General features: G+C 41.7%; 1 protein-coding gene across 1 annotated transcript; it reads left to right on the top strand.

Annotated features, from left to right (window-relative positions):
- Positions 1 to 9,046: 9,046 nt before the first annotated feature.
- Positions 9,047 to 62,911, top strand: slc18a2 (solute carrier family 18 member 2; the record flags this gene model as incomplete). Its single annotated transcript, XM_079248949.1, has 15 exons — positions 9,047 to 9,179; positions 22,394 to 22,727; positions 33,146 to 33,204; positions 33,291 to 33,374; positions 34,979 to 35,071; positions 35,151 to 35,240; positions 35,339 to 35,382; positions 42,752 to 42,812; positions 44,321 to 44,416; positions 46,358 to 46,436; positions 53,201 to 53,252; positions 53,868 to 53,931; positions 54,005 to 54,124; positions 59,695 to 59,828; positions 62,804 to 62,911. 15 exons carry the CDS (start codon positions 9,047 to 9,049, stop codon positions 62,909 to 62,911), a joined length of 1,551 nt encoding a protein of 516 aa, XP_079105075.1.
- Between the last annotated feature and the right edge of the window lie 524 nt (positions 62,912 to 63,435).

The following is a 63,435-nucleotide window of genomic DNA, read 5'->3' as shown; positions in this document are numbered from 1 at the left end:
TAAAAAAAAACATCAATACTTCCTAACCTGTTAGATGGCAATCACTTTGGTCTTGAAATTAAAATGATGAAAATTAGTCTAATTTTTTGTTTGTTTGTTTTTTTTTTGTCCTTCATGTTTTAATTTTTCTGTTTAAATGGTATGTTTTCTTTTAATTTATTTTTACTCATTATTAATCTCTCATGAAGTTTTCAGGTCTTGGAATTAACTTCGGTTTCAGACCAAAAATGTAATTTTATGTTTCTAAAAACATGAGCTGCATAAATTTAAGGCTTCTGTGTGGTTTTAGGGCACATTTTAGTTTTTGATAATCTCAAACCAAAGGTTTTTCCCTTACTTGCAGATTTTTCTGACTTGATACCAAATGATTTGCTCAAATTTAAGTCATATTTAGCTTTTTTTTTTTTTTTTAGTTTGTTCCAGTGTATGTTCACGACTACTTGCAAATATAGTTATTCTCAAATTTATTTGTGCCCTCTCGCTAAAGAAAAGGCTGAATTTACAAAGTCACTCAAATAACTGGACTCTGAAAAAAGGAACAATAGCTAAAATTTTGTTAAATTATAATTTAGCAATATAAGATTCTGTTTTTTCATTTATTTCAGCTGAAGTATAAAAAAAAAAAAAAAAAATCGGTGCTGGATAAATGAGAGCATATTTCTGAACAGTGGGACAAAATACCTGCCAACAGGTGTAGAAGTCTGACTGAGAGAAACAGAAAACACCTGATTGTAGTGGAAACATCAGAGGATTGTTCAACTAAATATTAGTTAATGAGTGATGTAACCTATATCACATTTGTTTGCTCTTTAAGAAAATATTTTCATTTCTTTCTTTTTCCAGGAGATTGGTTTTTTTCCTTCTTTAAAGGGAGGGTATGAATAGATTTGAGGAAAACTTTTTAAATGGTCTTTTTCTTCAGAAAAGAGTAATGTTCCTCCCCTGGAGTGGAAACAGCATATTTTACAGCATATTTCCTCTTTGTTTTGGCTCAAAATGAGTTGGGATATCTTATTAAGAAACAGCTAGACAGGTTTTTGTAGAATTAGATCAATATTTATGTTTTTTTTTTAACAACACACACTTTGAATTGCTTATAGTTTTTTAATTTCTTGTGTATTTTGCAGATTTATTAGTGTATTTTGTTTTTTATGGCTTTTTGGGTTGCAGAGTTTCTTGCTATTTATGGAACGTCTGTGCTTTAACTATTGTCTTATGTGTACAACACAATGGCAACTACGTGTTTAAAATGTGTTATGTAAATAAAGTGGATTGGATTGGACTGAAGGAATATTCTTTTTTATTTTTTATTTTGATTTTATTTGTTTCATTTTAATTTACGGAGACAGATATGCCATATTTAGCCAAAATTTTCATCTGTTATCTCTCACAAGTCCTCCAAAGCAGTTCAGCCTGGCGCTCCTTTCCACTGAGGAATCAGATGAATTTAACAACTTTTTCAAAAAAATTAAAACAGGTAAATTATTAATGCCACACAATCAAACAAGACAGTTTGTGCTTATGTAAACACGGTGAGGCCATGGAGAATGAATTCCAGATGGCTTCAAGGCGATTCTGGTCCACCATCCGGCGGCTCTGTACAGTGGAGATGAAGAGCTGGTGACCTCAACTCGGGACGTTGTGGGTCAGTGGAAGGAATACTTCGAAGACCTCCTCAATCCTACCAACACAACTCCTGGTAAGGAAGAAGAGCTGGGAGACTCAGGGGTGGGCTCTCCTATCTCTGGACCTGAAGTCGCTGAGGTGGTTAAAAAAAACTCCTTGGCGGCAAGGCCCAGGGGGTGGATGAGATCCGCCCAGATTTCCTTAAAGCTCTGGATGCTGTGGGGCTGTCCTGGCTGACAGGCCTCTGCAGCATCACATGGACATTGGGGACAGTGCCTCTGGACTATCATACTGGGGTGGTGGTCCCCCTTTTTAAGAAGGGGGACCAGAGGGTGTGTTCCAAATGCAGGGGAATCACACTCCTCAGCCTCCCTGGTAAGGTCTGTTCAGGGGTCCTGGAGAGGAGGGTCCGCCGGATAGTCGAATCTCGGATTGAGAAAGAGCAGTGTGGGTTTTCACGGAACAGTGGACCAGCTCTGTACCCTCTTTGGGGTCCTGGAGGGGGCATGGGAGCTTGTCCAACCAGTCTACATGTGCTTTGTGGACCTGGAGAAGGCGTTCGACCGTGTCCCCCGGGGGCTCCTGTGTGTTGTACTCTGGGAGTATGGGGTACCGGACCCCCTTGTACGAGCTGTCCGGTCCCTGTACGACAGGTGTCAGAGCTTGATCCGCATTGCCGGTAGTAAGTCGGATCCGTTTCCGGTGAGGGTTGGACTCTGCCAAGACTGCCCTTTATCACTGTTCTGTTCATAACTTATATGGACAGAATTTCTAGGTGCAGCCGAGGTGTTGAGGTGATCCGGTTTGGTGGCCTCAGGATTGGATCTCTGCTTTTTGATGATGACGTGGTTCCTTTTGGCTTTATCGCTTGAGCAATTTGCATCCAAGTGTGAAGCGACTTGGATGAGAATCAGCACCTCCAAATCTGAGACCATGGTCCTCAGCCGGAATAGGGTGGATTGCCCTCTCCGGGTCGGGAGTCAGGTCCTATCTATCTCTCTCTATCTATCTCTCTATCTATCTATCTATCTATCTATCTATCTATCTATCTATCTATCTATCTATCTATCTATCAGCTAATCTGATTCTTCAACAACTAACATGTTGTTTGTTGTCTACTGGGAATAAAATGTGTCATGATGGGGTTTGGAAATATTTTAATTTCATGTTCAGAGAACAAACCTTTCTGGAATCATGGCGGGAAAAATAAACCAATAAAAATCAAATGGATTTGGATCCTTCTTCCTTCATTCAGCTGAAATCTTTCAGTTCTCAGGCTTCTGTGGTTCCCTCTGGTGTTCTCCAGGGATCTGTCCTGGGCCTCTTCACATAAAGATTCACATTTACTCTGGTACATGGATGACACTCCGCTTTACCTCTCCAGTGAACCCAGTCCCATCCTCCCACCTTCCTGTCTTCCTGCCTCAGTAAGCAAAAATCCTGGCTTTCCTCAAATTTCTATCACTGTTTTTAGTTTCTATGTTTATTTTCTGTTTATCATTTTTCTGTGATTTTGTTTTTAAAATTCTGTTAACAACAGAATGTGTTTTTCTCTCAGACACTGTTGCTGTGCACAAGTTCAATTGCACGTGCGTAGTTCAACCAGAGTCAATAAGAAGAGTGAGGATGTGAGTTAGATGGTTACAATTTAAGGTTTGGAGGCTTGCAGCTGCACTTCTCCTTCCTGCATCTTGCATCCAGCTGAGCATGACAACATGCAGCTAAATCTTTCGGTTTTATGGGGTATGCTTGTCTTTCAGCACCTGCACAGGAAACCACAAACATAACACATGAACAAAGTAGTAAATTCTCTTTTATTTCTTTAACTTAATTGTGTTCAAAGATTACAATGAATTTAAAAAGTGATGCAGAGAGATGCTCAGAAAGGTTTGGACTGAAACAAAAGAAATGATGAAAAGCATCCAGATGAGTCGTGGCTCTGCAATTTTTGCCAAACATCATCTGAAGATTTCTAAATGATCGTAAAGAAGTTTGGTCTTTCAGCATCTACAGAGCAGAGCATGCTGAGCAGATTCAGGGAGTCTGGATGAGTTTCAGAGCAGAAAGGACAAGGACAGAAACCACTGCTGGAAAGTTGGGGCCCTCCAGTCCCACAATGACACAATCACTCCAACGTGACACAATGATCAATAAGGCACATTGACTAGGAGAACATTTGTCCATGCTAGAGTGGACACATGAGCAAATCCCCATAGACTCCCATTTTAAAAAGACCAACTTCACAGCAGAAATAAACATGTTTACAGCCTGGTTCAAAAATCAATTTTCAGTTTAATAGGTCAGGTTTACCTTCATGACAACTGTAGGTGTGTGTATGTGTGTGTGAGTGTGGGTGTAGAAGTTATTTAATCTGCATAGTTGGGGGCGTGTCCTTTTGATTGGCAGGTACCCGATATGCCGCTGCATGAGTGTAACACAGCCACGGTTTTTAGCCAACTAACTGTGTGACTAACCTTTATCTGGCCATATTCACTATAATTTCCACATACTTACAGCCTCATTAAACTCTGTTTATAAGTATGTTATGTTGTGCTTGGTGAGCTGCTGTGCTGGTATCTCACCGCTAGATGGAGCTGTTGTCAAACCCTGAGGAAGGTGTCAGACATGTTTGCCTCATTGCAATGGATATGTTTTACTTTTACTGAGTAAACATGAGTATATCAAGGTTTTTTTTCTCTTTTTTTGTCAGATACAGGTTCATATCCATGTCCTTATCAGGACAGGACGCTTCGCCTTTAGCTGCATGAGGACATTTTACTTCCCAGCATCTAGTGAGTCTAAAGTGAGCACTACTTGCTAATTGTTAAGACATTGTTAAGGGTCACTAAACTGTGGAATAACTGGATCATAATCTGGTTTTACATCTGAAGATTTTTTTTTATTTATTTGTACACCACCAAATCATAACAAAGTCATCTCAAAGTATTTTCAGACATAATTCACTGTCATTCAGTTCATACAAACCCATCATGTGATCTGTATCAGTTCATTTTATAACTGTTTTTATAAACCAGTTCACAAACCAGATAAGTAAACCAGCAGACCGAATCAAACCTTGTAATTGATTCAATCCTCCATCATGACCTACACAAAGACTCAGCGGTGGAAAAAATCTCTCTTTGAACCAGAACCAAAGTGGAAAACCACCATCAGAAGGTTCTGCTTCCTGAGGCCAAACTGGGAACTGGTTCCATAAAAAAAACATACCTGTTGTTGGACTGTAGAGGTCAGACTGTCTCAGGTGAAGCATGTAAACTCCACAGAGACGCTTCACAGCAGGTTTAAATCCAGAACATTCCTGCAGAACCTTTCTGCTCCACCAGATATCACAGATTCATGCTTTCAGAGCTTCTGCTTCCATTTAGGTGCAGTACCACAGCTTGTCCAGCAGAGGTCACCATTTCATCGAGATTAAACATCAAATTCCCACTTCACCCAGACATCTCATGCGTGTTGTAAATGTGTGGGACATTCAAGAACAGTGTATGCATTTTAAAATAGTGTAAAAGTTTAACGTTTATAATTACAGTAGTTAGTAATTAAATTGCTGCAGTTGTAAAACTGTGTTTAGAATAAATATAAGAGATGAATGTGACAGAAGGTGGTCTCACAGCAACATCAAGATGAAGACGAAGGACAGAAAACAGACAGATGCCTGATATGAAACCAAAATATATCAAATAAAGATACTTTATTGATCGCCTAAAAGAGTGAAAGTGTTGTGATAAAGAAAGAGTGAAAGTGTTGTGATAAAGAAAGAGTGAAAGTGTTGCTGCTGGCTGCTGGAAGGAATGACCTCCTGCACTGCCTGAAGGAGCCTCTGACTGAACACTCTGTTCTTTCTTCACCGTGTTGTGTAGAGGACGTGGAGGATTTTCCATAATTTCCAGCAGCTTGTGCAGCGTTTTTGGGTGCAGAACCAGTTCCAGCATCCAGATCAGTCCCCAGAACAGAACCAGATGACTTTATTCAGTTTTTTTTAGCTGGTTTTAGCGTCGGTGAGCTGAAATAAGTTTAAAACAAGAAAACAACGAATAAAACTCTTAGTGACCAAGTTCCATTGCATCTTAGAGAGCTCAGAGTTCCAGATTTTACCATCAGACCACTTCTCTATCAGACTGCAGGTTTACTGCTGGTTCCTGGAGGTTCTAAAAGTAGAACCTGTTGTCAGACCCTCTCTGTGGAACCAGCTTCTAGTTTGTCTTCAGCAAGCAGACGCCCTCTCCATCGTTCCGATCTGTCTTCAAACCGTCCTTTCTCATTAATCTTACAGTCAGGGATGGTCTAGCTCTCCTTCAGCCATGCCGCTGTATGCTTAGACTGCTGAGGAACGTCTCATAATGCACCGAGCGCTTCCTTCCAATGTAGCTCCTCCTTTGTCTAACATGTATATTTATAATAGTATTTCTCTTCTTTCTCAGCACGTTATGCTGCTTGTTGCCCATTTCTCCTCTCCTTCCTAAACCAGGTTCTGATGAAGGTTTTCCTTCCTGGTTCTCGTTCTAATGGGGGGTTTTCTCTCCTGGTTTTTGTTCTGGGACAGGTTTTCCTTTCCATTGTCCTATTCTGCAGCTCAGGATGGAGGATTAAATCAAAAAGATTTGATGTAGTCCGCTGATTTCTGTAGCTACATTGTTATTTAACAAACTGGTTTATATGAACACAGTTTTTATAGACTGAAATAATATGGATCATATGATGGATTTGTTTTCATTCAATTCAGGGTGAATTGCCTTGAGTTAATTGTATGAGTGTAAGTGCCTTATGAATCGATGCTTTACAAATAGAGTAACAATAGCTTTCATATTGACAAGATATCATATTGCACGTGACTCATTTCTTAGTGTAGTTGTAAAGATTCATCTTCTGCTAAGGTAACATTATTGGTACATCGCACTACAACTAGAAACTAACATAATTTTAGACCTTATCGTGTCCTCAGTCAGCTCAGAGTTGCAAGGCTGGAAATATAAATAGCGTTTTCTGTTTATTTCTGGTGTTTCCAGTGAAGGCCCATGTTACTCCGTCAGTCAGAAGGACACAAAACAGTCTGGAACAACTTCATGGAGGCTAAAGAGGAAATTAATAAGGTTTAATTAAAATAAGGTATTTGTAATTTTACACATTTATTGAGGAACAAACAGAGATAAAAGAAAAAAAATCTCATTAGCCTGATAGTTAATGCTTTGTTTACATACATATCTAATTACTAATGTAGTTCTCATCTATTTTTAAATTAACTAGGAGATAAACTGTTGCAGTAATTCATCAATCTACAAAGACTTTCCAGACTGTAAATCAAATGATTTAATAATCATCTGTCAGATGTTTAATTGTTTATATTTTCTTTGTTCTGACAATCAAAATATCTGATTATAATGTGATATATAAAGGCGTGAAAGTCAGACTAAATTGACCTGGTTATTATAACTAGATGGTTAAAAAAGATTTTTGGTCTGAGAGTCTTTCAGAAGGTTTCCGTTAGATCCTGATTTAGGAACTTTATTCCCATGTAATATTTATTTAGACCTTTACTTCCAAATACACACCTAATATGTATTATTAAGTAATTGGACCTAATCAACCGTAACATCTTATATTGATCTCTGGATCCTGAATCTGATCCAAATGGTTTTGTAGAAAATTGATGAATAAGCAAACATTGAATCAGTATAACCTGATTGACAGGTTATTGGAGAAGGACAAAAACATCTTCACCGGTGTCACTGTGTCTGTGTGAAGTACATTTCAAAGTAACATGATTACTCATCCTTTGAAAATATTGACATGTGGCCAACTTTCCTATAAGAAATGTTTTCCCAATGCAAATACAACTGTTAATGTTATGTAAGGCCATTAGCCTGAAGTTAGCATAACGCTACGTAGCAGTGCTAATCTTGTTCCATGCTAGCACTACATTAGTTTTTAGATAATCTGTGCAAACTATGTCATATTATTTTCAGTGAGTGTATTCATGGACAAAAAATCAACTCAGTTACTGAAGTGTTTCAACACTGAAGTTGGAAATAAACTAAAATAAATAAAAATGGTCAAAGGGTACCTCAGTATCCAGGGTTCTTAGCGCTGACCAAGCTAGCACAATATGATCTAGTTTGATTTAAACAGATGGGTAGCAAGGATGCTAGGTAGTTTTAAAATACCTCCGTCATGAAAATGTGGAGCAATGTGTCCAGATTTTTTTTTTTTTTTTATAGTAAATTGAAAGAATGAAGAGAAAGGGAGATATTTCTGGCTTTTCTGATTCAGTCTGTCCACCACCACAGACAGTAAAACCAGAGCTGATCCGTCTAATGACCACTTCAAGCTCCACATACAGCACCCCAACTAATTTCCATTGATCGTTTTTAACTTGGTGCAGATGTTTCTTCTTAGTTCTGCAAATTATTAATGTAAAAATGGTTTTATTATTTATGTTTTATCAATGGGACAACGGTCACCACCTTTACTAGCCTCATGTGTGATCTCCTGATAAAGTCTTACTGGAAACTGTCCCAATGAGGTGGAGGTGTGGACCAAAATGCAGAAATTAGACAGAAACTAACTGGGTTCTGGGAATCTTGCTTATTACTTAGACAGGCAGAGGACTAAACTCAAACTCACACACAAAGTTAATGGTCCAGCCAAGTAAAACCACAAGTAAGGAGTATAAATACACAGAACCAAAACGAGACACAGGTCATGGTGATAAACTAAACTAACCCAGGTGAATTAATAAACATAGAACAAGGCAAAACAGGAAAAAGCACAATATAAAAGAAAACAAAAAAGCCAAATACAAAAAGGAAACCAGAACTAAGGACCCAGGAAACATAACCTCATGACAGAAACAGTCCTAGTGAGAAATAAAAATAATAATGTAAGTAACAGTTAGGAGAAAATCATAAATCCATTGGGCACAGACTTATATATTTTCTTTTTATTGACACAGTTAGGCTATTATAAATTGGACTAATCTGAATCATATTTTAATCGGATTGTAATCGGACTATTTTTGCTGCTTCCGTCTCGTGACTGCTGTGTTTGTTTTCCACAGGTCTGATGTTTAAACTGTGTTATTGTGCTGTGATGTAGGAGCTCGAGGACAGGTCTGACGGGGATGTAAACATAAAAGGTGTGTGACGTCAGCAGCGGCTCCGGTGGGTAGAAAGACTTCATCTGGTCCTCCCAGTCCTGCTGCTGCTGCTGCTACTGGTGCTGCTGGTGCCGGTGGTCCCTGCACATCTGAGGTAGGAGCTCCTCTGAGACCTCCCTGCTTTCTCTCTTTATTCCCTCCTGTGAAATGTTTTAGTTGAAATTCCCAGGATGTGTGAAAGTTAACGAGCTGTCTGTGTTCAGGAGGACCCGTTTTTCTGTCGGTGGTCTCTGCGGGACTAACACCATGGGGGGACTGGATGCGCTCCGCCAGTTTAATCTGATCAAATGGCTCCGAGAAGAGGGACAGTCGAGGAAACTGATTCTCTTCATTGTTTTCGTGGCCCTGCTCCTGGACAACATGCTGCTGACTGTGGTCGGTAGGTGCGCTCCTGTTTTCCCCGCAAACTTTTCTTCCGCTGTGTTTTGCGCAACAAGTTGAGATCCGTGTCCAGACCTGTGCGGTGGTCAGAGACAAGCAAGCCTGCATCAGAAGATCAGAGCTGCTCTGTGGAAGCAGATAGATGCCCATCTTATTCAGTTCCACAGTCGCAGTCGTCTGAAGAACAGATTCTATAGATTTTCTTCATGTGAATTGATGTGATATCAGTGTTACTCACCATATGATGCTGATTAGAAATAGATCTCACAACCCATAAATGTTTTTATTAAGAAAATAATGTGAAATGTTTATTTACTTTCCCCCCCTAAATGATCGTAAGAATAAATGGTTTGTTTTTCATGACAGTCAGAACGTAAAAAAAATCCCTTTTTGGTCTTATAGGATATGTGCAGAAGTGGTTTATTTCCACACATTTTTAATCTTCCTAGTCTCTGAAATTGCCTTTACCAAATGGTGGAGCAGGAGGTTAAAGGGTTAAAATGCAAACCTTGTCATTAAAAGGAAATTTGCTTCAGTTTATTTCTCAGAAATATGTCCAAATTCAGCTGATGGCTGGAGCAGAAATAAGCCTGGAGAAGCCAGCATCCCTGTGAGGTTTCTGTAAATGTGCCAGTTTATTCTGGAGACTGAATAATCACTTTCTCTGAGTCACGTGAATTATCTGAGATGTTTGAGACGTTTCTGGGTTCATTTGCTCCAGTTCATTTCATCATTTTATCTTTTTAAAGTTCTTTTATCTTTTTCTTACTTAAAAGTTGTATTAAATGAGCAGGTTTGGATTGTTTCAATGCAGATTAAATCAGCTTTAAGAATTGTGTTTTCAGTAACAGAAAACAGTTTTTCCTGAAATGTCATTTACATTTATTTAGTTTTATTCTATTTTCTTCATTTATTCAGATGTTAGTGTGCATATTTAATCCCACAACGTATTTCTGTAAATATAAAAAGATTTATCAAGATGCTAGTTTCTATCCGCAGTCCCAACATCCATCGTATCATCATTCAACGCTGCTGCTGTGTCTGACACTGAGGTCTGCTTCTCCTCCTCCTCTGACAGCCAGAACCGTGTTTATCCATTTTACTAAAACAGCAGAACAAAGAAGAACGTTTGACCTTAAAGAGTTTAGAAAATGATCACGTCATTAACAAAGATGAAAATAAGACACGACAGAAGTGGCGATGAAAATAAATATTCATCATAAAATACATTTAAAATGTTTTTTTCAATGCTCAAAACATGAAACATTTCAAATATGAAATGTGTTCATAATTTTCTATATTTATTTTTTATAGTGTAACGTCTGCTATAAAAGCTGCTCATAATAATAATACTTATAATAGTAATAATACTAATAATACTAATCATTATTATTATTATTATTATTATTATTATTATAACACCCTTTTTTTATGGTTTATTGCTTTATAAACAGAAACTTAAAGAAATTTACACCTCTGATAAATGTCATCTTTAATGTTTATATTCAGATTCCAGGCTTTTGCATCAGTGTTTTATGAAAATGATTTTTAATCAAACAATCTGAGTGATGAGACATCCTCAAATCTTCCTCGTGTTTGCGAGGCTTTCAGGGTTGACACTATTGTTCTTATTGTTTGTACTTATTTTTGCTAGTTTTGTGGTTCTACAGGCACCTCTCTCTTAGTTTTAGGTGACAGTCAGTATTCCTCCTCTCCCATTAACCCTTACACGCTGTTTTTACCTTCCCAGTCTGGTCCAGTTCAGTTCAGACGTCCTCATAAGACTAAATATTAAACTTCAGATCTTTTTAGAGCATTTAAGTAGCTCATTGTACAACTATGATTGATCTGTCCTAATAGATATTTTAAAAGGTTAGAAGTATGTTTTTATTTTAGGTTTTACATCTGTGTAAAAAACATGTCACACAGTATCATGTTTCCTGTTTTATGATAGACATAAAACAATAAAAGCCTTGAAGATTTGATGTATTTTATTTAATTTAACAGCGGCAGGAAGATTTTCAAACTGTTTTAAGTTAAGATGTGAAATTAAATTAAAATAAAAAGTACTTTATTTATCCAAGAGAGGAATTTCAAATTCAAAAATAAATAAATATAAAAATGATAAACTTTAAAAAACGAGTGCAATCCTTCCAGAGGAGCGTCTTCCTGCTCCTGAACTCCTGCAGGAGGAAGCAGGTGGAACATCAGATCCAGGACTTTCTGTGCATTAAACCTCTTTTCATGGACTAAAATACCAAATGAAGTACCTTTTATCATGTTCTAAACCTCAAACCACCGCCACAATCAAACAATCCCAACCAATCAACCCAGTCCCACCTGATCCAGAAGATGAATGTTTTTATATCAGATGTGCAGATCTTATCAGGCCTCTGACCTCTAAATGAATTCTGTTCCTTGTAGACATCATCCATGACAACCCAGACATGGGTTTTACCAGACATGAACTGGTCACACGACTCCACCATCTTTACCAGACATGAACTGGTCACACGACTCCACCATCTTTACCAGACATGAACTGGTCACACGACTCCACCATCTTTACCAGACATGAACTGGTCACACGACTCCACCATCTTTACCAGACATGAACTGGTCACATGACTCCACCATCTTTACCAGACATGAACTGGTCACACGACTCCACCATCTTTACCAGACATGAACTGGTCACACGACTCCACCATCTTTACCAGACATGAACTGGTCACACGACTCCACCATCTTTACCAGACATGAACTGGTCACACGACTCCACCATCTGTACCAGACATGAACTGGTCACACGGCTCCATCATCTTTACCAGACATGAACTGGTCACATGACTCCACCATCTGTACCAGACATGAACTGGTCACATGACTCCACCATCTTTACCAGACATGAACTGGTCACACGACTCCACCATCTTTACCAGACATGAACTGGTCACATGACTCCACCATCTTTACCAGACATGAACTGGTCACATGACTCCACCATCTTTACCAGACATGAACTGGTCACATGACTCCACCATCTTTACCAGACATGAACTGGTCACATGACTCCACCATCTTTACCAGACATGAACTGGTCACATGACTCCACCATCTGTACCAGACATGAACTGGTCACACGACTCCACCATCTTTACCAGACATGAACTGGTCACACGACTCCATCATCTTTACCAGACATGAACTGGTCACACGACTCCACCATCTGTACCAGACATGAACTGGTCACACGACTCCACCATCTTTACCAGATATGAACTGGTCACACGACTCCACCATCTTTACCAGACATGAACTGGTCACATGACTCCACCATCTTTACCAGACATGAACTGGTCACATGACTCCACCATCTTTACCACAATGAACTGGTCACACGACTCCACCATCTTTACCAGACATGAACTGGTCACACGACTCCACCATCTGTACCAGACATGAACTGGTCACACGACTCCACCATCTTTACCAGATATGAACTGGTCACACGACTCCACCATCTTTACCAGACATGAACTGGTCACATGACTCCACCATCTTTACCAGACATGAACTGGTCACATGACTCCACCATCTTTACCACACATGAACTGGTCACACGACTCCACCATCTTTACCAGACATGAACTGGTCACACGACTCCACCATCTTTACCAGACATGAACTGGTCACACGACTCCACCATCTTTACTAGACATGAACTGGTCACATGACTCCACCATCTGTACCAGACATGAACTGGTCACACGACTCCATCATCTTTACCAGACATGAACTGGTCACACGACTCCACCATCTTTACCAGACATGAACTGGTCACACGACTCCACCATCTTTACCAGACATGAACTGGTCACATGACTCCACCATCTTTACCAGACATGAAAAGGTCACACGACTCCACCATCTTTACCAGACATGAACTGGTCACACGACTCCACCATCTTTACCAGACATGAACTGGTCACACGACTCCACCATCTGTACCAGACATGAACTGGTCACACGACTCCACCATCTTTACCAGACATGAACTGGTCACACGACTCCACCATCTTTACCAGACATGAACTGGTCACATGACTCCACCATCTTTACCAGACATGAACTGGTCACATGACTCCACCATCTTTACCAGACATGAACTGGTCACATGACTCCTCCATCTTTACCAGACATGAACTGGTCACATGACTCCACCATCTTTACCAGACATGAACTGGTCACATGACTCCACCATCTTTACCAGACATGAACTGGTCACATGACTCCTCCATCTTTACCAGACATGAACTGGTCACATGACTCCACCATCTTTACCAGACATGAACTGGTCACATGACTCCACCATCTTTACCAGACATGAACTGGTCACACGACTCCACCATCTTTACTAGACATGAACTGGTCACATGACTCCACCATCTGTACCAGACATGAACTGGTCACACGACTCCATCATCTTTACCAGACATGAACTGGTCACACGACTCCATCATCTTTACCAGACCTGAACTGGTCACATGACTCCACCATCTTTACCAGACCTGAACTGGTCACATGACTCCACCATCTTTACCAGACATGAACTGGTCACATGACTCCTCCATCTTTACCAGACATGAACTGGTCACATGACTCCACCATCTTTACCAGACATGAACTGGTCACATGACTCCACCATCTTTACCAGACATGAACTGGTCACACGACTCCATCATCTTTACCAGACATGAACTGGTCACACGACTCCATCATCTTTACCAGACCTGAACTGGTCACATGACTCCACCATCTTTACCAGACATGAACTGGTCACACGACTCCACCATCTTTACCAGACATGAACTGGTCACACGACTCCACCATCTTTACCAGACATGAACTGGTCACATGACTCCACCATCTGTACCAGACATGAACTGGTCACACGACTCCATCATCTTTACCAGACATGAACTGGTCACACGACTCCATCATCTTTACCAGACCTGAACTGGTCACATGACTCCACCATCTTTACCAGACATGAACTGGTCACATGACTCCTCCATCTTTACCAGACATGAACTGGTCACATGACTCCACCATCTTTACCAGACATGAACTGGTCACATGACTCCACCATCTTTACCAGACATGAACTGGTCACATGACTCCACCATCTGTACCAGACATGAACTGGTCACATGACTCCACCATCTGTACCAGACATGAACTGGTCACACGACTCCATCATCTTTACCAGACCTGAACTGGTCACATGACTCCACCATCTTTACCAGACATGAACTGGTCACACGACTCCATCATCTTTACCAGACATGAACTGGTCACACGACTCCATCATCTTTACCAGACATGAACTGGTCACACGACTCCACCATCTTTACCAGACATGAACTGGTCACATGACTCCACCATCTTTACCACACATGAACTGGTCACACGACTCCACCATCTTTACCACAATGAACTGGTCACATGACTCCACCATCTTTACCAGACATGAACTGGTCACATGACTCCACCATCTTTACCAGACATGAACTGGTCACATGACTCCACCATCTTTACCAGATATGAACTGGTCACACGACTCCACCATCTTTACCAGACATGAACTGGTCACATGACTCCACCATCTTTACCAGACATGAACTGGTCACATGACTCCACCATCTTTACCACACATGAACTGGTCACACGACTCCACCATCTTTACCAGACATGAACTGGTCACACGACTCCACCATCTTTACCAGACATGAACTGGTCACACGACTCCACCATCTTTACTAGACATGAACTGGTCACATGACTCCACCATCTGTACCAGACATGAACTGGTCACACGACTCCATCATCTTTACCAGACATGAACTGGTCACACGACTCCACCATCTTTACCAGACATGAACTGGTCACACGACTCCACCATCTTTACCAGACATGAACTGGTCACATGACTCCACCATCTTTACCAGACATGAAAAGGTCACACGACTCCACCATCTTTACCAGACATGAACTGGTCACACGACTCCACCATCTTTACCAGACATGAACTGGTCACACGACTCCACCATCTGTACCAGACATGAACTGGTCACACGACTCCACCATCTTTACCAGACATGAACTGGTCACACGACTCCACCATCTTTACCAGACATGAACTGGTCACATGACTCCACCATCTTTACCAGACATGAACTGGTCACATGACTCCACCATCTTTACCAGACATGAACTGGTCACATGACTCCTCCATCTTTACCAGACATGAACTGGTCACATGACTCCACCATCTTTACCAGACATGAACTGGTCACATGACTCCACCATCTTTACCAGACATGAACTGGTCACATGACTCCTCCATCTTTACCAGACATGAACTGGTCACATGACTCCACCATCTTTACCAGACATGAACTGGTCACATGACTCCACCATCTTTACCAGACATGAACTGGTCACACGACTCCACCATCTTTACTAGACATGAACTGGTCACATGACTCCACCATCTGTACCAGACATGAACTGGTCACACGACTCCATCATCTTTACCAGACATGAACTGGTCACACGACTCCATCATCTTTACCAGACCTGAACTGGTCACATGACTCCACCATCTTTACCAGACCTGAACTGGTCACATGACTCCACCATCTTTACCAGACATGAACTGGTCACATGACTCCTCCATCTTTACCAGACATGAACTGGTCACATGACTCCACCATCTTTACCAGACATGAACTGGTCACATGACTCCACCATCTTTACCAGACATGAACTGGTCACACGACTCCATCATCTTTACCAGACATGAACTGGTCACACGACTCCATCATCTTTACCAGACCTGAACTGGTCACATGACTCCACCATCTTTACCAGACATGAACTGGTCACACGACTCCACCATCTTTACCAGACATGAACTGGTCACACGACTCCACCATCTTTACCAGACATGAACTGGTCACATGACTCCACCATCTGTACCAGACATGAACTGGTCACATGACTCCACCATCTGTACCAGACATGAACTGGTCACACGACTCCATCATCTTTACCAGACCTGAACTGGTCACATGACTCCACCATCTTTACCAGACATGAACTGGTCACACGACTCCATCATCTTTACCAGACATGAACTGGTCACACGACTCCATCATCTTTACCAGACATGAACTGGTCACATGACTCCACCATCTTTACCACACATGAACTGGTCACACGACTCCACCATCTTTACCACAATGAACTGGTCACATGACTCCACCATCTTTACCAGACATGAACTGGTCACATGACTCCACCATCTTTACCAGATATGAACTGGTCACACGACTCCACCATCTTTACCAGACATGAACTGGTCACATGACTCCACCATCTTTACCAGACATGAACTGGTCACATGACTCCACCATCTTTACCACACATGAACTGGTCACACGACTCCACCATCTTTACCAGACATGAACTGGTCACACGACTCCACCATCTTTACCAGACATGAACTGGTCACACGACTCCACCATCTTTACTAGACATGAACTGGTCACATGACTCCACCATCTGTACCAGACATGAACTGGTCACACGACTCCATCATCTTTACCAGACATGAACTGGTCACACGACTCCACCATCTTTACCAGACATGAACTGGTCACACGACTCCACCATCTTTACCAGACATGAACTGGTCACATGACTCCACCATCTTTACCAGACATGAAAAGGTCACACGACTCCACCATCTTTACCAGACATGAACTGGTCACACGACTCCACCATCTTTACCAGACATGAACTGGTCACACGACTCCACCATCTGTACCAGACATGAACTGGTCACACGACTCCACCATCTTTACCAGACATGAACTGGTCACACGACTCCACCATCTTTACCAGACATGAACTGGTCACATGACTCCACCATCTTTACCAGACATGAACTGGTCACATGACTCCACCATCTTTACCAGACATGAACTGGTCACATGACTCCTCCATCTTTACCAGACATGAACTGGTCACATGACTCCACCATCTTTACCAGACATGAACTGGTCACATGACTCCACCATCTTTACCAGACATGAACTGGTCACATGACTCCTCCATCTTTACCAGACATGAACTGGTCACATGACTCCACCATCTTTACCAGACATGAACTGGTCACATGACTCCACCATCTTTACCAGACATGAACTGGTCACACGACTCCACCATCTTTACTAGACATGAACTGGTCACATGACTCCACCATCTGTACCAGACATGAACTGGTCACACGACTCCATCATCTTTACCAGACATGAACTGGTCACACGACTCCATCATCTTTACCAGACCTGAACTGGTCACATGACTCCACCATCTTTACCAGACCTGAACTGGTCACATGACTCCACCATCTTTACCAGACATGAACTGGTCACATGACTCCTCCATCTTTACCAGACATGAACTGGTCACATGACTCCACCATCTTTACCAGACATGAACTGGTCACATGACTCCACCATCTTTACCAGACATGAACTGGTCACACGACTCCATCATCTTTACCAGACATGAACTGGTCACACGACTCCATCATCTTTACCAGACCTGAACTGGTCACATGACTCCACCATCTTTACCAGACATGAACTGGTCACACGACTCCACCATCTTTACCAGACATGAACTGGTCACACGACTCCACCATCTTTACCAGACATGAACTGGTCACATGACTCCACCATCTGTACCAGACATGAACTGGTCACACGACTCCATCATCTTTACCAGACATGAACTGGTCACACGACTCCATCATCTTTACCAGACCTGAACTGGTCACATGACTCCACCATCTTTACCAGACATGAACTGGTCACATGACTCCTCCATCTTTACCAGACATGAACTGGTCACATGACTCCACCATCTTTACCAGACATGAACTGGTCACATGACTCCACCATCTTTACCAGACATGAACTGGTCACATGACTCCACCATCTGTACCAGACATGAACTGGTCACATGACTCCACCATCTGTACCAGACATGAACTGGTCACACGACTCCATCATCTTTACCAGACCTGAACTGGTCACATGACTCCACCATCTTTACCACACATGAACTGGTCACACGACTCCATCATCTTTACCAGACATGAACTGGTCACACGACTCCATCATCTTTACCAGACATGAACTGGTCACACGACTCCACCATCTTTACCACACATGAACTGGTCACACGACTCCACCATCTTTACCACAATGAACTGGTCACATGACTCCACCATCTTTACCAGACATGAACTGGTCACATGACTCCACCATCTTTACCAGACATGAACTGGTCACACGACTCCACCATCTTTACCACACATGAACTGGTCACACGACTCCACCATCTTTACCAGACATGAACTGGTCACATGACCCCACCTTTTTTCCCAGACATGATTTGGTCACACGACTCCATACGCTGTCATGAGTTGGGTTTTTTAGATGTTTTGATATAGAAGCATATCGCAAAAGTGAAATGGAATTTTTTTTTGCATTTTTCGCATCCCCTGACATGAAGTAGGAGGTCATGTGACCAGTTCATTTCCAGTTAAGATGGCTCAGTATGGAACAAGCAATGTCAAAATGAGAGTTTTACAATTAATTAGAAAAGGAAATGAATCAGATGGTCTTCAGTAGTCAAGGCTAAACCTTCGTAGCAAGTAGAAAACCCCCAGGTAACGCTGCATGGCTCGTTGTACATCCACAATTCTCGTAAAATCTCATTTGACTGGATGAGACTTTACGTCTAAAAACGTTTCGATTGGAACTGTACATGTTGATCTGTCTTTCCTGTCGTCTCCACCCCAACCAGTCAAGGCAGATGCCTGCCGTCCCTGAGCCGGGTTCTGCCGGAGGTTTTCTTCCTGTTAAAGGGAGATTTTTCCTTCCCACTGTCGCCTCATGCAGCTCAGGATGGGGGATTGGATCGATGTAATGATTCGATGCAATCATTTGGTTTCTATTTGCTAGGCTATTTATGAACTGGATTGAAATGATGTGTATGTAAAGTGTCCTGAGACAACGTTGTTGTTAAGTGGTGCTATACAAATAAAGCTGAATTGAATTGAAATGCAGTTCAATGGAAACAAATACAGATGTTATGTGAAATGTTAAATATATTGCTTTAATTTTATGAAAACTAATGGAAACACAACTACAATAGAAGTTTTTCCACATTTATGTGTCCCTGGATGAGACGTAGGGGTCATGTGACCAGTTCATTTCCAGTAAAGATGGTGCAGTATGGAGCAAACAAATGAGGGAGAAGGGCTTCAAAAAGCTGTTGCGAACCCTCCCTCTCAACCGCGGGCAAGATTTTATGCTGAACCAGTGGTGTAATGGCCCCTCAAGAAGTGGGTATAGACTCATTTTTTTGTTCTTTTCTGAAAAAAAAAAAAAAAAAAAGAAGCCCAAAAAACACTGTTTCAGACTCTTAGACAGTCATTCTCAAATGTCTTCATCCCCTTTCATTAAAGAAAAGGCTGAATTTACAACAATCACTCAAATAATAAAACAAACAATCACTAAAAATTCACTAAATTATAATTTAGTGATATAAGACACAGTTTTTTTAATTTAATTGAGTAAAAAAAAAATAAAACAAACAAACTGGTCCTGGACAAATTAGAGACTTTTCTGTTGAACAGTGGGACAAAATACCTGTCAACAGGTGCAGAAGTCTGACTGAGAGGAACAGAAAACACCAAACTGGAGCGGAAACATTAAAGAATTGTTCAACTAAATATTAGTTTATGACTGATGTAACATATATTATTTTATCATTTGTTTGCTTTAAAAAAAGATTTCTATTGAACCAGAATAAAAAAAATAATGTAACAATTTTCGTAAAATGTTTTATTTATTACTTTTGTCAATTTCAGCTTGTTTCACAGGCAACTGTTTTTTTCCTTCCCTAGAGGGAGGGTATGAATAAATTAGAGGACGACTGGATCTGTATGGTCAGGCTCCAGTTAACAGAGCAGCTGACCAGCTGCACCAGTGACGTACATTCGTTGGGACGTTTGTAACTGTAAAAGCAGCATCACGTGGTATTTAGAAGTGAGTATACTCAATGCTGACTGAAAAAGAAATAGGTATACTCAGCATACCAGCGTATTAAATGCTATTCAGTGCAGTTTGTCAACATTTTGAGAAATATCACTTTTATTTAGCTGAAAACTGTTTCCCTCACAGACCTTCAAAGATCAGCAGGTGGTCAGAACCTGGTCCAGAAGAGAGTCAGGGTCTCCCTTTCGGTCATTACTGCCCCACACAACATAAAGCCAATGGGATTAGTAGTTTCACAGGTTCTACCATTTCCTTTCATCTAGCCGACAGATGACACATCTAAAAGATCTAAAATCCATCCAAACAGGCGTGGGTCAAATCTGACCCCAAACGCTTTTAGTGGCAAAGATCTGTGGAGCCTGAATGAAAATGTACATTTTTTATTTTCAGCACTTTGGCTCCAAAAAGTAAAAAAAAAAAAGGTGATAAAACTTCAGGTTAAAAGAATGACCCCTACGGTAGGATCGTTTTACTGGTCTTCAAAGTAAAATCAGATCTGATTAGATCCTAACAGTACTTATGAGGTGGTGGTTTTAATCCAGTGCTTCACCCTGTTTACGTCCCAACCCCGAACCTCCGCTTACCCAACTCAGCTTGAACATCACATCTAAAAAAGGTCTGAGAAAGTACTTTTCCTGTCTTAAAAAGTGATCAATCCTACACATACATTTCACACGTCGTTTTTAATGGCCAGGCGAAAGACAACATTTCACCTCTTCCATGTCTTATCTGCACGTTTTATGTCTGTTTTAAGAAAAAAAAAGAACTAAAATGAAAGAAAAATCCATTTGTTAAGGTCTTGCTTTTTCTGTTTTTTTCTGTTCTGTTTGTTTGTTTATATCTCCATTAGCTGCTGATGTAGTAGTAGCTATTCTTCCTGGGGTCTACATCATCAGGATATAGATATATAACACTTTTAAACAAACAAATAGGATGTACATTAAACATTCAACGTCACAATATATGGAAAAAATAACAAGCTAAATGCATAAATACTAGACAATAACAACAAAAATACATGTATGCTGGTAAAAAAAAAAAAAAAAAAAAACCTATTATAAATTGTTAAATGTGTGTGTATGTGTGTGTGTCGGGGGTGTTAGATCATTGGGTCTTTTAATGTATATAAATCAAGTAAATACAGCCTCAGATGAACAACATGAAACTGATACTGTGTATTTATTTACATTGGACGGGGCGGCAATGGTTCAGGTGGGAGAAGCGTTTTGACTTGTGACCTAACGGCTTCCAGGGTTTCCAGAAATGGATGTCAAGGCTAGAACCGTCCATGTTAACACAGAAGAGCTGCATCTCAGACTCTCCAGTCCTCAGTTAGCATGTTTAGCGTTAAAGTTGATGCCTATCCAGTTAGAAAAAGACTGAACCAGTATGGCTTGTTTGGAAGGATTGCAAGAGACGAAACAACATGGTAGCACATCTCAGGTTGGTAAAGCTGTGTCTGGACAAACCACCAGACCAATGTAGATGTTTGGTCAGAAAGACCTCATAGCAGATGTCAGCATGTTGGTGGAGGGATGATCTGAATTCCTTCTAGTTACAATGAACTCTTCTAAATATTAAAGTATTCTAAAGTCAGGTGTGAGTCTGTCTGTCTGACAGATAAAGCTTGTCTGACATGTCTCACGCAGAGCAGTAATGACCCCAAATACAGCAGGTCTACAACAGCATCATGGTGTTGGCACAGTCCAGTCAGAGTCCAGACCTCATCCTGATGTGCAGGAAGCAGACAGGCTGGAGGGGGATGATGTCTCACTGTGGTCCAATGCTACACATGAACTCTGCTTTGGTTTTTTCACACAGTTCTACATATCAGCTTGTTGTATTGAACTAATTTCAGGACCTGGTTCAGACCAGATGATGAACAGGCTAAATGCTAGAACTGAAAGAAAAAGTGTTTTTTTAATTGTATAAATTTAGTTTTAATTTCTTTCACTTGGATCTCCCTCAAACAAGTTGTAATATTTGGATTTTCTCTCTTTGTGCCCAACAGTTCCCATTATTCCCAGCTATCTATACAACCTGGATGAGGCAACAGATGCAGGATTAAGGAACAGCAGCCTGCCACAGCAGAATCCTGCAGGATCCTTCCACACTGTCGTATCTTTATACGACAACTCCGTACGATTGTCAGGCTCCAACTCTACAGCCAGATCCGCCAACATGGTTCCTCCGACTGCATCTGGAAAGCTGCTGCAGAACTCCTCTGACTGTCCCCGGTCCACCAGTAAGCTGCTGAATGAAAATGTGAAAGTAGGAATGTTGTTTGCTTCCAAAGCCACTGTGCAGCTTCTCACCAACCCCTTCATTGGACCTCTCACCAACAGGTAGGTGCTGGTTTTTATCTGTGCGGACACGTTTAAAGTTCTTTTTGTTTGCAATTTTCTTAAAGCAACAACTTTTATTTGAGGAAAAGGTAGCTTCAGGTGGACAGACTGCAGGCTCACCAAGGCTATGTGCTCATACAAGGTCAGCTGAAACTAAGGAATGACCCTGGTTTTTCCACCAACAGATTTACTTTTTCTTCTCTGATAGTTCGAACACATTCTGAGATGAAGAGCTTTAAAGAGCATGTCCAGATTTCTGACAGTAGAGTAACTGTGTGGAACCAAAGCTCGAAGAATGAAACTGTCAGATGAATCTCATCTCCCAGACCAGACCACTTGATCTGGCTTGGCTTTTAACCACTTAAAACAAATTGACATTAGTCCAATTAATAAAAACTGTGTTCATTCAAGCCAATTCATAATTGATTACCTAGCTAAGGAAACCAACAGACTGGGTCAAATTTAGCTTTTGATTAAATAGTCAACCCCAAATATTACTTTTCCAAAGTAGTGTTACAAAGATTTTCACACTGCAGCAGAAAAAGTTTAATGAAACAACTTAAAGATAACAGAAATGTGGCTGTTATAACCGGCTATTAGGGGTAAGAAAGTATGGTGGACAAAACTGAGAATCAGCAAAGACAGTTGATTGTATTTACAAAAAAAATAAATAAAAGCATGGAAACCAAGCACCAACCTCCGGCAGTTAAAACTGAAGTGTATAAAACTACAGTTCCCCCTTCATCCACTTGGGGCTCCAAAACAGAGCGAATCCCCATCGACTCCCATGTCAAAAAGGCCAACTTCACAGCAGAAATAAACATGTTTACAGCCTGGTTCAAAAATCCATTTTAGGTTTAATAGGTCAGGTTTACCTTCATTGACAACTGTGGGGGGAGTGAATTTTTTTCTAACTCGCCCCTTTAAAAGTAATTTAATATCGAAGTTCGGCATATTTAGGGGCGTGTCCTTTTGATTGGCAGGTATCCGATCTCCTGCTTCAAGAAAAAACGTAGAACAACCGCGGTTTTTAGTTGGTTAACAACATGACTTAGCTTTAGCCCATTTACTTCCTCTAGCTGGTTAGCTCCTGTTATCTCTGGGTTAGCTCGGTAAGCTCTTAGCTCGGAGTTTGCTCGATGTCAATCATCCACCATGACGCTCACAGCCCCCCTCTCAGCTCCACCTCTTTGCCCATATTTGTATTTTCCAGGCGAGACGACACTCATGCCCCTGCCAAAAGGGTGATGGTAGGAACCACCCAGCTTCAATTCAGCTCTTCAGAAACCTATGTGTGACGTCATGGAGACTCCCTCCATCTTTTTATATACAGTCTATGGTTCAAAGTCACTTAAATCTCTGTGCTTCTTCATCATGATGCTCAGTTTGAACGCCAACAAGTCGTCTTCACCATGTTTGACTAAACGGTGGGAGGTGATTGGCTGGTTAGATATTCGTGTTACCAGGAAGTTGACCAGATGGAAACCAGCTGTTTACAGACAGCCCCCCTCTCAGCTTTACCTCTTTGCCCATATTTGTATTTTTCGGACAAAACAACACCCATGCCCCTGCCAAGAAGCCGATGGTAGGAACCGCCCACCGAGCTTCAATTCAGCTCCTCAAAAACCTATGAGTGACATCACGGAGGCTCCATCTATCTTTTTATATCCTGTCTATGGCGGAAACACATCTTTTGTTGGGGTTAGTGGAACTGCTGAAAGAAAACCGCAAAACTGTTGCCAAACAAAGGACCAAAGATATAAACATAATGCTTAAAACATACATGTAAACAAACAGTGCCGCAGTTCCAGTAAACTAACCAAATCAGAATTTCTAAGCCCAAATCCATCTAACTAGCCTAGCCCAACACAGGCTAGCAACATGAAACTGTGAAAACACAAAAAGAATGAAGATGCAGATCTTACATCAGACCAGCAGTGAGTACTGTGCAGAGAAACTCCTTTAAAACCTTGTATCAAACGTTCTCCAAAGCCAAAGGTACATAATTTTCCACAACCTATCCTGAGACACAAAATCATAACCAAACGCCAAGTTGAAGGGGACAACCGTCACCAACGGACAGCTGCAAACCCCCTCAAGACTGATCATAGTGGCGGTTCCTTATTTCCTGATGGAGGTTAGCTTGCTCCTAGATTGGCCAATGGTGAACAAATCAGGAGGGGGGTGGTGAAGGTGTGTCCGGGGTAACCACTCCTGAACCAGGGAACAGAACTGGCATTTCCATCCTGAATGAGCCCCGGGTGCAGTCACATCATAGGTGATCGTAAAAGTGATTGTATGGCAGCAGCTGAATTACTGAAATCTAAAATGTCAATTGAAATCAGGAAAGGCTCTTTAAATTTGTTTTAAAAAGAGATTTAATGGAAAATATTGATTCTACTGACCTGATTTTAGATGTTTCTGGAACATGTTAAAGTCCTCTTAGAGGGTCTCAGACTTTGTACTGCTTCATATAGTTCTAAGAGGTCAGATAAATCACTTGGTGAAAGGTCACAAAGGGCTTTAAAACTCACCAGTAAGATGGTTATGTCAAGTTCTAAAACCAACTTGGAGCCAAATGGGTTTAAACTGCAGTAATGTCCACTATTTTCTTGGTTGTGGTTTAAAGACACCCTGCGATAGACTACCAGCCTGTCCAGGGTGTACCTCGCCTTCTGCCCAAAGACTGGTGGGATAGGCTCCAGCTTCCCCGCAACCCTTCATTGGACTATGCGGTTAGGATAATAAATGAATGAATGGTTTAAAGTCCAGGAGGAGAGTTTTGAAGCTTCTGATAATGCTGGTAGACTTTTGGTTGAGAAATGGATAAAAATTGTTGGACTGGTCAAAGAGGTAAAAGTGAGCAAATGGTTTCTGTGTCTTTAAGAATGGTGGGGTTCTTTAGAACAAACGGACCAGCTGATGGAGATGGAAAACACTTAAACCCATCTGAGTCAGTATGAACTGAGTTGTAGAAAGTTCTGAGACATCCAGCTTTAACATGTTGAAGTCAGTCATGTCAGAACCTCTGATCTGGTAAATATACCTAAGTGTCATCAGCATAGAGGTGAACGGAAATATCATGTAATGTGTCCATGTGGAAGCATGTAAAAACAAAAGTAAAGGAGGCCTAAACAGGAGCCTTGTGGAACACCATATTTTAACACGGAGAAACAAGACTTGAAAATGTTGCAGAACAATTTATAACAAAATGTTATTAAAAAACATATTGATTAAGATAAGTAATATAATACATATATGAGTACATATCAACATGGGAATAAATCAGTTAGATAACTGGTTGTGATTTGTAGTTAATTTCCAGTAATCGGTATGAATGTGTTAATATTTTGCTCATATGTAACAGATGTTGGGAGCAACAATCTAAAGATATCAGCTGGTCAAACACAACACCTACATTCATTTATTCGTTTGTATGTTTGGTCAGGTCATGTATATTCACACTTGTTGATAAGTTTATATTTTTATCAGTGAATTCACAAACCTTTGGCCACGTTTTCATGCAAAACACAAACACATTTTCTTTGGTGTAATTGAAAAATTAATGTACATTGACCAAACAGCAGACTGAAAATGATCTCGGTGTAAAGGGAGAACATAAACATGACCAGAAGTGACACAGTGAGCATGCTCGTCCTCCAGTGGGAGGTGAAACGTTGTTGGCAACAGAGGCATTGCGTTCCAGTTGCTAGTTGTCTGGCATACTGGCACATGTAGCCTCTGATGACATAAATGCTCAACCAGAATCCGGTTTTGCTTCAACAGAACAAATAAACGTAGAAAAAGTGTGACACAGAGTCCTGCTGTTGTTGGCGTGCTTTCATGCGTAAAGCAGGATCTGCGTGCACAAATGCAAGATGATGTGAAAGACGTCATCATTGCCAAAAAACTCCTGTTCCAGTTTACCCTGACAGGACTCGCCCCATATTGCAAGAAATGGTCGTTCTGAAGGCTGCTGGTTTTATCCTGCAAAACTCAGTTACCATGGAAACGAGAAGCCAAAATGAAACAAAGCTTTTGCATTTTACTGTCCCGGCATTGTTGTATAAACCGGGAGGAAACCCAACTGGGACTGGGAGGGACTGGATTCAGGGAATTTTCCGATGTCAAAGAAAACTTCACACAGAACAATTATGAGTCAATATAGGAATATAGCAAGAAAACTTAACCCTGAAACCTTTTGATAAGCTGAAACAGTACGAGTCACATGCTCTGAACGGAGATTTGCAGTTATCAGTTTAACTGGTTTTCTAACGGTTTTAAGGTTCAGCGTTAAAAATACAGGAATAGATTAATTTAAAATCTGTATATCTATAAAGAAACTACTGAATTTTAATTACCCAGGTATTAAAAATCCAATCAAACCAGAATGATTTTCTTTTTATTTTTAATTTACTTTTCTTTTTCTGTGATGACTCCAGCAGTAACAAGGACAGTAAAATCTGAGTTCTCTGACACAAAATCAAGATATACGACTGCTGCAGTCATGCAACTCTCATCAAACAAAGCCAGAGGCATGATGTTCTCACTGGGCTTTCTCTCATGTCAAGTTATATTTGGAAATGTTATCTTGCTTTGTTTCTGGAGGTTCTTTTATTGCAAGTGACAGGCGTTTCTTCAGCAGATGTAGCCACTTAGACCGGACGTCTGGTACATCCATGTTCTGTTCACCTCCAAGGAAATGATCTTAGCTTTGATTGGAAGAGGATCTTTCTGAGTAGTTGGATCTGAATATGAGGAACTTTGAGGAAGTATTTAATTCAATTCCGCTTGATTTGCAAATTGTCTTTTACAAGTTCAGTCTGTCCATTTCAACACAGTTCATTCAGTCCTTTTCTACACTGCCTTTCCCAATAAATTAGCAGGCAGGTGCACCTGGACCGGTCATTAGTCCATCACAGGGCCTCAGCTCAGTCAAATATAATCCAATTAAAAGAAATTTATTATATAATCCAACATAGTCCAATTTATAACAACTCTGTAAACCAGTTTATAGAAACAATGCCCCTATCTTCTCCATCCTGAGCTGCACGAGGAGACAGTGGAGAGAAAAACATCCATCAGAACCAGAATCTGGAAGGAAAACTTCCATCAGAACCAGAACCAGGAAGGAAAACTTCCATCAGAACCAGAACCAGGAAGGAAAACTTCCATCAGAACCAGAACCAGGAAGGAAAACTTCCATCAGAACCAGAACCAGGAAGGAAAACTTCCATCAGAACCAGAACCAGGAAGGAAAACTTCCATCAGAACCAGAACCAGGAAGGAAAACTTCCATCGGAACCAGAACCAGGAAGGAAAACTTCCATCAGAACCAGAACCAAGAAGGAAAACTTCCATCGGAACCAGAACCAGGAAGGAAAACTTCCATCAGAACCAGAACCAGGAAGGAAAACTTCCATCAGAACCAGAACCAAGAAGGAAAACTTCCATCAGAACCAGAACCAGGAAGGAAAACTTCCATCGGAACCAGAACCAGGAAGGAAAACTTCCATCGGAACCAGAACCAAGAAGGAAAACTTCCATCGGAACCAGAACCAGGAAGGAAAACTTCCATCAGAACCAGAACCAGGAAGGAAAACTTCCATCAGAACCAGAACCAGGAAGGAAAACTTCCATCGGAACCAGAACCAGGAAGGAAAACTTCCATCGGAACCAGAACCAGGAAGGAAAACTTCCATCGGAACCAGAACCAAGAAGGAAAACTTCCATCGGAACCAGAACCAGGAAGGAAAACTTCCATCGGAACCAGAACCAGGAAGGAAAACTTCCATCAGAACCAGAACCAAGAAGGAAAACTTCCATCGGAACCAGAACCAGGAAGGAAAACTTCCATCAGAACCAGAACCAGGAAGGAAAACTTCCATCAGAACCAGAACCAGGAAGGAAAACTTCCATCGGAACCAGAACCAGGAAGGAAAACTTCCATCAGAACCAGAACCAGGAAGGAAAACTTCCATCGGAACCAGAACCAAGAAGGAAAACTTCCATCGGAACCAGAACCAGGAAGGAAAACTTCCATCAGAACCAGAACCAGGAAGGACGGCCATCTTCCTGGACTGGCTGAGGAAAAGGAGGACAGGGAAGAGGAGTCAACAAGCAGCGTAACTGTAAAGGCCCATTTAAGCCACCTTACATACATAAGGTTGGTCACTTCATCAACTAGTGAGCAGTGTTGAGTTCGGAGGTACCGTCAGTGTTTTAACCCTGGTTGCTAGCGGCAACGCATCACTATAAAGTTGTTTACAATGTTCAAAAACACCAGAAGCAGACAAGAATAAAACCACAATTTCTTTTGCTGTTCAACTTCCCAACTTCAGGGTTTTGGTGTGGAGTTTTTGTGGTTTTGTGTTCTTTAGTTTTGGTTTCTTGTTCTGTTTAATAGATTTTCCTCCCTTTTGTATCCTCTTCTGCTTGCTACTTCCTGTTTGCTGGTTTCATGTTGCTCCTGTGCTCCACCTTGGTGGTGCCTTCTATGTGTAAACAGCAAACGCTGACTGTCCTAAGGCACTGTTCCAGGTGGAATAACACAACCCCCTCGCACCCTTGTGAATTGATTAACATTTTGTCTAATCATAGCAAACATCCTCGGTTGGATAAAGACAAACATTTGCATACTTAACTGCATTTCCTAATCCATAAAAACATTCATTCCTTCATTTTCTGAAACTGCTTAATCCGAATAAGGGTCGCGGGGAACTGGAGCCTATCCCAGCAGCCTTCGGCCGAGAGGCAGGGTACACCCTGGACAGGTTGCCAGTCCATCGCAGAGCCAACTCAGGCACAACCAACCACACATGCTCACACTTACTCCCCTATGGGTAATGTAGAGTAACCAATTAACCCAACATGCATGTCTTTGGACCAATCAGCAGACTGTGTTAAGACCTCTGTGTCACCGTCTGGATCACGCTATGAATAGTAAAGTTTAAAGTCTGAAGCACAACCAAGTCCATTATTTTCAATAAACCACATCAACGAAATAGTTTGTTAATATCTTTTCTATTAACTACTTTATCAATTATTATTATGACTCTCTTCTGCAACAAAACAAGCAGGTGATACTACTCATAAGTGTAGCCCAACTCTGCCAGACAATAGATAAAATGTGGTAAAACCAGAGCAAAAAACAGCTTTCTCGGTGTGTTAGTGTGAAGATAATAATAATACTTCTTCACTAAGAGCTGTATGTGTGAGGAGAATTTTAGATTCTGTTCAGGATTTAACAGGAAGCCGACGACGAGAAGATAAAACTGGAGACAAATGCGGTTCTCATCAGAGGTGATGATCATATCCTGATTCACCCTCATGTAAACATTTATTGTGATGCTGCAACAAATGTCAGAGAACAAGCAAAATAATTAGTCAAAAATGAACTGTTAACACGAAGCAGAAAGACAGCGAGCGGCACAGCAGCGTGAGAGGTTGCTTCTGTAGAAGCTTCCGGCTAGCCCAGGGTCAAAATGGTGCTTCAGATTTCCTTTTATGCTGAGAGAAGTCAAAACAGGATAACATTTATCTTCTTATCAGGGCCAATATCCAACCCAAATTGAACAGAAAGAGCTGTAACAGACTCGCTGTTGGAGTTACAGCGGAGGAAATCTAATGCAGCACATGGTAAACATGTCAGCTTGATGTTGTTTTGAGGGTTTAATGTCATGGGAGATACAACAGATTTAATCCAAGTGAATTAAGTGGAGCAGAATTCCTGATTATGTGTGTTCTGCATGTGCATCCGACTGGTGGTGCATGGATAACACCACACACGGTGAGTCACATTTCAGTCATGTGCACCAGAGCAATTGGTTTTGACATTAAATAAAAATCACCAAAATCCCAAGTTATCCAGGCAGAAAGACGGGAGCAGCCGTCAGTCATAACACGCACTCAGAGACTTTGTCTTACTCTGTATTTTAGCATGATCTCCCATGACGGCGTGAACTCATGATCGTCCGCTTTAAGGAGCAAAAATAGACATTTTTACTAAAAAATAAAGAAATCAACAAAAAACATCCACTAGAAAATAATGCTTATATTAATGAAGTCAACTCATCGGCTTTAAGCTCTTACAGCTTGTTGTAATGCTGTGTGGATGTAATCTGATTACTTGGTCGATCAGCAGTGGAACTCGTGGAGCATTTAGCTGCTAAAGACCAGTTCAGTCAGAATCGCTTTCATCATGAGAGGATTGTTACTGTCTGCGGTTGTGATAGTTTATATTTAGTGGTTTTCTGTGACCTCCCTGTTGGAACGTGGACCGCCTGAGGACAGAGACAGTCGCAGCAAAGGTCCCGCAGTGCAGAGCAGATGTGACACAGATGAAGTCAGGCAGCTTGAAAAGGAGGAGCTGGGCTGGAAGCGGCTGATGGAGAATAAAACCAGTTCAACGGAGATCTGCTAACTGGAGAGACAGAAAGGAAAAAGCTGGTTTCTATCTGGTCAACTTCCTGGTAACACTAATATCTAACCAGCCAATCACCTGCCAGCATTTAGTCAAACATGGTAAAGACGACTTGCTGGCGTTCAAACTGAGCATCATGATGAAGAAGCACAAAGATTTAAGTGACTTTGAACCATAGACTGGAAATAAAAAGATGGGCGGAGCCTCCGTGACGTCACCCGTAGGTTTCTGAAGAGCTGAATTGAAGCTCGGTGGGCGGTTCCTACCATCACCATCTTGGCAGGGGCATGCGTGTCGTCTCGCCTGGAAAATACAAATATGGGCAAAGAGGTGGAGCTGAGAGGGGGGCTGTGAGCGTCATGGTGGATGATTGACATCAAGCAAACTCTGAGCTTTCTGTAGCTAAGAGCTAACCGAGCTAACCCGGAGATAACAGGAGCTAACCAGCTAATGGAGGTAAGCGGGCTAAAGCTAAGTCATGTTGTTAACCGGCTAAAAACCGCGGTTGTTTTACGTTCTTCTGACTTGAAGTGGGAGATCGGGTACCTGTCAATCAAAAGGACCCGCCCCTAAATATGCCGAACTTCGAGATTAAATTATTTTTAAACGGGCAAGTTAGAAAAAAATTCACTCCCCCCGCAGTTGTCATGAAGGTAAACCTGACCTATTAAACCTAAAATGGATTTTTGAACCAGGCTGTAAACATGTTTATTTCTGCTTTAAACGTGTTTATTTCTGCTGTAAAGTTGGTCTTTTTAACATGGGAGTCTATGGGGATTTGCTCTGTTTTGCAGCCCCTAGTGGATGAAGGGGGGACTGCAGTTTTATGCACTTCTGCACAGGCCTCACCTTTAACCGCCGGAGGCTCCCTCCATCTTTCATACATGGTCTATGCTTTGAACGCAGTATGGTTGTTGGTCGGAGTGTTTACTGGGATTTTCACACACAACTATCTCCAGTGTTTCCAGAGAAGATCTGAAGAGGAGTAAATATCCAGTCAGCTGCAGCTGTCTGGACCAGAATGTCTAGTTGATGTCAGAGTTCAGAGGTCACAGGAGAAAGGACAGACTGGTTGGAGATGATAGGAAGTCCAGTAAGCGCTGGTTCCAACCATGATATGCAGAATCTGAACACGCCACACGTCCAACCTTGAAGCAGATGGTTCACACCAGAGGTGGTAATTCCTGGTCTAGAAAGTAAAAGTCCTGTCCGGCAGCTGCTCCGACCAGTCACCAAACCAGCTGAATTTAATGAGCAGAGTTTATTTACCAGGTAAACGAGCCTGTTAATGAAAACACCTGTTCTAAATGTACAGGTAGATCCAGAAACATGGCAGGACTTTTACTTTCTGGACCAGGAATTACCATCTCTGGTTCACACACACTCACCAGAACTGGACAAGGTGGAAAAACGTTGCTGGTCTGATGAGTCTCCAGTTCAGCTCCACATTCACATGGTAGTATCAGAATCTGCTGGAAACATCAAGACAACATGAATCCATCCTGCTGCTCTAACAGGCCGTGTCATCTGCATATTTAATCCATTTAAAATGATCCAGTTAATGTGCAAAAGGAGAAAAAAGCAACATTTTTTCATCCCTGAGGGAGAATTTAACATGATTGTGATTTAAAAAGATCCTTTCTGAATGTTTCAGTGATAAAATGTCTGAGATATTGTAGGGAAGAGGGAGGGTGTGACTGCGTTTATTTCTACCCAGTATTTAGTGTCTCAGATGGGCCGTCATATGTGCTGGAATTGATCACAGTCCTATCATTGTCTGTTAGTCACCTTCACTCCTCACAGAGGACAAAGCAAGGCAAGTGAAGCATGCCGAGCTTCTCCTGGCCGACTCTAATCAGCTACAAACTGTTAAGCAATTTCTACGATTCCCCTTAAAAGCCAAACTTCCTGCTTCATGTTGGATATTTGTGCAGAAATGTAAAAACATGAATGTTATTGTTATGAGGAGTGTGATGTGTGTTTTCTCTGCCTTCAGAATAGGATACCAGCTTCCCATATTCGCTGGCTTCTGCATCATGTTTATCTCCACCATCAGTAAGTCGCATCAGGTCTGCATTGATTCTGAGGAGTTCAGGATGATGGCCTGATGCTTGTTTCTCTGTCTTTGTGCTGCTGTGAAGTGTTCGCCTTCTCATCCAGCTACACGCTGCTGTTTCTGGCCAGATCGCTCCAAGGCGTGGGCTCCTCCTGCTCATCAGTGGCCGGTACGCTTTCCGTTTCTCTGGCGCGTACCGTGCACGTTCAGTCGCTCTGTTCAGCTTCTCGGTGTGTTTAGTATTTCCTCCAACGGAGGACTTTGTCTCACTGCAGTGGATTCATTTAAATCCAGAGGTGTCAATCATTTTAGTTAAGAGGTTACAGACAGCGCAGTTTGATCTGCAGCATAACATGTTTTATTCAGGAAAAAGAAGTAAAAGTACATTATTATGATGTTTACATTTAATAAACTTTAATTAATGAATTTTGACATGTCACACGGTAATAAATGGTAAATATCTCTCAAAGGTTTTGTTATTTCTTGTAAAAATAACAAAAAGGCCTTTTTTTTTCTTTTTTTTTAAAAAAAAGAAAACTTTCTTACCTTTTTTATCTTGGGACCCCTAATAAACCATAAGAACCCAGCATGGCTTTTATGATGCAGCTTCTGAGACATTTGGCATCACTTCATGGTACAAACTTTGCTGGAAATCCTGTAGAACACAATCGGATTTTTGTCTTCTGCTCCTTAATGGACACCAAACAGCGATATACATGACACTACATTATAAACATTTTCACTTTTACATGGTAATAAATGGTAAATATCCCTAAAAAAAATTGCATTGTTTTATTTTACATTTTATTAAAAGGATAAAAACAAAGACCTCATAATAAAAACAATTAACTTATCTCATCATTTAGTCATGGTTGGGTCTTTATGGGTTAAATTTAATTTCTAAATGTATTTTGATATATAGTATTGATATGTAACATAATTAATTTATGTATTTTATGGACTTATACATTACATTTATTTACTAAACATTTACGTCGTTTCACATTTCCATGTGTTACAGCTTACAGATGATGATTACAGATGATTACAATGTTGCTGCCGTCAGATTCACACGCATGTTCCCATGAGATGATTGTAAACTGCAAGTTACGTTAAACTGGGAGTAAAAAATGGCTTTATGAGATTAGGAAATGACTGAATTCTGCTTTTATTTACATTTTACAAAGTTTTTTCAGAGGTGGAGTTGTTGTCCTTCCTCATGTTAACGTTGCACCTGCATCCCACTTCTTCAACAGAAATAGAAAACACATTTTCTTCATGTACGTCTATTGTGCTTGTATTTTTACTTTTTTATTCCTAATTTAAACGTTAACTCGTTGCTTATTCTTATACATGCACAGTCTTTAGTTTACATTTTACTGCATGCTGTAATTTAATGGAGCATGAGACTAAAGAACATCTTAGATCTTTAAATGAGAAGAACGACTCGTACTTCTCTGCTGCTAATGCTAAAAGGACAGCAGGCTGAATGGAGCACATCTGGATTTTCAGCACCAGGGTGTGCACTCTTAATTAACTCATGTGATTAACGTCAGCAGGACAGGCACCACAAAGATCAGATCTTGCCGCAGGCTTTGTCTGACCATAACATGACTTCAGAGATAAGGACGCCGGCAACCACCGGAGTCTTCCTCAGACCAGCGTGAGCTTTGCTGCTCCATGTTTCAGACGACCCGGAAAACAAGTCGAATTTCGGCCTTTGTCTCATGTAGCTTTTCCTGCGTGTCTGATGTGTACTGTGTGTGTTTTTAGGCATGGGGATGCTTGCTAGTGTGTACACAGACGATGAAGAGAGAGGTCACGCCATCGGCATTGCTTTGGGGGGTCTGGCGTTAGGAGTGTTGGGTATGTAAGCTTCATCACTTTATTTATAGTAATGTTACACGTTTAAACCACAGTATTTATAGATAAGTGCCGTCCACAGTTGGACCCCCATTCGGCAGTGTGATGTACGACTTTGTTGGGAAAACGGCTCCTTTCATCATCCTGGCTTTCCTCGCTCTGTTTGATGGAGGTACTGTAGATTTTTCTCTCACCTAAACCAAACATTTACTGTAAAACAAGCTGCGACATCAGAAAGCTCACATTCAGTCCCTCTCTGTGTTGTGGCAGCTCTGCAGCTGTTTGTTCTTCAGCCCACCAAAGTGGAACCAGAGGTGAGTGTTTTTGCCGTAATCATCGCCTCACTGCTGAGAAATGACCTTTAAAGCCACACAGCGACGACTGTTCTCAGAATATTTATGAATGAAACTGAACAGAGATAGACTCAACGTGGTCTTCGTGCAAATAAAGGTCTGGATCCGGGGAAAAGATAAGTGGAACAAACAAGATGAGGAATTCCTCAGACTGAAACTGTGTTTGAGAACAATAAGGATGGATAAAACCAGTTCGTGTGACGTAGCGAAGAAAACCAACGGATTGGATCAAATCTTCTCTTTGTTTCAATCCTCCGTGAGCTGCATGAGGAGACAGTGGAGAGGAAAACCTTCATCAGAACCAGTAAAGACACAGTCTATGTACATGGAGAGTAAAGAGAGCAGAGAGGAGCCAAGGGCATCATGGGACGTCTCCCAGTGCATCATGGGATATCTCCCAGTGCATCATGGGACGTCTCCCAGGGCATCATGGGATGTCTCCCGGTGCATCATGGGACGTCTCCCGGTGCATCATGGGACGTCTCCCGGTGCATCATGGGACGTCTCCCGGTGCATCATGGGATGTATCCCAGTGCATCATGGGACGTCTCCCAGTGCATCATGGGACGTATCCCAGTGCATCATGGGACGTCTCCCGGTGCATCATGGGATGTATCCCAGTGCATCATGGGACGTCTCCCAGTGCATCATGGGACGTATCCCAGTGCATCATGGGATGTCTCCCAGCAGCCTCGGCCTACAGCAGCAGGACTAAAGGGATGGATCAGGATCACCAAGCCAGACCTGAAGAAGATTTATCAGGAAGGAAAGTTTGGAGATGATGTGAAGGAAGAGAGGAGGTCTGGTTCCTGTAGCCGGACTGGGATCTGGTTCCTGTAGCCGGACCGGGATCTGGTTCCTGTAGCCGGACCGGGATCTGGTTCCTGAAGGACCGGGATCTGGTTCCTGAAGCCATGGGGTGGAGGTGGAGTTATGTTATTATGAATAATGGAGAGTGAGATGGTAGGACCCTTCATGGTGGTCTCTGACAAACCGGTCCAGTTTTAATGGACCATTTCCCACCATAGTTCTGCAGGAGCATCCACAGAATGAAGCGCTATGAAGGAGCTCTAACTTATGGTATCATGTCCTGTTTTACACTAAAATACTATTTATTCTACCTGAAAAAGTACACTGTAAAAAAAGAAAAAGTTGGATGAACTTAAAATTTCAAGGCGACAAACTTCGATAAGATTTTAAGTTAAACAGCTAAACTAAATATTTTAAGTTTTGCTTTTGAGTTTGCTCAACTTTACAACTCAATTGTAAGTTCCACTAAATTATAATTTTATATTGTAATAACTTTTCATCTTTACTTCTGGTAACTTAAAAATCTACATGGTTCTAACGTTTAATCCTTACTTGCTCTAACTCTTTCATAAGTTGTAATAATGTATCATTTTACACTGTAATAACTTAAATTCTTTCACAAAATCCACTTGAATTTGATTAAGTTAGTATAGCAGAATAATATAAGAGTAATTTAAAATTGCACATTGCTAATGTAACATAACTTCATAATTTAATTTCAGTCACTTCTAATCAAATGCATAAATAATTACAGATGCAACATACATCCTCAAAACCTTAGTTTTATTTAATCTAGCAGCATTGAATCAAATAAAAAGACAAATAAAAAAAACAGCTTGTGCTTTTATCAATATAAGAAAAATGAAAGACAACTTGTGCTCATAAAAAAAGAACAGCTGGACAGTCCTGTGCAAGCTTGAAAGATATGATTTCAAAGCACTGATGGTTCTGAAAGTGCAGCAGTCTCAGTGTTTGCAAAGCCCTGTTAAACTTCTGTGATGAGGCCGATAGTGTTTCAGCTGAACAGCTTCCATGGCGTTGGTAAACTTGTAGAACTTGAACTGCATTCATTTCAATCTGAAAAACAAAGATGACAATTTGCTGGGAATTAGTAAGGCAGGCACATTCAATGTTTTTATTTTTAATAAATTTAGCTGCAGTAAACATTAATTAAAAATAACATTTATTATTTAAGGTTATCAACCTATATCTATACGTAAACCCAACGCCTACATCAGTTTAGGTTAAGAAAGTCAGCAGTCAGTATAAAACGGGGCAGTCAATTCAATGTATTTCAATGTTTTTAAACAGAAGGACAATATATCCAGGCCTGGGAGCCCACAGTGGGTCATAGTACAAATATTTAAACCTTTTTTTAATCAAAAGCAATGTAGTAAATTCGGGGCAGGCCTATATTTTGATCAACCCAATATTTTAAATATGTAGATTGACCTTTCCTACCATGACACTTTAATAATTTTATCAACTCTGACATGAATTACATCTTATCAATATGTAAATAGTAGTAGCATGAAGTGTTTTATTGAACTCGCCATGATGTAAATGTTACTACAAAAAAGTGTTACACAAACTGCTCCATGTTGTCCTGATACTTAGTACATGAAATATCAGCTAAGGTGTTAGCATTAAAACCCTAATGGCTTCTCCTTTAGCTGCAGCAAGTAGGCGAGCATGAATTAACTGAATACTAACCAGTAGAGGATAACGTGCCTTGTCCTGTTTGAACGGTACTAACCAGCAGAAGATAACGCGTCTTGTCCTGTTTGAACGGTACTAACCAGCAGAAGATAACGCGTCTTGTCCTGTTTGAACGGTACTAACCAGTAGAAGATAACGCGTCTTGTCCTGTTTGAACGGTACTAACCAGCAGAAGATAACGCGTCTTGTCCTGTTTGAACGGTACTAACCAGCAGAAGAGTCTTGTCCTGTTTGAACGGTACTAACCAGCAGAAGATAACGCGTCTTGTCCTGTTTGAACGGTACTAACCAGTAGAAGATAACGCGTCTTGTCCTGTTTGAACGGTACTAACCAGCAGAAGATAACGCGTCTTGTCCTGTTTGAACGGTACTAACCAGCAGAAGAGTCTTGTCCTGTTTGAACGGTACTAACCAGCAGAAGATAACGCGTCTTGTCCTGTTTGAACGGTACTAACCAGCAGAAGATAACGCGTCTTGTCCTGTTTGAACGGTACTAACCAGTAGAAGATAACGCGTCTTGTCCTGTTTGAACGGTACTAACCAGCAGAAGATAACGCGTCTTGTCCTGTTTGAACGGTACTAACCAGCAGAAGATAACGCGTCTTGTCCCCTTTTGAACGGTACTAACCAGTAGAAGATAACGCGTCTTGTCCTGTTTGAACGGTACTAACCAGCAGAAGATAACGCGTCTTGTCCTGTTTGAACGGTACTAACCAGCAGAAGATAACGCGTCTTGTCCCCTTTTGAACGGTACTAACCAGCAGAAGATAACGCGTCTTGTCCTGTTTGAACAGTACTAACCAGCAGAAGATAACGCGTCTTGTCCTGTTTGAACGGTACTAACCAGCAGAAGATAACGCGTCTTGTCCTGTTTGAACGGTACTAACCAGCAGAAGATAACGCGTCTTGTCCTGTTTGAACGGTGCTAACCAGTAGAAAATAACGCGTCTTGTCCTGTTTGAACGGTACTAACCAGCAGAAGATAACGCGTCTTGTCCTGTTTGAACGGTACTAACCAGCAGAAGATAACGCGTCTTGTCCTGTTTGAACGGTACTAACCAGCAGAAGATAACGCGTCTTGTCCTGTTTGAACGGTACTAACCAGTAGAAGATAACGCGTCTTGTCCTGTTTGAACGGTACTAACCAGCAGAAGATAACTCGTCTTGTCCTGTTTGAACGGTACTAACCAGCAGAAGATAACGCGTCTTGTCCTGTTTGAACGGTACTAACCAGCAGAAGATAACACGCGTCTTGTCCTGTTTGAACGGTACTAACCAGTAGAAGATAACACGCGTCTTGTCCTGTTTGAACGGTACTAACCAGTAGAAGATAACGCGTCTTGTCCTGTTTGAACGGTACTAACCAGCAGAAGATAACGCGTCTTGTCCTGTTTGAACGGTACTAACCAGTAGAAGATAACGCGTCTTGTCCTGTTTGAACGGTACTAACCAGCAGAAGATAACGCGTCTTGTCCCGTTTGAACGGTACTAACCAGCAGAAGATAACGCGTCTTGTCCTGTTTGAACGGTACTAACCAGCAGAAGATAACGCGTCTTGTCCTGTTTGAACGGTACTAACCAGTAGAAGATAACGCGTCTTGTCCTGTTTGAACGGTACTAACCAGCAGAAGATAACGCGTCTTGTCCTGTTTGAACGGTACTAACCAGCAGAAGATAACGCGTCTTTTCCTGTTTGAACGGTACTAACCAGCAGAAGATAGATAGCGCGTCTTGTCCTGTTTGAACGGTACTAACCAGCAGAAGATAACGCGTCTTGTCCTGTTTGAACGGTACTAACCAGTAGAAGATAACGCGTCTTGTCCTGTTTGAACGGTACTAACCAGCAGAAGATAACGCGTCTTGTCCTGTTAGAACGGTACTAACCAGCAGAAGATAACGCGTCTTGTCCTGTTTGAACGGTACTAACCAGCAGAAGATAACGCGTCTTTTCCTGTTTGAACGGTACTAACCAGCAGAAGATAGATAGCGCGTCTTGTCCTGTTTGAACGGTACTAACCAGCAGAAGATAACACATCTTGTCCTATTTTAGCGGTACTAACCAGTAGACGATAACACGCCTTGTCCTGTTTGAACTGTACTAACCAGCAGAAGATAACACGCCTTGTCCTGTTTGAACGGTACTAACCAGTAGAAGATAACACACCTTGTCCTGTTTGAACGGTACTAACCAGCAGAAGGTAACACGCCTTGTCCTGTTTGAACGGTACTAACCAGTAGAAGATAACGCGTCTTGTCCTGTTAGAACGGTACTAACCAGCAGAAGATAACGCGTCTTGTCCTGTTTGAACGGCACTAACCAGCAGAAGATAACGCGTCTTGTCCTGTTTGAACGGTACTAACCAGCAGAAGATAATGCGTCTTGTCCTGTTTGAACGGTACTAACCAGTAGAAGATAACGCGTCTTGTCCTGTTTGAACGGTACTAACCAGCAGAAGATAACGCGTCTTGTCCTGTTTGAACGGCACTAACCAGCAGAAGATAACGCGTCTTGTCCTGTTTGAACGGTACTAACCAGCAGAAGATAACGCGTCTTGTCCTGTTTGAACGGTACTAACCAGTAGAAGATAACGCGTCTTGTTCTGTTTGAACGGTACTAACCAGTAGAAGATAACGCGTCTTGTCCTGTTTGAACGGTACTAACCAGCAGAAGATAACGCGTCTTGTCCTGTTAGAATGGTACTAACCAGCAGAAGATAACGCGTCTTGTCCCCTTTTGAACGGTACTAACCAGCAGAAGATAACGCGTCTTGTCCTGTTTGAACGGTACTAACCAGCAGAAGATAGATAACGCGTCTTGTCCTGTTTGAACGGTACTAACCAGCAGAAGATAACACATCTTGTCCTGTTTGAACGGTACTAACCAGTAGAAGATAACGCGTCTTGTCCTATTTGAACGGTACTAACAAGCAGAAGATAACACGTCTTGTCCTGTTTGAACGGTACTAACCAGCAGAAGATAACACGTCTTGTCCTGTTTGAACGGTACTAACCAGCAGAAGATAACGCGTCTTGTCCTGTTTGAACGGTACTAACAAGCAGAAGATAACACGTCTTGTCCTGTTTGAACGGTACTAACCAGCAGAAGATAACACGTCTTGTCCTGTTTGAACGGTACTAACCAGCAGAAGATAACACGTCTTGTCCTGTTTGAACGGTACTAACCAGCAGAAGATAACACGCCTTGTCCTGTTTGAACGGTACTAACCAGCAGAAGATAACGCGTCTTGTCCTGTTTGAACTGTACTAACCAGTAGAAGATAACGCGTCTTGTCCTGTTTGAACGGTACTAACCAGTAGAAGATAACGCGTCTTGTCCTGTTTGAACGGTACTAACCAGCAGAAGATAACGCGTCTTGTCCTTTTTGAACGGTACTAACCAGCAGAAGATAGATAACGCGTCTTGTCCTGTTTGAACGGTACTAACCAGCAGAAGATCACCCAACTTGTCCTGTTTGAGCGGTACTAACCAGTAGAAGATAACACGCCTTGTCCTGTTTGAACGGTACTAACCAGCAGAAGATAACACGCCTTGTCCTGTTTGAACGGTACTAACCAGTAGAAGATAACACGCCTTGTCCTGTTTGAACGGTACTAACCAGCAGAAGATAACGAGCCTTGTCCTGTTTGAACGGTACTAACCAGCAGAAGATAACGCGTCTTGTCCTGTTTGAACGGTACTAACCAGCAGAAGATAACGCGTCTTGTCCTGTTTGAACGGTACTAACCAGCAGAAGATAATGCGTCTTGTCCTGTTTGAACGGTACTAACCAGCAGAAGATAACGCGTCTTGACCTGTTTGAACGGTACTAACCAGCAGAAGATAACGCGTCTTGACCTGTTTGAACGGTACTAACCAGCAGAAGATAACACGTCTTGTCCTGTTTGAACGGTACTAACCAGCAGAAGATCACCCAACTTGTCCTGTTTGAGCGGTACTAACCAGTAGAAGATAACACGCCTTGTCCTGTTTGAACGGTACTAACCAGCAGAAGATAGATAACGCGTCTTGTCCTGTTTGAACGGTACTAACCAGTAGAAGATAACGCGTCTTGTCCTGTTTGAACGGTACTAACCAGCAGAAGATAACGCGTCTTGTCCTGTTTGAACGGTACTAACCAGCAGAAGATAGATAACGCGTCTTGTCCTGTTTGAACAGGATCAGACCAGATAAGCTAGCTGCTTACTCACGCAGCAGTTCTGCTAATGAAAAGCTGTTTTTGTTTAAATGTTGAAAGTGTGTAGGTTGCCTCCTCCATAAATCTACAACATACTTCACAACACTAGTCAACACTTCCCATACCATTTTAACTTAATTTAAATAAAAACTTACCTGTGTGGAGTCCAGCTCGAGGCAGCACAGACAAGTGAGACTTCAAGTGAAAATTGCAAACTCAAAAAGTTTATTTTACAGCAAAGAAATTAAAGTTAGCAGAACTGTTGTCCCTTGTATTGAACTCCAACTTAAAGTTATCATTTTTAACAACTCCCCTAATGGTTTTGGGGCAAACAACTTGCTTGTTTTGTTGTGATTACTAACATTATTGCTTTAAATGCCATTCATACATATTTTCAAGTTTTACCTACTTAAATGACTGTTTCAGGCCAAACAATACAAGTTGGATTTTTTGCAGTGTATTTTTGGGAGGTAATATGAACTTTTTTATTCCTTTCCTAGAAGCAGATCTTCCACAGCTCTCCTGACAAGTTGATTTTTATTTATTAGTATAAAATGAACATAATGTGTTTTTCGTAGAGTAAATGTGTCCTCTCTTCCACACAGAGCCAGAAGGGGACCCCTCTGCTGACCCTCATGAAGGATCCCTACATCCTCATCGCAGCCGGTAAGGCAGGAAATGAGCCGACTCCGGTGGGGCATCTGTCACATATCGCCTTTGCAACATCTAATTCTGGTCAGCAGGCAGCTGATTGGCTTTCAGAGCAACACTGAATCCTGCCAGCTTCAGACATTCTCTGCTGGCTGCGCTGTGTGTGTGTGTGTGTGTGTGTGTGTGTGTGTGTGTGAGACCAGCATCTGGATGTGACCAACACTGTAGAAATGGTGACAGACTGGAGATGATGGGGCAGGAGGCGGAGACTGTTGAGGCTTGTAAGTACCTGTGAGTGGTCTTCGACAGCAGACTGGAAATCCAACACCGATGCTGGGTACTAGGAGGGGATGAGCATGATCTACTTCCAGACACGGTTCAGATCCTTTAACATCTGCAGCAAAGTGCTTGAGATCTTTTACCAGTCTGTCGTCTCCAGCTGTGTGTTGGTGAAGCAGCATCATCAGCATACTGGACACACTGGACACAAGAAGGATACTCTGTCTAGCATGGCCAGATGTCACGCTTTGTGCAGGATAGTCCCGCATTTCTATGACTTTTCACACGTCCCACAAAACAGGGCGCTTTCCTACGTTGTTATGACCAGTCTTTTTTTTTTTTTTTACTAATGTAAAAAAAGCAAAACAAAACTGGCTTTTACTAATTGTGTGTGGCAAAATATTTGACGGTTGTCACATCACACCGCCTGCTGATTTGAGTTACACTCATGTCAATCAAACTAGGAGGCGGGACTTAATGCACATCTAGGACGCAACCACTAACAAAAATAAATAAATACACTGATTGATCATGGAGGACATGGAGACGACTGCAGCAAATAAGAAAAGAAAGTTTTGTTACAACAAAGACTGGGAAAGCAAATATTCCTGGGTTAGACAAAGTAATTTTTACGTGTCACACCGCGGGGAAAATGAAGTGAAATGGCACAAAAATCACAAAGAACGCGCTACTCAGAGGGAGGCTTTGTAATAATAGATTTGTTATGTTTGGATAGTTATTTTATTACCAAAGAGCAGAATTGAAAGTTTATATTTTTAAAACTTTTTCATGGCAGAGTGGGATCTCATGTTGTCCCACATTTGGTGAGAGAAGACCTGGTCACCCTAGCTCCGTCATCAGGTGCAAACTGGACAGTTTTGGAACTGTGATGGGGAAGAGGTGTCTGAGCCAACTGGTTTCCATCATGGATAACTTAGTTTATGCAGACGTGAGTTAAAAAGTTCCAGAAGATCTAGATCCAGAAATCAGTGCATGAGCTCCTGGTGGTCCTGAGAGGTTTGGGCTTGAACAAACCTTTCTGGCTTTGATACTGCATCTGTATGTGTGGAAGCCTTTTCCACATCATTACCAAGTCAAGTGGGCCACAGAGAGAGCAGGCTGTGTTTGTATGTGTGCTTATGAGCAGGCTGTTTGGAGGCTGGAAGAATAACACACGAGGACCACAGAACAAAAACAGGACATAATTGACACTGTAAGCACTTATCTTTAATCTTCATCCCCAGGTGCCATTTGTTTTGGAAATATGGCCATTGCCATGATGGAGCCGACGCTGCCGATCTGGATGATGGAGACCATGTGTGTCAGGAAATGGCAGCTAGGTATTTACAAAACCCTGCACAGCACAAACACATGTAAACACACATGCAGAGTGGAAGTCCTGCATGAACACATGCATGACCAGCAGCAGTAACACATCTATAACTGAAGTCATATGTTAAATATATATATATATATATATAAATTGTATATATTTATGCACCTGCAGTTATGTGAAGAATTGCTAGAGGTTACAGTTGCCTAAAACTGAAAGTAAAGTACATTTCCGAACAATGAAATAGGCCTTTTTCAGAGACGAGAGATGGAATAACATCTTAAAGCTGTTTTGTAGAAATGGAGGTTGATGAAGCCTTGAAAGTTGGTGCAACTCTTTCCTCCTGTAACGTCCAACCCTTCTATGTGTAGAAAGCAGTGTTGCACATGTTGTGCTGCAGCAGCATCTGGAGTATTATAATAGCAGTGCAGAAAGACGTGTGATGTTTTTAAAATGGCAAGAAAAAGGTATTAAGGAAAAAGAGCCAGACCATCACAACACTTAAAAGTGGAGGTCTTTTCTGCTGAAAGGTTGTTAAGAAAGTCCTAGTGTCAATCCTTTCACCATTACAAGGATCAGAAACTGGAGGAAAGTGACATAAAGCAGTCTGGTAAATCTGCAGTGATCTGCCAGATGAAAATCACAAGAGAATCAGAATACAAGTTTCTGAGAGTCAACAGCACCGTAAAAATACAGTCTAACTGGTTATGGTGGTGATTTTGTGGCATGAGCCTGCAAAATGATCCTGCAGTATTTTCCTGTTGGTGTTCATTGGTCATACTCTCACACAGTCATGAGGGAAGAAACAAGTGCTGACCATTTTCACACTACATCTCACATCTGGCCCCTCTAATAACCCTCTACCCCCCAGAAGGAATAGATGACGACACATAAAAAATACACATGAAATTAAATTAGTTTTGTTGGGATCCTCAGCTTTTGTTTTTATTGAAGTTATAATTGGCTTTTTAAGGATTAAAATCCTAAAAATGACTGAATGTTTGGTATTTATGAGCAGGACATCAGTTGTTTAAATGATTTGTAAAAAGGAAAGTGAAAAAAGATTGTAATGTATGATGATTTTATGACAGTTTGAATGTGTGGACACTTGGCCAGATGGTCCAGCAGAGTATATGTTACATCTAGTAAAAAAAAAAAAAAAGACTGGGTTAAAAAAAAGTGTCCAAAAAGAAATTATTCTTAATTAAAGGCACTAGCCACAACACAGACGAAATGTTCACTAAGTAAGAAAAAAAAGTTGAGAAAAGAGACACCAGGAGGTCACAAGGGTTGAGCTGTCAGGGACACCAGCAGTGAGATTGAGATCCACATGCTGCCACAACAGCTTGGTGCCTCCTCCTCCTCCTCCTCCTCCTCCTCCTCCTCCTCCCTCCTGCTGGTCACCAACCTGAGCACTTTTAACTGTGGGATGGTTCCCATCCCTCGAGCAGGAGTTGACCTCTTTGCTCAGCCTTAGTTATGAATGCAGCATTCTGGTTGGACAGATAAGGAATCTGGCTTTCCAACAATAGTTATTAGAGATATATTTATTATTATTATTATTATTATTATTATTAATAGTCCCACCAACTGGGGCAATTAAAAGGGAGAAATGATAAACTAAATACAATTTTCCTTCCTTTTTGTGTTCAGTTTACATATACACTATGTATACATACATTAAAAGTAAAGCATGACATTGTTCTTTCCAACCTTCTTTGCTTTGCCTTTATTGCTTTGTTATTACTTTTCTCCTGCACGCTGTCGTGTATGAAGTCTGGGTCAGATAAAAGGAATGAGAGGAGAACAGGATATTAGAGTGTCACATGCTGGCAGGTAGAAAGCGGTCTTCATTACAGACAGTAGCTCCGTGATGAGGCACCGATAGAAATCTGCTTATCTTATAAATCCTGCTCACACTTTTATTCTCTCTTCTCTTACTGCTCAGGCGTTGCTTTCTTACCAGCATCCATCTCCTACCTTATTGGAACCAACATCTTCGGCACATTGGCACACAAGATGGGGAGGTAGGGAGGGAAATTACCCTTATCTTCGCCGTCCCGTTCTCCCTCTGTGGATGTGGTATCTGTTTCCGCTCCTGTAAATGAATTTTCAGGGGGTTTAGCTGTGTGTGTCCAGCCTTATTGAAGCCTTGATGATTCAGAGTGTCGATAAGTTCAGAATGAACATGCCTTCCCTCTGAATGGAAAGGTTTATTTTGTTGTTAACCACAACTTTATTTACTACAATCACAAACACTTTTCATGTTGGAAAAGTAAAGTTAATTTCCAAAGTTTATCTAGACAAAGTTCCAAAAAACTTATTAAGAAGGACATTTCAACCCCTGACTTGTCATAAATTTCATATCAGAGTTTGAGATTTCAGTTCCTCCAGCAAGCTTCATTCACACAAAGGAGAGTTATTCTTTGGGAGCTAGCTCGTCACCAGTATGTCCACTGGCGTCCCACCATGGAACCCTGCTGTACAAAAGCATTGGATGAGGAATGGATGCTGATATTGATACAACCAGGTCTTCAAGAGTTTGATGGAAGCCATCATTGCAGAAGTGATGGCCAAAACCTAGAAGCACAATCATCTTTGTCAGCCAAAAACATCAACTGCATGAATATCTGGAGGCATACTGGCCTCTTCTCGGGACCGGCAGCGTCTGGTGGACTTGAAACTGAATGTTGTTTTGCATAAGTCTACTCAGAAAGTCCAAGTTTAATGTAAATGTGGTTCAAAGTGCTTTACAACTATAAATAAAACAATAAAAAACAAACAACTTACGAAAATCAGAACACATTAAGATATGTTTGCAGCTCAAATGTGTAATCACTGGATTATTTTTAGGTGACATAAATCTGAACATCACTTGATAACAGGCAAGAAATAGCAAGCTTATTAAATAGAGACCCTGGGGTTAACATATTGACAGCAGCAAACTTAAAATGGACCCTTGTGGGAACCTTCACATCAGCCTTTTTGATTCAGATCCAAGTGCATTTTCTCGAAAAGTCCGCTTTGTTTGGGGAAATGTGAATGCACCAAACAAATTCTGATTCAGATCAAAGAAGTGGACTCAGTCCACCTTCAAACGCAGGTCTTGGCCCGTTTTTAAGTGGACCAAATACAGGAAGCGTACAACATTTTCTGCATTTGCAGTAGTATTCCATTGTGGGTAAATACATTGCGATCACGTTAAGGGTCCTGTGTCTCATCTGTTGTTCATACTGCATCCATTGTTGCAGTGTATAAGACAAAATGAAAAAACACAAAACAGCAACAGTTTCACCTCCATGTTGAGGAAACAGTTTTCTTCTTCACATGGGTCATGTCCTCTGTTTTGCGAAATACTAGTGCAGCGCCACCTTTGGTGGGAATGGAGATATATTATTCTAATGGTTTGGCTCGTTGGACTTAAGTGCGGCATGAACACGTTCTCAGTCCGCATGGATACACCCCCCAACAACTGAGCCGAGTCCCCAATCAAACCGAGTCTAGCGGACTATCCTGATGTGAATGCACCCTAAGACATCTGAGAGACTGCTGCTGAGGTGCACTTGTCATGGTGAACAAAAAAGATCTTACCCAACAAATAATATCCAGATGGATCTGCTGATAATGCGTTAAAGGGTGTGGTTTAAAAGAACCAGAACAGCTTAGCATTCATTCATTCATTTTCCGAACCGCTTATTCCAATGCAGGGTCGCGGGGAAGCTGGAGCCTATCCCAGCCGGCTTTGGGCGACAGGCAGGGCACACCCTGGACAGCTCGCCAGTCCATCGCAGGGCCACACACAGAGAGATGAACAACCACACTCACGCTCACACTCACTCCTAGGGGCAATTTAGAGTGACCAATTAACCTATCATGCATGTCTTTGGATGGTGGGAGGAAGCCGGAGTACCTGGAGAGAACCCACGCATACACGGGGAGAACATGCAAACTCCACACAGAAAGGCCACTGACCAAACCAGCCAAGGATTGAACCAGTGACCTTCTTGCTGTGAGGCCACAGTGCTAACCACTGCACCACTGTGCAGCCCCTGCTTAGCATTCAGAGTCAACAAATTAAATGAAGGTTGTTTTAGAACTCTGGGAAGTGATGTTGATAAAATTCCAAGTGCTGACATGGCAGCACAATTTGGGCACATTTTTCTCCAAGACCTTTAAAGGTAAGGGAAGTTTAGAAATGGCTGAAGTGGTTGTGATGGCGCTAACTCCTTGGGGAAATTGCTTTTTAAAAAAAAAAAAAAAAAAAAAAAGGCTTTGAGAGGAGCTTGCTAAGCATATGAGGCTGGGGATCAGTCACCAACAACCTGGGTGGAGAGCATGTATTTTATCATTATGGGCATCAAATAAGCACAAGGATAATATCACAGAAGCAGCTGAAAGCCGCAAGATATTTATGTCTGAAGACAGGATCATTGTTGCATGGTAACATGGTAGTGTGCTAATATGGAAGCTTGGTAGCATGGTAGAATGGGAGCATGGTGGTGTGGTTGCATGGTTGTGTGGTAGTTTGGTAACCTGGAAGTGTAGTAGCATGGTGGCATGGTAGTTTGGTAAGCATGGTCACATGGTAGCATGGTAGTGTGAAAGTGTGGTATCACCATAGTTTGGTAGCATAGTGGTGTGGTAGTCTGGTAACCTGGAAGTGTAGTAGCATGGTGGCATGGTAGTTTGGTAAGAATGGTAGCATGGTTGCATGGTAGTGTGGTAGCTTAGCAACCTGGTAGCATGGTAGTGTAGTAGCTTGGTATCATAGTAGTGTCACGGGGTAATAACCTCCAACTTTGGTTTCTAAGGGGAGCACTTTATATGAATAAACATGCAAGAAGAGATTTAAGTTAGTTTGTCCGCAAGTATTAGCCTTTGTATAAAAAAAAAAAAAAGAAAAAAAAAAAGACTAAAAACGTCCCCAAGGTGAGCTAAAAAGGGTCGTCAGCCACGGCCCTTTAATGGAGTCACTTTGTGATGTCGCTCCTTTTTCTCCCCAGTCTCTTGATGTGTCTCCGATTCCGTTCCGGGGAGGGATCTGTGTGAGGGACAGGTGATCAGCAACTGAATGGGCCTGCTAGTCTGCCTGAAGGGGTAGGACATTAATCATCACCCACAGGAAAAGAGGGAGAACTTAGCTGAGAGGTGGGGAATTGCCGAACGCTCCCCCTCCGCTGATCCAACGACGCGTCCTGTCACTGGCTCCTTCTTTGTCGCCTCCAGCTCCACCACGGATCCTCTTCCCGTCCTCACGCGTCCGCAGCATCTCCAGATCTTCACACGCGCTCCACATCATGAGCCACCATCCTCCTCCGGTCGCCGCTGGCATTGTCCTTCCTTCCTGCTGCTGGCACCAGTCCTTATGAGGCCCATCAAGATAGCGCAGCCCAAGCTGCTTGCCTTCCCTATTGGTCACATTCTCCTTCCGCCTCTTTGCCTTCTTCCACTTGTGCCTTAAAAACCTCCTTCACACCTGTTCCTCGTTGGCCAATTAACTCCCTGCCAACCCAGTGGCAGGGAGGAGGAATGCCAGCCGCGGCCAGCCGGCAATCAGTGACCCCACCTACAACACAAAACCTACAGCAAATAAAACTGTCATGCACAAAAATAAAAAAAAACTATAAAACCAAAACCAGAGGGCAAGGCCAACTGATCACCACAGTTCCGTCACCTTGACATTTCCCCAGTCTTTTAAAATGGTCGTCCCGACCATCTACTTCACCTGATATAAAAAGGGAGTCACCACTAAATTGGATCCACAGCAGCAAGACATAAAATGTCCAAGAAACCCAACTATGCCCTGGAAGTTACAGCCCCTCTGATAAAGTCAGTGTTGGCCATACCTGTTATGGACTACAAGTGGCACTCAGTCCTGCAGCCACAACATTGAGGGAGTGGAGGGCTTGATTCTCTGTGTCACTCTTATCCAGTTCCACTTGCAGCTTGCTTGAGTCAGCTAGCCCTCCAGTGTCTTGGCTGCCCCATCAGACCAGGCACCTAATGCCCCTGATGCAGCTCTCGTTTCCTGGACCCAGGCTCCCGCTTCATCTCCATCTCACATCCAAGCTACAGTCTGGTTTGGCTCATGGCTCCCCATGGTCGGCTGGCCCTCCAGTTTCCTTGCCGCCCTGTCAGACCCAGCACTTAACGCCTCTGACCCGGCTGTCGTTTTCCTGGACCCAGGCCCCCTCGCCACCTTTGTCAGCCATAGCCAAGCACTTACCTACTCCATTTTTCCAAAACAGGTGACACCAGAGGAACATCCAGCTCCTCCACCCTCCCTCAGTCCTGGTGGTTTCAACAATGGCCATTAAAACAGACATTGCATCATTAAAATACCTTTCAAATACAATATCAAAGAATTTCACCCCCATTGTCTTCTCAGATCTAACCAACTAGCTCCCCTTCAAGAGTCTGCAATGCAACTCCAGCCTGCTGCCATTGGCTAAGTCTTTGTATCCTCCCAGAGACTGCCACTTGGACCCACAGTTGTGGACATCTGGTTGGATGTCCATTAAGTTGTGAGAACAAGGTGGTCTCCTCAATACCAAAGACACTATAAAGTGTTCTGGGCATGTTATTGTTTTGACTGGCATCCATTTGACTACGCCATTCTCCAAATTTATTATCAGGCTGTGCCCCGCTAAACTTGGGTACCCAGGGACCCCCCATAGAAAAAAGGCAGCATCATCATCATGGGCTGTCCACCCGATCGCATCTCCTCAGTTGACATGTTGATTCAATATAGAGGCTCAACCCAAAGAACCAATCCTGCCGACTTTGGTTTCTAAGGGGAGCACTTTATATGAATAAACATGCAAGAAGAGATTTAAGTTAGTTTGTCGGCAAGTATTTATTAACCTTTGTATTAAAAAAAAGACTAAAAACGTCCCCAAGGTGAGCTAAAAAGGGTTGTCAGCCACGGCCCTTTAATGGAGTCACTTTGTGATGTCGCTCCTTTTTCTCCCCAGTCTCTTGATGTGTCTCCGATTCCGTTCCAGGGAGGGATCTGTGTGAGGGACAGGTGATCAGCAACTGAATGGCCCTGCTAGTCTGCCTGAAGGGGTGGGACATTAATCACCACCCGCAGGAAAAGAGGGAGAACTTAGCTTAGAGGAGGGGAATTGCCGAACGCTCCCCCTCCCCTGATCCAACGACGTGTCCGCAGCGTCTCCAGATCTGTCACACACGCTCCACATCATGAGCCACCATCCTCCTCAGGTCGCCGCTGGCATTGTCCTTCCTTCCTGCTGCTGGCACCAGTCCTTATGAGGCCCATCAAGATAGCGCAGCCCAAGCTGCTTGCCTTCCCTATTGGTCACATTCTCCTTCCGCTTCTTTGCTTTCTTCCACTTGTGCCTTAAAAACCTCCTTCACACCTGTTCCCCGTTGGCCAATTAACTCCCTGCCAACCCAGTGGCAGGGAGGAGGAATGCCAGCCGCGGCCAGCCGGCAATCAGTGACCCCGCCCACAACACAAAACCCACAGCAAATAAAACTGTCATGCACAAAAATACAAAAAACTATCAAACCAAAACCAGAGGGCAAGGCCAACTGATCACCACAGTTCCGTCACCTTGACAGTAGCATGGTAGTTTGGTTGCATGGTTGTGTGGTAGCATGGTAGTGTGGAAGTGTGGCATCATCATAGCTTGGTAGCATTGTATTGTGGTAGTTTGGTAACCTGGAAGTGTAGTATTATGGTGGTATGGTAGTTTGGTAAGCATGGTCACATGGTAGCATGGTTGCATGGTAGTGTGGTAGCTTAGCAACCTGGTAGCTTGGTAGCATGGTAGTGTGGTAGCTTAGCAACCTGGTAGCTTGGTAGCATGGTAATGTAGTAGCATGGGATCATGGTATTTTGGTAAGCGTGGAGACATGGTAACTTGATAACATGGTAGCTTGGCAGCATGGTGTCATTGTAGCATGTTACCATGATAGGCTAATAGCATGGTAAAATGGTATTGTGTTAGCATGGTATCATGGCATCACGGTAGTGTGGTAGAATGGTTGCAGGGGCACCTGCTTCATGGTACTGTTTGACCGTGGTGGCATGGTAATGTTGTAGTATGGTAGAATCCTCTAGCTGAGGTACCTGAACAAGTGTTTGAAGGATCTTAAATACTTAAATCAATTTAGCTAATTGTAGCTTTATTTATACAGCACCAATTCACAACATAGTTATCTGAAATCACTTTACAGGTACAATTGAATTAAATCCAGTTCAACTCAGTTTTCATTTGGTTTTCACATTTTGATCCACAATATTCCAATTTCTAATAACTTTGTTTATGTAAACTAATGAATAAAAATAATTACCTAGCTAAATGAAAAGTATCACCAGGAGCATCACTGATGTGTTCGATTTAGGTGCCAAGACCAGGTTCACCTTCCTCATGCAGGATGTCTGACTGTTGCCTCTGATATATTTATAATATTGTTGCTCCTTAAATAATCCCTTTCTATTGAAATATTATCTAAAAGGATTTTTACGGAATAATTCTCCAGGAGCAAAAAGTAATATTTCAGACTTAGTATACTCTACAGCAGGGATCTCTAACCCTGGTCCTCAAGGACCAGTGTCCTGCAGGTTTTAAGTGTGCCTGCTGCAACACACCTTATTTAAATTGATGTCTATTTAGCAGGCATGTGCAGAGCTTTTATACATCTGAGCCGGGTGTGTTCTAGCAGGAATACTTGGAAAACCTGCAGGACACTGGTCCTCGAGGACCGGGGTTGGGGATCCCTGCTGTACAGTAAGTATTTTAACTTCTTTTCTCTTTTCCAGATGGCTGTGTGCTCTCATTGGGATGGTGGTTGTTGGATTCAGTGTTCTTTGTGTAAGTTTGATGAACCTGCAATGTTGTTGTGAATTCAGATGTTATTCTGTGGAAACTGGACCAGCTGTGGGTTATTAAACGTTAAAAACAGCTGAAATCCTCCTGCTTGACAGACCTGGTCTTAAGTTCATCTTGGATGCACATTTAATGACAATGTTTGCCTCCAGTGACCTATGTAAACGGTGAGAGGAGCTAACATTGCCTATGTCTTTGAAAAAGAAAACAATTTAATTCACAAGTTTTTATATTTATTCATTTTTAAAATATTTTTTTAAATCTTTCACGTCAAACAAGAATAACGTTTGACGATAACCACATGCTTCTTGCGCAACACACACCCATATTGTCCAAGTCATTTCCCCGTGGTCATGCAAAGCAGGATATTTGACATTAAGTACATCTTATTAGCTCTATATTATTAGATTTTCATCTATATTTATCTTCATCTCCCCTTAAGTAAACTGTACGGGTAGATCTATAATGTGTAGCTCCGTGTTATATAATCTATCCCAGCAGTAAGCTGACTTCTATCACCACGTGTGGATTTTTATATTAAAACATATACAAAGAAAAAAAAAAAACTTTTAAACTGACCAAATACTTTGACTGTTTTAGGTTCCATTTGCCAGAGACATCTATGGTCTGATTCTTCCAAATTTTGGTGTTGGTTTTGCTATTGGTAAGTCTGTTAAATTAAAATTTGCTGCTGTTTGTGTGTAGTATTTAACATTAATGGCACTTGTGTGTTACAGGTATGGTGGATTCATCAATGATGCCGATCATGGGATACTTGGTGGACCTGCGACATGTGTCTGTTTATGGAAGTGTTTATGCCATTGCTGATGTGGCGTTCTGCATGGGATTTGCTTTAGGTAAGCAGAAACTACGTGATGGACTGGCGACCTGTCCAGTGTGAACCCTCTAACCTGATAATTGCTGATGTAGACTCCAGCTTCCCCACGACTATCACTAAGACTAAGCTGTAAAGAAAATGAATGTATGAATGAAATATAAGTAGAAACTAAATACATAAAACATGCTTAGTTACAGATCATAATATTCAAGTACTAATAAACACATCGGGTAGGTTTTCTGCAGTGGTTTACCTCGCATTTAACTGGCAGGAGATCTCTGGATAGATCTGAGATTTTTCTTTTTCTGCAGTCCAAGTCAGAAGTGGCGTTCCACAAGGATCAATTTTGGGGTTTTATTTATTTTCTCTATCATATTGTTTCTCTACATCGTTTGCAAGAGCAAGATCTCATCCCATTTCTATGCAGATGATATGCAAATATATCTGCTTTGAAATTCTGACAAATCCACACTGGTCAAATCAATCCAAAAATGTCGTCAGGCAAGGTGCGAACTTAACACTCGCCAGTTGTCACATGAGTTGTCACAATGCGTGTAAATATTCTTTTTGGCTAGTAAATTTCAGGGCTGTCTGCCACATGGCAAGTAAATGTCAGAGGGCTATCTACCACAAGGTGAGTTCATGTTTGTACCAACTTTGTCATGTTTTTAAGTTTTCATTTTGAGCAGATTTCTTCTTTATGCTTATAGACTTAGACTTAGACTTAGACTTAGACAGACTTTATTCATCCACAAGGGAAATTCTGTTGTCACAGTAGCTCAGAACAGCAATAGAGGAAGAAATAGAACAGCAATAGTAGGTAAGAGAAAAAAAAAAAGTAAATAGTAATAATAAAATAGAATAGGTACTATCCATAAAGTAATCTGGAATATGTACACTTTTACAAAGATAAAAGATAAATAAAACTATCTAAAGTAAAATTGGCAATATAGAATATGGAAATTTAGAAATTTACAATATATACAACATGTGACTAAATGCAGTGCCAGTTTACACAGAGGCTTTGAAATGAATGTTAGTTATCTGTCACAAAGTGGGGAGTTATTGTACATCTGTATAGAGAATGGTAAGAATGTGTTCTTGTAGCGCTCACTGTGACAGCGCTACAAGAACACAAGAAGTCTATTGGAGAAGGAGCTCCTTTGCCCCTCTACAGTCCGGTGGAGTGGATGAGCAGGATTGTCCATAATAGAGAGCAGTTTGTCCAGAGTCCCCCTGTCCCTCACTGTCACAAATGTCTCCAGTTGACAGCCAACCACCTGTCCAGCTTTGCGGATCAGTTTGTCAATCCGAGAGATGTCCCTTTTGGATGTACTGCTGCCCCAGCAGGCCACAGCGAAGTACTGGTAAAAGATCTCCAGCAGTTTACTGCACACATTGAAAGACCTGAGCTTCCTCAGGAAGTACAGTCTGCTCATGCCCTTCTTGTAAACAGCATTACAGTTGGCCCTACCAGTCTAGTCTGCTGTTCACATGGACTCCGAGATATTTGTAGCAGTCCACTATCTCCACCTCTGAGCCCTGGATGGTGATGGGCTCCACTGGTGTCCTCTTTCTCCTGAAGTCGATGACCAGCTCCTTTGTCTTGTCCACATTCAGGAGCAGATGGTTAGCCTGGGACCACTTCACAAAGTCTGCAATCAGTGTCCTGTACTCCATCTCCTGTCCATCCCCGATACAGCCCACCACCGCAGAGTCATCAGAGAACTTCTGCAGGTGGCAGGACCCGGAGCTGTACTGGAAATCAGAGGTGTACAGAGTGAACAGGAAAGGAGACAGGACAGTGCCCTGCGGAGCTCCTACATTACTGACCACAGTATCAGACAGGGTGTTCCCCAGCCGCACATACTGAGGCCTGCCAGACAGGTAGTCAGCAATCCAGGAGACAGTGGAGGAGCTGACACCCATCCCGAGCAGCTTGTCACTCATCAAAACAGGCTGAATAGTGTTAAAGGCACTCGAGAAATCAAAAAACATGATTCTCACCGAGCCTTTAACACTATCCAGGTGTGAGTGAGCACGCTGCAGAAGATAGATGACAGCATCATCCACACTAAATTGAGCCTGATATGCAAACTGTAAAGGGTCCAGGGCAGATGACACGAGGGGTCTCAGCTGGGCCAGGACGAGTCTCTCAAACACCTTCATCACGTGAGATGTCAGTGCAACCGGTCTGAAGTCATTGAGGCCAGATGGGACGGGCCTCTTTGGTACCGGTACTATACAGGAGGTCTTCCATAGCACTGGTATCTTCTCCAGCTTCAGACTCAGGTTGAAGATGAGGTGCAGGACTCCAGTCAGCTGAGCAGCACAAGTCTTCAGGACCCATGGGTTGACTTTGTCCGGTCCAGGAGACTTGTTCTGACGAACCTTTTCCAGCTGCTTCCTCACCTGGCCGGCTGTCAATGTCAGAGGGGACGTTTCCTCTGTGGGGGTGGGGGCAGGTGGGGGGGTAGAGGTGTTGAGCTGCGACAGGGGGGCAGGTAGGGGGGCAGGGGTGTTGAGCTGGGACAAGGGGGCTGAAGGTGAGGGTTGTTGATTGTCCGTCTGAGTGCTCTGTGGGGAGGTGTGTGTAGACGGTCCAGGAAGTGTGAGTACTTCCTGGACCTATGTTTATCTTAGTTAATTAGCGTCAATATGTGGAGATTTTTAGCAGGATCCAGCTAACCTTCTGAAAGAAAGCATGCTGAAATGGAGGATAAACCAGCAGGACCTACAGTGCCAACCAGAAAGTTCAGTAAAAAGTGTCGATATGGAGACGGTGGCGTTATAAGACACTGGCTGCATCTGAATATCCACACTATTCCCTAACCCCTCATTTACAACATAAAGCTACACTACACTGTGTAGCAAACTCATTCTGTCAGCAAATAAGACATGAAGCTGGCTATTTTCTCTTCACTGCCGATCAAGTAACTTGAGACTGTCACCATGGCAACCACCACCCGTTGTTCCAAATCCAAGCCAAACTTGTAGGGAAAAAAAAAAGGTTTTTATATTGTATTTTATTCTTTTTTTATTCAGTAAATAAGGATATAAAATGAATAATATGTACATTTTTAACCTGCTTTGACGTTCATGTCACTTGCGGCACTTTGAGCTCCCGTCACAATGCATTGCGGTCTGTACTGAGCTGTCTAGTAACTATCAATCAAACCTCACTACTTTTCAAGATGCATTGTGGGTAATTTTGAGTGCACTACTGTTTTCTCTCTGGACATTCGGACACCCCTAGAAAAAAAAAACGTGACCACTATATAGGACACTATGTATGGAATAGTGTTGACATTCGGACACAGCCAATGAAACAAGTAAAAACTGACTGGCGGTCCAATCTAAGCCTGGAGATGCTGTCAGATCTCCTGATGGTCCAGCTGTGTTTTCCAGAGATTAAGGAGTATGATCCCACTAAGGCTGTAATGCAGTAACAAAAGGACTGTGTCAGGTGCAGGAGGCCAGACTTCATGGACTGTGCGAAGAATCCAGAGTAGAGCGAGGATTCTGCATTTAGGAGGTTTCATTGAACAAATTCCAATATTACCCGTTTATCAAAGAAAAAATTCTTTCTTGTCAAGTTGCTGGGACTTCTTCTGAGTTCCATTCAAAATGATTTTGTCATATAGAAATAACATGCTTGAAAGTATTTGTTTGTAAAATATTCAAGTGTTTTTGGCCAGTATAAAATATGCTTGGCCTGTGTAGTTTTTTTTTAATCTACTGGCCAACCTGGCCGGTGAGCCAAAAAATTTTCTTTCGGACACTGTTTTCAGGACATGAATTAATTTAAATGACACAGTTCAGCTCTTGGAATAAAATTTAGGAGGTCATGTTTGATTCTGAACTAAAACCTGACAGGAAAACCTAAACTTTTATACATGGGGGGGACAGAGAGTGGGCAAGACTTTATCAGGGGCTCCAGATAGTGAAAAAGGAAATTATTGCAGTATTATTGCAGGTGCAGTATGTCGAGCTTGATGTGGAAGTAAGTGGATCCGTTCTGGTATACTGTCTGGTGGTGTTGGTAGACTGGATCCTAGTATGGACAGCTTCACATGGTGAGATGTCAGGCTGCTGATAATTGAACAGCGGTCTGTCTCGGTCTGATCTGTGTCCTTCCTCTTCACAAAAAAAATCAGATATATCTCTTCATTCTTATGTTATCTACAAAATCAGACTGGTTACAGGATAATTCTCCACATTCTCATGCTGAGTAATTAAGTACTTTTCAGCTAGCACCTTTGCTAGCCTCCTGTTTAAAGGAAACTGGATGTAGCGCTAGCTTAGTTAGCGCTAAGTAACCTAGATACCAATGTATCTTTTAGCATCTTTATAGTTTATTTTCAGCTCCAATGTGAAAATCTTGATTAACTTAATTGATGTGAAGTCTCAAAGTAAACTCACTTTTAGAAACATTTAATGTGTAAGTTCTCACATGTAAAATGATGAGATACTTCTGAATCAATGATTAGCTAATCAGCTCAACAAGGTAACTGGTGCCACCGACTGCTCTCTTAGCAGCAGAATTAGATGCAAAGCCAGTTTTATTTTCAGACACCATGTCAACAGAAAGCCTAAAGCAGAGCTTTGCTATAAGTCACTTACACCAGTTTTGGCTATTTGTACAACTAGTACAAAGTGTTTCCCAGAAAAGGGTGAAGACAGAGCCTCTGAAACATACAGAATTTATTGTCTGAGCATTGTGAGCTAACCTGATTCCAGCTTCTGACGTTTTACAATCATGTTGCATGTTTAGTAATGCAGTGGCAAATATCAGTAATGCAGGTGCGGGTAAAGAAGCTACAGTGTTGCTTTCTCAGTGTTAAATTTCAGCTTAACAGAATGTTTCTGAAGGACCAATGTATGAGCTCCACAATATGTACTGTAAAACATATTGACTGGATCCAGAAACAGAACAGTGAAGGCCTAAAAGTGAGCATTAATTTATCCCAAAGATGCTGTTAAGCTTCATCATTTGACCTCAGACCCAACAATCATCATTTGGATGATTCAGAAACATTTGTATTGAAGCTGAGCAAAGCCTTGTCTAAAAACAAACCCAACAATAAAACACAGACCAACATCATCAACGTAAATTAGATGCTAACTGCTCGCTTTTGTAGCCACTTTAATCATCTCGTTATCTTTAGAAAGCAAGCTTGTTTCCTTGCAACAACTAGTTGTAATTTATTTTTTAACTCAGGTATTTCTTATGATAATGGAAACTTTAACTTATTTTCATGTGAAAACAAGCTTTGTGATCTGAAAATAAAGACATCTAAAGTACATAATTGCAGAAATGGTACTCTTGGCTTCTTTATGTTGTGTTAAATTCTGTCCACTGCATGATTATATGTCTGGGACACTTTTAATTCCAAAAGGGTCCTATGGCACAGTCACTCAGTTAGCAGTTAGAATTGCTTGGGCTAAGTATGTATTTGTGTAGTAGGGTAAATAAAAGAAATTGCCACTAATCATTCATCTTGTCAGCTAATCATTCATCTTGTCAGAGCTGAATTGGGTTGCATATTGCTGAATTCAGCCAACCTGATCTATCATTTCCTGCTGCAGGTCCATCCATTGGAGGATCGATAGCTGAGAGCATTGGCTTCCCGTGGTTGATGACCATCATTGGAATCGTGGATATTTTCTTTGCTCCTCTCTGCATCTTCCTCAGGAATCCACCAGGACAAGAAGAGAAAATTGTAAGATTCAAAACTCTTGCAGAGACAACAATCCAATCTTCCATAAAAGCACAAAAACATGGAGGCTCAGAGAGAAAAGCATATTAAATACACCATTAAGTCACCTGCAAGGTTTGACTAAGCTAACTGGTGGGAGCACTTCCTGGACTCATCTGTTCCTGTCCGAGGTGATATTTGGATGTGGGAGAACAAATTAGACAGCACACAGCCTTTAGTTTATTGGCATAGTCATAAGTCAGTTGTACAAAAACACCAATGCGTTTCAGCCCACTGGCCTTCATCAGGAAGATAGAAACCTCCTGTTGGACAATTATGGTGTTTCAGTGATTATCTTTTAGCCATAATAAGGTGTTTAAACCCAACTCATGAGAAGCTTCTCATTTCTTCAACAACCATGTGAAAAGACACATCTTGTGGTTGCAGAAAAAATGTTAGACTGTTTAACAACAAGGGTAAACAACTGGCATCAAGCAGAGAAAACATTTAAGAAAGTTCACAAACTACGAACAATGGGGAAAGAAAGTTCAACACATTATTAAAAACTGGAAGGATAGTAGAAAATCAGGAAGAAATGTGGTCGGAAAACCATCCTGAATGATGGTCCAGCCAAACATTAGAGTGTCCATGCTTTATATTAATAAAGGTCAGAGTGTCTAACGTATTTCTCTCATCCTTAAGAACAAACTTATTGAATTGTGACCCCCAAAAAGCCAAAGAATGTGAATGAGAGCCAGGCAACAGAAGGGTTTGCTTTCGTTTAACTTGCCCTGTCAATTTTTATTTTGTGTAATAAAAAGGAAGCTTTATTCTGTTATTTTGTTACATTCTTGATTTTGTTATGTTGCTTAAAAACAAAAAAGTTTAAATTTCTCAGCTCTACCCTTCAGTTTAATAAAAAACATTTCTATTTGACAAAAATCTTTCGACTGTAATCATGATCAATAATTAAAGGCAAACCATTAACTGTAAAGTTTCAAGCAAAAAGTATCAGGATCAATATCAGTTTCAGTGTATAGTATATAGTATATAGTATATAGTATATAGTATGTTGTACAGTATAGAGATAGTTGCCTTGGATTTACTTGTTATCGGATTGATGCCAAACTGCAGTATAACCCAGCCTTAAGTCGCGCCATCATCCATTTTTCTGTTCCCCTCATAGAGTGTATATAAAAGATAAACGTAGTCTCCATAATGTTGCCTGTGGGTTTTGTCATTCATTTATTCATTTTCCAAACTGCTCAGTCTGATGAGGGTCACAGGGAAGCTGGAGTCTATCCCAGCAGTCATTGGGCGAGAGGCAGCTACAACCTGGACAGGTCGCCAGTCCATCACAGGGGCCGCAGGTTTCTGAAGAGCTAAACTGAAGCTCATTGGGCGGTTCCTAAAGTCACCATCTTGGCAGCATCAAGTGTCATCTATCCCGGAAAATTCAGAAATGGGCAAAAAGGTAGAACTGAGAGCGGGGCTGTGAGCGTGAGGTTGGATGATTGATGTTTATCAAACGCCGACCCGCCTGTAGCTATGAGCTAACCGAGCTAACCCAGAGATAACAGGAGCTAATCAGCTAACCGAGTTAAGCTAAGTCATGGTGCTAAACATGCAGTTGTGCTACACTCTGCCTTCTTGCATTGTTCATCTGGTACCTGTCTATCAAAAGGACACGCCCCTAACACATTTATTTCTGCTGTGAAGTTGGTCTTTTTAACATGGGAGTCTATGGGGATTTGATCTGTTTTGGAGCCCTAGTGGATGAAGGGGGAACTGCCATTTTTGGCACTTCAGCTTAGACTTCACTTTTAACCACCGGATGTTGCTCCTTTTCCCGTTTAAGATCGTGCTGCAGTGTCAAAAGACAGAAAACACTCTGCTTTCTGATTGGACAGTTTCATTTGTAAACATCCAATCAGCTAGTGGTGTAAAGACAGGTTCAAAAATCCACGTCTGCAACTTCAAAGTCTTGCAGGCAAGACGTCTTTAAAAATACTTTGTTGTTGTTGTTGTTGTTTACAACAATGCAGATCTATTTCTACACATTCACACACTGGAATTTCTCTGAACAATTTTTTTTAAATGGTGACAAAACTTGATTTATAAATAAAAACTGTGGAAATATTTGCAAACATTAATTTACGACTGTGTAAACGTCAGCAGTATTCCTTCGTCTTTAACCTCATTGCGTTCTGTTTATTTACCCTTCAGCTCATCTCCTCTCCTATTTCCCAATATCAGTATTTTTATCTTCTTTTCTGGGTCATTAGTTTTCCACCAGAGCTACTCTGATCTATGTGAGACCAACCTAATTTAGAGAGCATGTTGGACATGGCTCAGATGTAACAGATCCATATTGAAGACTGTTTCTGTGTGTGTGTTACGTAAGAACTAGTGATAAAATGAGCACCTGGCAGGGCTGGGCTATTATTAATATCCTGCTTTATACAACAGTTATGCAGGTTTAATAAAGAAGATTAAATATGTTGCTTTTGGTAAATCTCATTTAAATAAATGAGAAATATTTTATGTTAAACAAGTAATGACTAGAGAATTTAACTTCAGGAAATTCCTGCTTGTATAGATATGAAAACGTGTGCTGCAGGAGCAAAAACTCAGACCAGACCAGTCATAGTTTCACAACTCTTAAAGTTTGGAGGTGAGTGTTTGGGATTGGACAAAAAACGAAAGCATGGGGAAGCAATACTGGTAGAAAGCTCCAATTTAAACATGATGTGACATTAAAATGATTGAATGTCATGTTTTGATCCAGACCACCGCTGCTAATTGGATATTTCCTCTTCTACAGACCATTCTCTGTAAAAATCCCAGTCTCAGACCGACAACCATGTCACATTCAGTCACTGAAATCTCCTTTCTTCCTCATTCTGATGCTTCAGCAAGTCATCTTCATCATGCTTGCATCACCACATGCTGCCATGTTGGAAGCAGCATCTTCCATCTGTGTGTCTCTATCTCAACAGGCAATCCTGATGGACACCAACTGCTCGATGAAGACCAGGTCCTACTCTACGCAGGGGACGTACTACCAGGGGGAAAACATGGATCCAGACTATGACGATTATGATTAACTGGACACCCGCCATGCAGGTTAACCCTTCAGAGGATCTATTTTGTTGTACAAAAAAACAAAAAAAGAGAGAAAGAACACAGAAAAAAATCAATGAAAGAAAAGCCAAGATATTTCCATGTGAATGTTCAGTTGTCACTGTTCAGTGTTCTCTTTGCAGTTGTTCTGGAGAAAACCAAAGTTGTTCTTGATTTGTGGTTCCAAACGCATCGTGTGAGGGATATCTTTAGCCAACAGCCTTATTGGATAGAGAGATGTGTCAAAAAGCACTTTTTAAAAAGCAGCAGGGTTCTATTTACCTGTTGGATCCTGAACGCTCACCTGTCTCAGTTTAACTTCTCCCTGCTGTTCCTTCACTTCTGTCCAGAGTGTTATTAGCATAATCTGGTGTTCAAGTTGGTGATATTATGGCTTACTGTGTGCAGTTTTTTCTTTCTAAATCCGGGAAGATGAATCCACCTGATTGCATCTGGTTTTTGCTTTTCATTTTGTGTTTTGGAAACACCACCAAGAGAGACTCTTTAA

This window comes from Telmatherina bonti, assembly GCF_933228915.1.
Source record: "Telmatherina bonti genome assembly, chromosome: 11".
Classification (NCBI taxonomy): Eukaryota; Metazoa; Chordata; class Actinopteri; order Atheriniformes; family Telmatherinidae; genus Telmatherina; species Telmatherina bonti.
Note: the sequence above shows the minus strand (reverse complement) of the source record. Positions and strands in the feature narration are given on the sequence as shown.